Source organism: Octopus bimaculoides, chromosome Z (assembly GCF_046866305.1).
Source record: "Octopus bimaculoides isolate indiv1 chromosome Z, ASM4686630v1, whole genome shotgun sequence".
Lineage (NCBI taxonomy): Eukaryota > Metazoa > Mollusca > Cephalopoda > Octopoda > Octopodidae > Octopus > Octopus bimaculoides.
This window is the reverse complement of record NC_142944.1, coordinates 24,988,150-25,060,238: the sequence shown is the minus strand read 5'-3', so window position 1 is coordinate 25,060,238 and position 72,089 is coordinate 24,988,150.

The window sequence follows — 72,089 nt, the reverse complement described above, 5'->3', positions numbered from 1 at the left end:
AGTGATGGACTGGATCTGTAGTCTTCGAATTAGCTTTCTCTTTTCTGGTTTTGAGAAGCCTAATTTCTCAAGATTGGTATTTAGGCAGTATGTTATATATCCCAGTAACCCAATAATTACAAGTGTGTACCTGAACTTGTAATCTGGATACAGTAACTGCACATTATATGTATGTATGTATGTATGTATGTATGTATGTATGTATGTATGTATGTATGTATGTATGTTTGTATGTATGCATGTATGTTTATATGTATGTATGTAATCTATCTATCTATCTATCTATCTATCTATTTATCTATCTATCTATCTATCTATCTATCTATGTACGTACGTATGTATATAATTCCATTCAGGTTTCGGTTCCCCTTTTGTGTGTTTGTAGGATGTTCTGCGCAGACTGATGTGGACTATAACGTAATATAACAGCATGTCGGTAATGGGCATTTAAATTTCATAATTGCATGTCTGAATATTATTTCTCGCTCAGCTGTCTGACGATGTGTTTATTTATGTTTGTTTCTTAGGTGCATTTACGAATTGCGTCTTTAGGATAACATCATGTTATCAAACACTGAATCATGAGTAACAGATTAAATAAAGGAAGAGCAAATTCAAATACATATTTTTCTCTCTTTCTCTCTCTCTATCGCTCTCTCTCTCTCTATATACATATATATGCATGTGTGTGTGTGTGTATATATATATATATATATATATATATATATATATATATATCATATTTTATATCATATATTATACTATATCATATTATATTATACAACATTATATTATACGATATATTATTTTATGTAGTATTATAATTATATATCATATATATATTACTAGCTGGTCCTGTGGAAATTCAACGGGACAAAAAGTTAAAAGGATCTATTTAAGACAGAAAGGAGGATTTGCATTTTTATTGCTTAAAAATCTTACTGTTGCCTGGGCAATGACCGATGGAAAAATATACAATAACAATATATACACATATCATTGCCTAGCATTTCCTTCTATTGGAACTGCAAGAGAATATATAATTGTATATACTGTATTATGCAATATTTTATTTCTTTTATTCTTATATTTGTTTCAGTCATTTGACCCCAGGACTTATTCTTTGTGAGCCTAGTACTCATTCTATCGTTTTCTTTTGCCGAACCGCTAAATTACGGGGATGTAATCACACCAACATAGGTTGTCAAGCGATGGTTAGGGGGACAAACACAAACACACACAGAAATATATACACACATATATATACATATATGTATGTATGTATGTATGTATGTATGTATGTATGTACGTATGTATGTATGTATGTATGTATGTATGTATGTACGTATGTATGTATGTATATAGAGAAAGAGAGACAGCAGAAAGAGAGAGAGAGAGAGAGAGAGAGAGAGAGAGAGAGAGAGAGAGAGAGAGAGAGAGAGAGAGGGAGGGAGCTGAAATACCCGTCGTTGCCCGAGTTGAAGATTCAAGGAATAAACGGTAACATTACAAAGCAATTAACTCAGTAAATCTTCTGAAGAAATACGTATCATAGTTTAAGTTGATTTTTAAGAAATATTTTCAAAAACTATTATTTCATATTTCATTGCTTTAAACATATATGGTCTCTATGATTCTGCAAAACATTGTGCACATATTTAAATATTTTCCGTTGCCCAATTTCAATTTAAACATAATCTTAACCCTAAACTAAAGAACTCATTCTAAGTACTTACACCAGTCCTTAACCTTAAATCTTAAATGTAAGGCCGTATGTCCAAAGTCTAGCCTTCAGCTTATCTTTAAATCCTAAACCCTTACACTGTCCCAAATCCTAATCCTAAATAGACGAAGATTATCTTTTACGTAGGTTAGCAATCTGATACGTTTAAAGAAAGTCGAAACTAAGTTGAAAATGAAAAAGTACTACGAGGTACGTACTTTGAAATGAATAGAAGAAAGTTGTAAACATTTGCAAGTGTGTGTGGGGGGGGGGGGGGACAGTGTTTAACATATAAAAAAGGTGCTAAGAAACTTTCAGGGAAAGATATAAGACATTAACTGATACTTTCTAAAGCAATATCAAAACATCAGACACACCTAAGTTGTACTATTGCACTAACATGCAGAACCTAGATTTTTGCAAAGAATAACTGAGGATCTTTTTTAATTTCCAGTATAAGTTTTGATGTGACTGAGGATTTTCAGTCTTTGTTGAGAAACTCACTGGTATATTTCAGTTCCAGTACACAATTTCAAAGACTTGTAGTTGTTAATTCATTTCTGACAAGCTGATATTTCAGTACCCTAATTTGTTCGCATATTTTGCCTGTTTAGGTTAAACTTGTTGGCCAATTTATTATTATTGTTATTCTTAATATTGGTTATAATATTCTATTAAATTTAAAATTTTTGAATGTCACGGAGGCTTTGAAGTGAAAAGACGCGCACAATGTAATGAATATATTTTGAAAAATAGTTGGATACAATAAACTTGGATGATTGTCCTTAAATGCTAACGCAGAAAATGTGAAATCAATTGATATCAAGATATGTACTCTTTACTTTGTGATTTATGCAAAGGTAAGGCCTACTTATCTTATATTCGTTACATTTACAGTGCGCATTTCTTAATAGTGAGACATTTGTTGATTTGGAGTGTTGACTCCTATTTCTAGCTAACTGGTATTTCGGTACCCTAATTTATTTGTGTATATATATATATGTATGTATATATATATATATATATATATATATATATATATATATATATATATATATATATATATATATATATTTATATATATATATGGGAGAATATACGAAAAAACAACAACAGACGAGGACAGGTGGTGTAAATAACAAAAGGATGTATTAGTATGACGATCGGGAATACGGAAAGTCTTTGACGTTTCGAGCTACGCTCTTCAACAGAAAGAATACGGAGACAAGGAGAAAAACACGGAGAAAAAAATTGAATGGTGTTCAGTCAACAGTCAATCATGATATATATATATATATATATATATATATATATATATATATATATATATATATATATATATATATATATATATGTATATTTAAATATATATATATATATATATATATATATATATATATATATATATAATGTATGTATATATATATAGATATATATATATATATATATATATATATATATTTATATATATATATTTAAATATATATATATATGTGTGTGTGTGTGTGTGTATATATACATATATATATATATATATACATACATATATGCACATGGCAACCGGTGCAGGCTTGTTTAGGTTCCCGTAATTTAGCGTTTCGGCAAAAATTACGGTTCCAATAAGTTTCAACCCTTAAAATGTACTGGCGTCGAATTGTTCGACTTAAATCTTTCCAAGGCGGTGCCCCAGCTTCACCGCAGTCTAACACACACACACACACACACACACATATTGTTTTCCCAATTAATATAACACTATTTTGCCTTACTATATACATATTTATAGTTCATTTGTAGGTTTCCCATTTTTCAGCACCACTTCACCTCTTAATTGTGTTCATTTTTTCCCTCTTATTATTTACTGTAAATCTAGTGCTTACTTATAAATACTGTCACGTGTTTTTCCAGAAAGTATACACAAAAATGTTGGCGTGGACTTCTAACTCTTGTACATGCAACATACAGTTGCACGTTTGATAAATATTGTTCTTCAAGTTGTAGCCCAGCAACAGACATAGTTAAAACCGAACCTTATAGGAAACTACAGCCCTTTGCATAAAAAAAGGTAGGATTCTATTTCTATGTTGGATGCTATCAAGGGTATTCTAGGCATAAAAATATCGCCCGTGGAACGAGTTAAAACAGTGGCCTGAATAAGATGAAGCGTTAATTCTTTTTTTAGCACCAGTTTTGTACCATTACACAACCGAGGCTGGGCAAGACTCGGTAGTAACCTGATAATAGTTACTTTTAAGTGACGTCGGTGTGGTGGGAGCCCAAGAGGTTCCAAATAGTTTAAGAATTCAACAGGATAGCTGACAACCTCTGCAGAATTTGGAATTGAATCTACAAATTTATAGATCTTTGTAGTTCCCGAAATGCTATTCAACAGCATATTGTTTATGTTGAAACCATACATTTTGGTGCGGATGTTGCCTTTCACGTAAGTGATTATGGTTTTCTCGACCCTGAAAATTTAAAACTAATCTTGCTTTTAGTTCATCGCCTAACAAAACTGAGAATTAAATATAGATGTATCTAGACAGTTATTACTTTGAAGAGTTACCCTGCCTTCTCGAAGTTTCAATAAATTTTGAGCAAATATTTCAGACAAATCATCACCCAAAAGTGTGGCTCTCATGTTCTTTATTATGATCTTTCTTCTTATCTGTCTTCACAAGTATGATGATTTCAAGCAAGCTATTAACTCATTCGCTTTAGTGCTCTGGTATTGCAAGCAAATTCTGGCGAAAGTTCCACAGTGATAAATTCACCCATATATACTTGTCGGATGATATCAAATGTATTCTAGGCATAAAAATATCTCCCGTGGAACAAGTTAAAACAGTGGTCTGAATAACATGAAGTGTTAATTCTTTTTTTAGCACCAGTTTTGCAGCTCCCAAAGATTTCTGGTTTACCATTTTACCTCTTTAGTAGTTGTTCCATCCAAGATGTTTACATTACACACTGGTACATTGTTCTTAGATAAATATAAGGGCAATCTGAAAGTAGAATGACCTGTTCTTCCTCCCGGACGTAGCGCAGCAACAATACCTGAAGGAGCAACAGCCAAAGCTATTTTTTTCTGATGTCAAACTTTGGCTAGTGACAGTTTAAACGAGAGCTGACAAATGCTTTGCCACTTCCCGTCGGAATATGAAGAAAAAATATTCACCTTTTCTATAAAAACCGAACAAACATTATAAAATACTATTTTTGTTCATGTAACAATTTTGGTTCGTTTTCACGAACATATTTCCACAGATTTTCAATGCTAGAAGTGTCTTTTAATAGTTTTTGCAGTAAAACTATTAACTTCAGAACAATTGGTTTGAGGAAGGCAATGCCCATGCAGTTTATTTCCTTTCATATAAATAAGCTTATCTTCGTGGCAATTAATGCTGTAGTGTAGATTTCATCAGTGTATTCTCTAGTCTTGCCAGGACATTGCAAATAACTGTACTTTTATAATATTCTGCCAGATGTTTATTTTTTGTATTTTGGCCGTATGGATCCCCTAGGTTACAGCTTTTAATCAAAATGACAGAGCTTTTAAAATTACCTCTGTATAAGACAGAAGCCTCGACATAGCTGTCATCCAATGACTATCACCTTGTAGTAACCCTAATCTAAAAGATGCTTCTCTATATAAGCACAAACATGACCATCAACGGTTCAAATGTCAAGAAAGGATGTGAGATCACAGATTTTATGAAGAAGCAGTATAAACTCTTCCTAGAACACTATATTGCATATCAGGTTAACTGTCAACCTCAGCGCCTCTTTTTCTCTGAATCCATTGTTTATTTGTTCCATGTATAATACGTGGGTGATTGATAGTACAATAGGGTTTTAGTAAAAGAACTTTTCTGCAAAGTTTGAAAAATGCAGTTAATGTAATTTCCCTTGGAGCGAGGAACTGTTGAGCAGCAGTTTCTGCAGTAAAATACATTCTTTGAGCAATCTCTAAATGAACAGACTGTTGATCTACTGGGGGGTATCGTCCAGGAATAGGAAAGCCAAATATTTTCTAAACAGCCTCATCGCTATAAATATACGACCCTACATGGAACTGTGTGGCTTCATCTTGAAATGTTTGTTGTAGAGTGAACATTGCAGTATCATAACTGTGGTTAAGATATTTACAAATGTATTTAATCATCTTTATAGAATTTCGGTATTCTACATTTATGTGAGTATTGTATGTCTTAGTCAAAAGAGGCCAATAAGGCACTTTCAGTTGGTTACCAATTACATGCTGGCCAATTTTTTATCTCAAAATCGTGTTGTGTGACATTTATTTGTATGATGAATATCTATCGTCCCCTGTGTTTGTTTAATAAAATTTTTAGTATTATATAATATACACCTTTTCTCTTTTACGAAAGGTGCAGTTGGGTTGAAGTAACCACATGGACCATGAACCATATTCAATTTTACAATTTCATGAAGTTCTTAGTCTTTTGTGGGCTTTGGAATATCCGTTGATATGGAATCAATCTCATTACTACGAATTTTCTCCAAAAGCCAGATATGTGCAAGAGCAGGCCTCTTTCTTGTTATTCAAGTGCGCATATGTAAGCACCGTACAGGTCGAAATATGTAAAACTTCGTTATAGGGGTTATCAATTTGGAAATGTTGAAATGAAAAACTCTTGTAATTAGATCTTGTCTACTGGTGTAGAACCGTCGTGGAAGAAGCTCTGTTTTGATTCTGTCCCATTTACGATTGAAAGTGTAAGTGATGAAAAAATCAGTACTTCCTTAATTACGTACATAAATCATAGCATATTGCGTCGTTCATACATATATCTTCCGTTTCATGTAAAACTGGAAGGAAGGATACAAAGTTTTCCAAGCTCTGACCCTGCAATATCGTTATTAACGTTATCTTGTAAATGCATGTATGATTCTGAACGTAGTTCTTTTTGACGCGATTTAATGTAATACAATCTCTGCAACTCTCTCTTGGCACACATCAACAACATACTAGTGAAATAGATCTTGACAGTAATGAAGATGATTAAATGAATTACTTCGCATCATCAGTCGATAAACATAATAATCCATACAGGATACAGTTCCTTGGAAGTGATCCCACCAATTTGTAGTATACCAAAGTGGTATCCATCCGCCTTCTCCATTGACGAAAAGCGAGAGGTATTGTAAAGTATCGTATGAATGATGAGTTTCATTCATGAATTTGATGTTATTGTCATTTCACTTCAAAACAATATCTTGCTTGTAACATTCTTTGTCAGTCATACTAAATGGCACTTCATTAAATCGAGAGGAAATAAGTTCTAGCCTCATACTTAATCAGTTCTTGTTGCGACATTCTGATACTTTTTGAATGTCACTTATGAAATAGATCTGTAAAAGTTGTAGCTTTTCATTTTGTAAAGGCTTAAGTGAGCCAATTCTGTGATAAATTTTCCCCTGTAATTTGAAAGTCGGCGTAAACTCACTTTCCCGAATAAATTTTGCCTCAAAACACTTCATCTGCAAAGTACAATCGTATGCACGAATGTTTTTAAGAAGATATTTCGATTCTGAAGTAGTACCCAAGACCCCGTATAGGTTGTGGTGGCTCAGTTATAAGTAAATGGATATTACCCTTTGAATAACACATACCTAATGATTTTTTGCCCCACTTTCTAGCACCATACTTATCACATATATTCTCATATATCCTAGGGACATTACTTTTTAGATGCATAATCATGATTAGGATCATAATTAAAAATTGTGCACGGCCATTACATTCGTCCATACTTTTTCTGTAAATTGTTTCTGGAAAACTTTTGTAATCGAAATTTCCAGTCTTTGTTACTCTCTAGTACTCTACCAATAATATATATTTCACTATCCGTTTTTAATTTAATCTTATTTCTTTGTCTTCCTTATTTTCTATAAATTTCCTTGTTTCTCTACAATCTTATTTTCCCATCGTTATCGCTTTAACGTTCTCTTCTTTTCCTCTCATATTGCCTCATCTTTTCTTTTCTTTTATTTTTTACATTTTCTAATATAGTAATACTATTATGCATTGTTATCTATGGTGTCCAGTCAATTCATCGACGGCAATTTGTCGTCGTTTAATTTGTCCTCAGTTAATTTGTCATTGGACAATTCGTCCCCAGGTTAATTCGTCGTCAGTCAATTCGTCGAGATAATAGGAAAAATGGAAGAACGAATATATGAATTAAAAAACGTTTATTTTAAGTTTTGTTGTATTACATAATTATTTTTTCGTAAAATTTAAGACTGTGTGCAATTACTTTTAGAAAAATAATTTTTGGATTTAGGTCATATTTTTCCGTGACATTTTTTTATACGCAGGTTCATATCTCTGTATTTTTTTCTTTTGGATTGATTCTTCTCGCATAAGCTTCTGCAATAGGGTACGGACAAACCTTTCCCCACATTTAATCACACCAATAAGTTTCCAAATATTTTGATGATCAATATTCACTGTGTTTTTTAGCGTGCTGTAGTAAGCTTCTAAACTATTTGTAGTACGAGCAATCCCCGTCATGCATCGATCCCAAACATTTCGTATAGATAATGGAAATGGAGGTTCAAGGCGTTGCCTGCTCTGTCTTCTTCCTCTAAGTTGTCTTATATAATTATTTTCAAAATCGGATACAACTGACTGTGGAATATCATCATCATCAGCAAGTTGTTCATATCCATCTACAACATCATCAACCGGGAGGAAGGCAAGGGCAACAAAACACCGCATTTTTAGACTAAAACCGTCATCTTTGTGATATCTGCATTTTAGTCCTTCTTGCACAACATACTTGTATATATCTTACTCTAAATGAAACAAGCAGCATGGAAAATTCGACCCAGGAAACGATTCCAGAAATTCGTTATAGGATGCTTTTTCGAAATCCATAATTATATTATCAGGTCCCTCATTCTACAGTAATTCGTTTATTTTGGCAAAAAGTCTACTATATGTGTCATGATTTTTGTCAGAGTGCAATGCGAACAATCGTGGGACATTAAAATTATCAATTTGAGCGTGAGGTATATATAACTAAAAAAATATACTACAGCAGCACTTATATATTCCATCTGCCGCCCAATTCTTGTGCTGTTTTAACTGTCGAAGTGCTTTGTCACTTGCAAATATTAGTGTTCATTTTGAATCTTCCAGTCCCCTGTCACACTGTAAAAACGTTTCATCCTTCTCAAGGTAAGAGTATTCACTTGGAATGGAAAACCCAACATTTGTAAGTAAGGGTGGCAGGATAGTTGGAATCAGTTTGCCTCCAACATCTAATATTCCTATTAAGCTGTGCAAACGGAGCTATTTGCGACAATGTATAGTCGTTTAAATTCTGATCCTCACTAGCGATAACTGAGCGAGGGACATCGTGAGATGAAATAGACTTTACCTTAATATTTGAAACTATTATCCTTGCATTTACCTCTGCAGCAGCTGAAGCGAGATTATGGCTCCCAATCTTCTTAAGCTCTTTATGATTTTCATCTGTATGAAGTCTCGCCTTGCATACACGATTTTTGCACCTCTAGTATATCTTCAATCCATCTGCACTCTGCTTAATTTTTGTGTATATATAATTTTCTTGATCGACCACTTTGATTTTTTCCTTTCTCAGAAGTTATGATCTCGCAGGTACTCAAGTTGATCGGTAGGCGTATTGAATAAATTTAATTCGATTTAATTCGATTTGTTCGGAAACTGTTAAGCACAGATACTTAAGAGAGAGAGAGAGGGGGGAGGTTAAAGAAAGGGAAAGGAAATATCTAAAACTGTCCAACCACAATTTTAATTCTAAAGTGATTGTTCTAAACTTACCCTCTAAACATTTAAGAGTATTTTGGGAGAATTGGCCAGTGACGAATTCACGTGGGGATGAATTGACGAACGACGAATTAACCAGGGACAAATTAACAGACGACGAAATAACCGGGGATGAATTGTCCTAGCACCGTTATTTATTGACTTCTTATATTTTTCCTTACTTTTTAAAATTATCTTGTGATGTTTCTTATCCCTTTTCTTTTCTCTTATACTCATCATGATTGTTTATGAGAAAAAGAGCATCGTAGTAGCCGTTGTCACCTTGATCACTATATAATACAGATATGTCACTTTCTGTAAGCATTCAACTATGTACGGTGAACAGAAAGAGAATAATTCTATCCTCAATTTTGCGATGGCCCTGAATGGCAACTTTGTACAATTCACTAATGGCAACAAATTTAACATTAGCATCAAATATTCCATCCCTACTCATGTATGTTGGATATTCTTGCATAGTGTTGTTAGGAATAAAAAAAATTAAAATGCTTTCAATTATTGCAAATACGCTGTATGGCTTGTCGAAGAGTTTTGTGATTTGTCAATACCGAAGGGTCTCACAAAACCAGTTTTCTTTTTAGAAAGCTGTTTGTTTTTAAACTACTAGTTAAGGATTATTTTATTTGTAATGAAGAATTATTTTTTATGAATCTAACAAGGTACTTCACCTCCAGTGCTGACTTTTGACGTCTTACTTGGGAAGAGTACGGTGATTAATGGTGATCAAGCGAAAGTGAGATGATTCTAAGCAATCGGCGCAGTTTACAAAACTATCGTCTGCTTACAACTGGTGAAAGGGATACTTTGGTTGTTTCCAGATAATTTCGGTGTAAACGTCTGTCAAATAGCTAAATGTGAGAGAGAGGGAGAGCGGGGAGACAGAAGGAAAGAGTGAGAGGAACGACAAAGGGGGACGTACAGTGAAAGAGAATGCGACGCAAATAGAAAAATAGGCAGGAGCATTGTGAATACAGAGACAGCTGGAAGAGAAAAACGGAATCTTCTATAATACGCTTCACGTGTGTGTGTGAGTATTTTGCAGTCTTGTTCAATATGTTCTCTCGTTTTTAAAATGCTAGCGTGTCACATTGTGGGAAGTTTGGCTTTTATATCTAGCAGATAGAGCAATTACACAGACTGTCATATTTTCTTACATATAAACACACACACACACACACACACACACACACACACACACACACACATACACACACACACACACACACACACGTTATTTTTTTAATCGTTGATTTCAGTTATCTCGAACGATTGCGCCTGCTTTTTTAACATAACAAAAAGGAGAGAAAGACGGTGAAAGGAAGAAAAAGAACGGAGAGAGTGGTGACGTGTTGAGTGAGTGTAAACGCAGCGATCTGAACGACTGCTTATATAAACTTACCAGTCCCCTACCACTACACATCAACTTCTTAAGCACCCATTGCTTTTAACTCTAAAATACCCCCGACCTTTTATCAGTGTTTTATAGTTACATATATGTGGCACTTCGTCTGTTACGACGTCGAGGGTTCCAGTTGATCCGATCAACGGAACAGCCTGCTTGTGAAATTAACGTGCAAGTGGCTGAGCACTCCACAGACACGTGTTCACTTAACGTAGTTCTCTGGGATATTCAGCGTGACACAGAATGTGACAAGGCTGGCCCTTTGAAACACAGGTACCACAGAAACAGGAAGAAAGAGAGAAAGTTGTGGTGAAAGAGGGCAGCAGGGATCCCAACAACCTCTTGCCGGAGCCTCGTGGAGTTTTAGGTGTTTTTGCTCAATAAACATTCACAACGCTCGGTCCGGGATTCGAAACCGCGATCCTACGACCGCGAGTCAGCTGTCCTAACCCCTGGTCCATTACGCCTCCACATATATGTATGTTGTGTATGTATGTATGTATGTATGTATGTATGTAGGCATATATGTATGTATGTATGTATGTATCTATGTATGTAGGCCTGCACGAATGTATCTTTATATGTGTGCATGCATATATGTATATACACATACATGCATGAATATATGTATGTATGGATGGATAGATGGATGTACGTATTCATGTATGAATATATATGTGTATGTATGTATGCATGCATGTATATATGTATGCATGCGTATGTGCGTGTGAGTGTTTCTTTGTGATGTACAGCAAAAACGCTGCATGTGAACAACTGTTGTCAACTTACTCCTTCTCCCCATAAAGCTACGTATTCCTCACACCCACTTTCCTTTTCCTTCTTCAGTGTTCTAAATGTTACCGGCGCAGGAGTGGCTGTGTGGTAAGTAGCTTGCTTACCAGCCTCATGGTTCCAGGTTCAGTCCCACTGCGTAGCACTTTGGGCAAGTGTCTCCTACCATAGCCTCGGGCCGACCAAAGTCTTGTGAGTGGATTTGGTAGACGGAAACTGAAAGAAGCCCGTCGTATATATATATATATATATATATATATATATATATATATATGTGTGTGTGTGTGTGTGTGTGTGTGTGTGTGTGTATGTATGTATGTGTGTGTATATGTTTGTGTTTATCCCCCCAACATCGCTTGACAACCGATGCTGGTGTGTTTACATCCCCGTATACTAGCGGTTCGGCAAAAGAGACCGATAGAATAAGTACTAAGCTTACAAAGAATAAGTCCTGGGGTTCGATTTGCTCGACTAAAGGCGGTGCTCCAGCATGGCCGCAGTCAAATGACTGAAACAAGTAAAAGAGTATATCTATTCGCGTGTCTGTATATGTATTCACGTTCGTATGTATGCAGTGTCTGCCAAATGTCACCTTTTATCAAGTTCCGCCCACTGTTTGGAAATTCCAAATTTAGATTCTTTAACTTAATCTTATCCCTCTAATTCAAGTTCAGTGTCACTCACCCCGTACCTCACACCTTCCTTAATCACAGCAAAAATAGCCGAACGATTGCTAAGAGTTTTATAAATATGTTTATATCTTGGTTAAATGAAAGAGGAGCGTGGAAAAATAGCACATGATATGTATTTTATGAAACCCAACTTAATCTAAAAACTCAACATAAGATATACTGTATAGCTTCTTCGCGATCTGCTGGCGATCTGCTTTCTTTTATATATATATTTATTCACCATGTAGTTAAAGAGAAACATATGCTCTAATAAGCATCTACAAAGGCTACAATAGAAGATATATGGTACACAACATAACTCAGTACTATAAGACATAATCTACCCAATCGCCTGCAAATGATGATATGGCACCCGCTATGTATATTGTACAGAATCATCTCACAATTACGTGCACTGTGTATATTCTACACAATCAAAGTCGGATACTGCAACACTAATCACAGAGTATGTGGCATTCAGTAACACTAGATACACAAATATTCTACACGATCTCATCCCGATTATTATAAGACATCTTACACAGTGTTTATTGTATAAAATATCGCCCAGTATTTTAATGTATATATTATTATTTAAGATGATGTATACTGGACATTCAAAATCATCATCACTCAATACTCAAATACAATCCACACAATAGCTATTTTTCACAAACCCCTCTAAATAGTATAACATAGATTACGAGGTATATATTCTGAACGATCACCTAAAACTCAATGCTCCAAAAAAAAAAAACAAGGGAATCATTCGTAGACCAGCTCGAAATAATAGCCAAATTTTCTTTAAATCCGATGCTTACGCCTAAAAAAGACGTGATAGTCACAGTTAGAGCGTTGTTTTACAACAGACCTGCTCAGTCAAGACTGACCTAGAACTAAGCAACCATGACATAAAACAATGCTGTAACAGCCACAACGTAATTATTTTTGCCAATGTATCTTAAGAGAAATAAATACAATTTCGTTCGGAAGATCACACGGTTTGTGGGAAGACTATGACCAATTAAATAACTTTAGAGTGTTCTAGTATTTAATTTTTAGCCTCAGAAGGATGAAAAATAATCGATCTGAGCAAGATTTGAACTTAGAATGTGAAGGAAGGAATATTTCCCGGCACTTTATCGCTTCTGCAATCCAATAATTGTTGTTGCTGTCTTTATTTGTTTACGATGTCCATTTTTTTTTCAGTTGCTGCTTACATTCAGTAAACAGTGCACAGTTCAATGTCTGTCTTGGGAATGTGCAATATGTTTTCATTTTATCTCTATATAATACGTATACAGTATGTCTTAACGATAGTTTTTGTATATTTTGAATATCTTTGTTAGTCTTCGATTCCTGGTTAAATGAATGTTTGTCTCTTTTTATTATTACTAGTGAATAGTTTATTTTTATTTTGTTTTAACTCCGTCAATCTGAATGATTCTATTTACTGGCCTATATATTTCAATAATTTTTCTTGTTCTTTTTTTCATAGAATAGGATTTGAAACAGCAATAAAATTATTCCTTCTCTTTTCTGTCTGATGTTTCTTAAAAATAATGTCAGAGAAGTTTGTATTTATTTCGTGTTAAATAAATATGCATCAGGGGATAGGTCAATTTGTCACTTCCTAAGCGTGTTTGTAATGTAGACTTGTAATGCCTCGTAGTCTGGAGGCGATTCTGGTGCGCAAGTGAACTAATTCTGGCTTAGTGTGCTTATATATTAGATTTGACAAGAACAAGGCAACTAGAAATATAGCATTTATTGCTTTTCCCTTCATTTCCTTCACTAATTGGGCGTTATGGGCCATGACTTTTCTTCTTGATAGCAGTTTTATTTATATTTCATGTAGTACATCATGAGAACCTCCCCCTCTTCTACAGTCGGCAAGAGACTTTCATTTACAAAATCGACACATGCACACCTACATACGCGTACTACAGGCGAAAGTGTGGTTAAGAAGCTCGCTTGCAATGACGCCCCTTCGGGTTCAGACTCACTTCGCAGCACCTTAGGCAAGTGTATTCTGCTGTAACTCCGTGCCAACCAGTGCCTTGTGAATGAATTTTGTAAACTGTGTGGAAACAAGTCATGTGTGTGTGTGTGTGTGTGTGTACAGAGAGAGAAAGAGGGAGAGAGAGAGAGCAGAGGGAGAGAGAGAGAGAGAGAGAGCAGAGGGAGAGAGAGAGCAGAGGGAAAGAGAGAGAGCAGAGGGAGAGAGAGAGAGCAGGGGGAGAGGGAGGAAGCAGAAGGAGAGAGAGAGGTAGGGAGATAAAGAGATATACACGCAAATATGCAAAGGATGATAGAGTGTGGAACAGTGATATTTTGTCACTGTATTTGCGAATGAACGATGATAGAATTCCAAAGCAAGCCATTTATGGACAACTAAAATACTACACGACGTAGGGTTGGTAGGCCATTACTATAGTATGAAGGTAAATTTAGAGATAATTTTAAACGCCTCGACATAAAAGGCAATGAGTGGAAGGATATTGCAAAAAAAAAAAAAAAGAAATGCTGGAGAAGACACATTGGACCAATAAACTTTGAAGCACAAAGAGTCCATCAGCATTACCAGTTTCATAGAGACAGAAAGTGAAATTATCAAAACATAATTTTGCAAACTATCTCTGTCCCAATCGTAACTTTGCCACCAGATCAGATGCTGGCATATCCAGTCATTTCCGTCGCTCATGCTGTTCGAAGTAAGGTAAATCTGACATGTACAACCTGTAATCGATTGTGTAAAACACCTTCAAAACTGAAAATACTTACGCAAATTAAATAAAATTCTTTCTATATATTATAAATATAAATAATGAAAACAAATTAACTATATTGTAGAATTCGTATCTGCACATAGTTAAACTGTATAAAATGAAAAATAAACTAACTATATTATCGGATTTTTATCTGTGGATAGTGTGTTTTTGTGAGTTTGCCATTCTTGTGTTTGTAGCTTGTGACCTTCCAGTTCAGCGGGTCATTTGTCAGAATGTTACCTTCTTTTTAATACTTCCAGCTTCTTTCCTCATTCCTGAACGCTCATACGTCGTTTTTAACGGGAGAAACTATTATACATACATACATACATACATGCATACATACATACATGCATACATACATATAAATATGCGTATGCATGTCTTTGCGTCTGTCTTTGTCCCCTACCACCATTTGACGACCGGTGTTGATTTGTTTACACCCCCATAACTAGGGGTTCAGCGAAGACACCGTTAGAATGAGTACAAGTTAGAAAATAAATACTGTGTTCGATCTCTTCAACTAAAATCATTTCAAAGTGGTGTCCCATCATGGCCGCATCTAATGACTGAAACAAGTAACAGATAAATGGTATGTATGTTTTATCTTTTACTTGCTTCGATCTATAGACGTGACAATGCTGGGACAATTCCACACTAGATGTATGAATTTATATATAAATACTAGCAGCTAAACCCGGTTTCACCCGGTCAGTGAACGACGCGAAGAGAGAAACGAAGACATAAAAAAGAGGAAGAAGTGGATATGAAGTGGTGTTTGGGCGACGGATCTTGGTAGAAAAAAAAGAATGTCATGGTGAGTTAGTAAGAAGAGCAAAGTAAGACTGGACTTATGTGGGCTGGCAGGACGATGAAAATATTGCGGAGTTGAAATTGGAGAAGTTGAAGTTGTCGTTGTTATCATTGGAGTGCCTCTTGGTAGACAACAGTCTTCGTCCTTACCTCAGGTGCACAAATAGAAAGACCATGGGGACAGCCAACGTACAGTTGTGCGTGTGAAAATACTTGCTCTGTCAGATTCAAACCAACCGCTTGCACTGATTGTCCCTGCGCCTTGTTGATTGTCATGGGAAAGCAGAGTTTGATAGGAAATTGCATCTGTTTAAACTTGTAGGTCGTATCGGAGTGGGTAAGGGACATGGGAGTTATAAGTATGTCTTAGCAAGTGGCCGGTTCATTCAAGATTGTTGCCTACAGAACTCGGGAGCACAATTTTTTGATAATCATCCGCGTACCATTGCACATTATTGGAGCATCTAAATTCCTTAGCAGCATGATCGGCGCGCCAACTTTCAGATGCAGTTCGTGAGCTGGTAGTTCTGCGGGTTCACCCCTTTTGTTAGATTTGTCATGGGCCGGCCGGTCTATCTCAGATACATGGGAAGCTGGATCAAATTTTTCATCAACACAGGGGAGCCGAAATAAATTTTTTCAATGTCCAAGGGAAGCCAAATCGCGAAAAAGGTTGAGAAATGCTGATCTATAACGATGGTTTTATTTAGGCACATCGTAAAAGTAATTATAATGAATTGCTTAATATAAGGAAAAGTATGTTTTTTTAAAGCAAATACAGTTAGAAAAAATATTTACCATTTCAAGTCATCACTAAAAACAAAGCTCATCAATTTTGGAATGAAATAATAATTTTATTCTTTTATTCTAAGTTGTACATTTTGCCCGAGAAATAAAGCAAATAATCATCAAATGTATTGTAAAAAATCTGCAACTCGATAGCAAATATCTCCAAATTGATTAGAAATGCATAAATTTAATAATAATAATGTTTTTGAGATTCCGGTTCGAATGACATGAGTGTTTTTGTTTCACTTTTGACACGTAATACTTAAATAGTGGAGATATGACGTTGCTGTATGCTGGAAGTATGCAAGAAGTTAAAATGTTTTTTTGACTAAAACACAACCGAAACCCTAAGTAAGGCATATGTAAAATTTTAATGAAATTGGTTGTGTAGTTCTGAAGTTTTAGGGATTCACACAGACACACACGCACAGACATAGACACACAGACACACAGGCATACATTCTCAATTTGATATATATATAGATGAATATATATATCTCTCCATCCCGTGTGCGTGGATATATATATATATGTATGTATATATATATATATATATATATATATATATATATATATACGTATGTATATATGTCTGCATATATATGTATGTATGTGTATAAATATATATATATATATATGTATATATATATATATATATATATATATATATATATATATATATATATATATATATATATATATATATATATATATATATATTTCGTCAATGTCGACATTTTTTCGGCCATCTTGGAAACGTCTCTTGGAACCACTCGTACACTTGTGTGTGACTCATACACTCCTCTCTATACACTTTCTGCAAATTTGTATAGGCCTTTGAGCAGGTATCGACATGACAACTTTCTCTGTCATGGTCAATGCAACGATCACACGCTTCACACCTTCCCACAAAGCACTGCTGTAAACGGCGGATGTGAGTTAGAACGTTAAAACGTTATGCACATGCAGAACAATGTTCAAGGTCAATCTGTGCCAAGCGGCTTTACTCTTTGTGCTTTAGCTTTGTTACCATTGAAACAGTCCGGATGCTTATTGATCAGACCTCGTGTATATGTGTGTATGTGTGTGTGCGTGTGTGTGTGTGTGTGTGTGTGTGTGTGTGTGTGTGTGTGTGTGTGTGTGTGTGTGTGTGTGTGTGTGTGTATTTATGTGACGGTTTGATTTTTCAGTTTTCTTCTACCAAATCCACTCACAAGGCTGTTGTCAGCCCGAGGCTATAGTAGAGGCCACTCGCCGAAGGTGCTACGCAGTGAAACTCAACCCGGAACCATGTCATTAGGAAGCAAGCTTTTTACCACATAAGCAAGCCTCCGAGTACTATAATGACAACTTACTGTTTGTTCTAAATTATACATATACATATATGTGTGTGTGTGTGTGCGTGTGTATGTGTGTTTTAATTTATATATTTGTTTTATGTGTTGTATACTTTAATATTAAAGAAGCAAAATTAAAATCAATTGCTGGTAAAATGAAAAGCCGAAACGGAAACGTTGAAGTGGTGTTCCTGTATATGCAAATTAAGAAAAATATATGGAAAATGCTACCCAAAGCCATTAACGAGCAAATCTAGTATCAACCAAGAGACACTTATACATACACATACGCACACATAAATACACAAACTCACTCACACACAGATAAACACACACTCACGTATTATGCATAGATCTGATATGACGGTCAACAAAAATGGGATGTGCTCACGAATAATGTTTGTCTATATCACAAGGGAGCGGTAGACAATTTCATGAAGGTGAACAGTAGTAGTTAGCTAAATCTAAATATAGATAATGTATAGATACAAAGAGAAAAAATAACGCTATATTTCTGACTTGGGTTTACGAGATTTAGGCCTCTTGAGAGAAAGTATTTGCTGCTCCTACTATAACCTTCGCTTATTCTGCAGGTATGAATGTTTTCCTTGTATGATTTTACGCGATCTTATGAAGCAGCCAATTACCAATTAATGCAACAGAGAAAATAACATCATATGTCGCTAAACAATTAATTAAAAGAAAAAACCCATTCGTAATTTATATTATTAAATTTTTTTTCGTTGTTTATGAATGAATAATTCAATTTATATTTTTTCCCCTTTCTATTGAAAATGAACAGCAATAATCATCTTTATGTGATGTACAGATATATTTAGGTGAAGGGTTTACTTTTCCAATGCACTCTCCATTCTGACTTTCAGATAAATTTTATAAAAGATAGATGAAAATAGTGAAAATTGGGGCTGACATGGGTATGCGACTGTAGGATTACAACAAGTACAAAACAGCACTCAACTTTGGTGCGTTAGAATAATTCAGTGTATAGCTTAATCTTCTTGTTTTAGGCATTCATTGCTGTTATTTTATTATTCTTGCTGATATTATTTATTGTTGGTATTGTTGATTTGTCCTTTTATTTGTTGTAAATGTATCACTGTTTTTCATTTTTGAATTCCATTATTGCACCGTCTTCAACGTCTTGTACTCATCTGGTTTAGTAAAGAAATTTTTATCTTTATTATTTTTGCTTTGGTATTGTTGATTTGTTTTATTCCAGATATTCCATATCTCGTCCAAAATTTGTTGTAATATTTCCGATTTTTAAAGATTTTAAAATATATTTTCAGTTCAATAGTGTTTTTTGTTTTTTGTATTTTGGGGGATTTTTCCTATTATGTGCAGAACACGCTATTCCTATTTGCTAACCAAATGAAATTTGTATATAAATACGTTCTGAATAAGCCATTGCCATTAGACTTTTACCACAGTGACACATTGAAAAATCAAAGCGGAACGTGTCATATAGCTAGAAGAACCTGAGAAGTTTATAGAGGCGTTTGCATTCCTGCTACATCTTCACAATTACTGTACACAATCAAAATGGCGTTTCAATCGCCTACAAACATTAATGAACCAAAAGTTCTTTGGAATGTTTTTTTGAAATCTAAAGAAATCTAGCTTTTTCGGCATGATTGAAAACAAAATTTACCATAAAAGACTGGGGAAATTGTCATTACCTCTAGGCCTATTCCTTTCCGAAACAAAACCGGTACACTACACAAGTAAGATCGAACGAAAGAGATAGAGCCTTATAGTCTCTTAGAAAGAGGTCGAACGATTTCGTCACAAAAAAAATCTGGTTATGCTAATGTGTATATCATTACCTGGCAGAGGTTTATGCCAACCTCAAGCAATTCAGTAAAGCCATTAAGTAGGGGTACAAAAAAACATGGTCACTTACTTTGGTCTAGTTTTGTAGGAACTTTGATTAGGGCATTCCAATATTTTTTTAATTTCCCACGTTATTTGAGAAAAGTATCTTGAGCGAGTGATACACTTCTAGTAACCCTCGAAGGGTGTTTGATATGGTTAACTAGTCAGGGCCATCACTTGTGGTAAGAGTTTTGTCTTTATTGTCGTGTATATGCTCCATCAACTCTTCGTTCTTTCTTCAGAGGATTGTGTAATTGAACCTTCTACCAGTAAGTTGTTATTCTGCTATATTTGCACTTATCTTTCAGGTCTAATTGCTGTTGTTTTGTTTTTTGATCTTGTTATTGATGTTTTTAGTGTGTCTCTTCCTGTTGTGATTTGAGTTGTTCCTGTTCATGTTAATCTTATTGATTTGGATATAATCATTGTTGTGTTTGTTCTAGTTTCTATTTTTCTGATACTGCTGTTGTAATAGCTGTTGTAATGTTGTAATAGCTGTTACTAGTTCTGATATCCTTATCACTAATCACTGGTCTTTTTACGGTCTTTTTTACAATATACAAATGATATTATTTTGTGTTATTTACATCTAAATCTGAGGAGTTGGAAAACGTGGAAGGAGTAGTCGGCTTTATTTCACCGGTAGCTTTTATTTGTTTATGTCGTTTTGTTTGATGTTGCTTTTGATCCTGTTGCAGTTGGTGATGGTGACATTAGGGTGTATTACTCCTCGTGCCTTCCGAGCATATGTGCAGAGTAAGCCCTTGCTGATTTTCTATTCTTGCTGCGTCTGCTTCTTTTGACTTGAATGTAAAAGTTTGGGTGCTTGTAGTAGAGACGGTCTGAGACGCTCTGCACTTTTCTCTTCTACAGAGCAGAAAAGTCACGAGATCCTTTCTTTTACCTCATTTGCAATACTTCGGCATTCTCCCTTCCACTACCACTTCCAATTATCTGCACTCTTTGTATTGCAAGTGACCCATGATGACAATTAGAGGTGTTATGACGAGTAGCGGTAGCTACTTACCTCGTCTCCACCCCGCTGTTTCACACAATAACAAATGTCTAATGTTTAACTCTTATGTGTACGACTTTGATAACACTTCCTGCAGATATATTTCCACTTGGGCTGAACTGTGATTTTGGGTTTTCCTTTATTTTCATTCAATAAATTTATATAAATGATTGCTTCTGTATGCTATACACCCTGAAGATGGAAGTTTCATGAATCCGATATGTTGCATTTATAATTGTTTCCATATTCTTTCTGCCAATCGAGTAGTTGCAAGGGTATTATTGTTGTTGTTATCGTTGTAGTTCTTGTTGACGTGATCGTCGTCAATTTTTGTTTCTTGTTTCAGCTCGTTGATTCGGGCAGACGACAAACATTTCTTTTCTCTTTAATGTAATCTGTCTTTGCCATGGCTACTACAGTAATTACTAAAGTAGACATTAACAGACTTATTTCTCCGCCTCTCTCGCTTTGTTTCACTTAAGTTTTCTTCCACTTCCTGTATGACGTATTTGTAACCGATGGATATTATTATTTCTTCGGGATTCATATCATATTTTAAGGAAAAATGGCGATTTTGCAAATACAAATGTTAGAAACAGAAGATTTCCCTGACAACTTATTTCGGCAACGCGATCCCCGCCCCCCAGCATTAGCTGTGAGTCTGAAATCCTAGAAACACTTGTAGGCGCTGGTCAGTTGAGGACTCATTGGACAAGGGACTTGGTGCTTCCAATACTTGAGCAGGAGAACAAAGGATCGGGTCTTCTGGTCTCTGGTCCTCGCTTTACAGTTGCGTGACTTGAACAATGTCTTACGCCCTTAGGAACCGCTTGAATTCTATTAGTGCCAGGACACTTGTAGAGATTATGGGTTACCACAGATTTCGTGTCCAACTATCGACTGTACTCGGAAAACGTGATGCAGCCTGTTACCTGTATGATTCGGGAGTATCAGCTCAGACGGTTTACTGAAGGAGATAACTGCTATGATTACAGTTGATAGTTCAACTTATGTACCGGCGGATGCAAGTGGCTGTGGTGTAGCAGTAGCAAAACAGCGTTCGCAAAAGTTGCCACAGTGATTGCGGCGGCAGTGGCAGTCGCAACAGCAGTATTTGCAGCAGCAGTGGCGGCGACAACAGCTGTAGCAATAGCAGTGGAAGTGGTAGCGACAGAAGTGATAGTGGCAATATTGACAGCAACGGTGTCATCAGCAGCAGTGGCAGCAGCTCTGACGTCAATAGCGAGGGCAAAGGGAAAGGAAATAACAAAAGCAGCGAATGGGAGAAACAGCAACGACAGCGCTAACAACAACAACAAGGGTTTCTTCGCTGGCGATTCCACAGGAGAGCTTTTTACTCTCTTCCTAGAGGATAAATTCTTGAAACTGACGATAGCGTTTAGATTTAGAAAAATTGAGGAGAGAAGGTTAGAGGTTTTCCCCCATCTGCAACGCTAGCTGCAACTGCTAGGAAAGCAGTTACCTTCATATGCGTCATCATTAAATCTAACCGACTGAAACTACCACGAAAGCTCAAATTGAAAGTGTCCTGCACGATATATGGCAGGACATCTGCCATATGTCGAGAGCAAGGCAATTCAGCGGGGTCAAGGTTACTAAGAGGGAGACACTGACTATTCAGCACCCAGTAGCCGCCCGCGTAGTGAAGTTTTCGTTCACTTTCCTATTCGGGAAGAAGAGCAGCTGTAGAAATAATGATACCAGCAGTCTAACCAGAATTAAGCGGTCTCACCAGATCCTGTCATGCGTAGTTCTCAAAGTTCTCAAGTGATACTCTCTTGGACGTTAAGTGAAAGAAGGACGGAGAACTGGGTTGAGGTCACAGTGGCAGTGCTTCTCCATGTAAAGCCGGAATAGTTGAAGAGGCACAACTGTGAGTAACTGTGGAGGGCAGATGAGAGTGATGCCACGTTTGTAGGTTCTCCCCCAGAAACAAAAACAAAGAGGAAAATGAAGTAGCCCACGCGCTTGATACTATCGCAGCTTGAACAACAACTATGTGCGACATCCGCGACAACAACAACAACAGAAGCAAGTGCAAAACAAAACGAAGTTGCATTCTCAACTCTACACAAAAAATGCAAAAGGAACAAATCCTCAACTTGGTGCTAGCCAGACAAAAATAGTCAAATGCTAATGAAGTTCATAGCACAAAAGTGGGATACAGAGACAGAGTCATGATAGCTTTTAACCAAAGGCAAGATTCTCAAGACTTAGGCTCTTCCTCAAAGCTTATAGGATAATGAGAGAGGGGCCCCCTATGAAGTAAGGACTGCACAAGTCACTGTCACTGACAGGGTTTTGAATAACTCGCCCAACGAACCGTAAAAGTGCCTGGGGACAGACGCGTCTGTTCACACAACAGTATAATTGCTAACGTGGATGGCCCCTTTCTTTTTCCTTCTCTCCTACCACGGCAACTCTGTTAGTAAGATATGTGAATGCACGTTTCTTGAGAGAGGCTAGGTGCGGATCTCCTACTTAACGACCTCAGTCAGGTCTTTGGCTTTAGCTAATGTAGCTATTAGTCAGACCAATAATTTTGACAAACATCTTTTCACGCCCATCTCATATTTGATGACTTTGAGTTCTAAGCATCTCTTTATCGACCTGGAATGGGATGCTGTGTTATGGTAGTGTTTCAGAAAGGACTGGATTCAAAGTAAGGTCGATCTTTTTGGATCAGGACGGTAAGTTAGTGGCTTTGGACGTTGGCAGTTGCGAATCGGGTGCCTTCAGGAAAGTGGCCGTCTATGCTCCGACAGGAGCAGGACGGCTATATTTCTTCGGACATTTTGAGGTGTTCCTGTAGACCTCCCGCTCATTAATCTTAGGGGATGATTGGAACGCCGTCTTAAAATACAGTACCAGTCAAGTGCTGGAGTCAGTGATATCCACTAACTCCTTCTCCACAAAACTGATGTCTCGTGCCGAAAATTAGAAGTAATTGTTGTTGTTGTTTTTATGGTAGTGGTGGTGTTGGTGTTGGTGTTGGTGATGGTAGGTGTTGTTTCTGACGTAATAGTTACTTCAAGGTTTCCTGTTTAATATTCAGTGGGGCCGAGTCAAAACTGTTGAACTGAGGTGCTCTTGAGAAGTTATCACTTGACAGAACTCTCCGTAGCAAGTGGGATTTGTCGGTAGAGCGACACTCTGAATTGCGTACATATCGATGTTATACGGTTCGTTATTTGCCATTTCTTCTCTATGTATCTTAGGTATCCAATGGCGATTGATATAATTTGGTAATTTTACTGTGAATATTTTTCGTTGTGCCTTTTGCTTTATATGGCAGGATTTTCTTTCTCTCCCAGAAACAACTAATACTAATAGTATTACTGCTATTCTTCTTCTTCTTCTTCTTCTTCTTCTTCTTCTTCTTCTTCTTCTTCTTCCTCCTCCTCCTCCTCCTCTTCCTCCTCCTCCTCCTCCTCCTCCTCCTCCTCAGCGACGAGCATCGGCAACCTACCCGACCCGTCTTGATACTTTACTACTAGTAGCAAAGTGTTATAGCCCTTCTCTTTCATCGTCATCATCATTCTGTATTCTCTTCATCACTGTTGTTATCGTCATTCTATTGCTATCAAAATTGACATTGTCGGCAATATATCTATTAATGATTTGTACGTAAACGGTAAATCTGAAGACGTCGAAATTTTCACTGAAATAATTTACGGAAATAATGAATTATAAGATCCACAACTGAAAATTTTTCTTCTGCTGATGTTTTAAAAGCTCAGTTTTATATTCCTTTTAAAGCAGCCTCTTTCTGTTTCTCTCAAAGAAGTGCTCAAACTAGTTGAGACAATTAACTTTGTACCTTTCTCTCAACTAATTTGAGTACTTCTTTTACAGCCTAGTATAAATTCTTGGTTTTCTAACACAAAACTATTAATATTGAATAATTATCATTGACTCTTCGAGCACTTCATACAGGCTGCATTATGAATAAATACTGTTTGGGTTTTTCGACGAAGAATGTCCCTATACCTTCGAAGAAAGCATATATGGAGTCACTTACCCACAAGATCACTGAATTAATTACTTCCCTTTGCTAATTTGGTTTTGTGGTTTATGCTGTACTTTTTATATGTGGTCATTGGTGGGCTGTGGCTTTTTGAGCCGATGACCTAACGGTTTTATTCTGCAATTAACTTTGTACCTTTGTCTCAACTAGTTTGAACACTTCTTTTACAGCCTTGTATAAATTCTTGGTTTTCTAATACAAAACTATTAATATTGAATAATTATATATATATACATATATTATTTAATAGACACAATTTATATATATTATATATATATATTATTTGATAGACACAATACATATTTTATGTGCTACTAATATTTTCTTGCACTAAACAAAGTTTTATAATACTCTGATATCTAGGCATAGTCATCAGGCACAGCCCACATAGCATGAACTAAAAATTGATTCAATTGATTAAATTTTTAGTTCGTTATGCCATGTGGGCTGTGCCTGATAACTCTACCGAGATATCCGACGTGTTATAATATATTGGTTGTCATGTTCTCAGCACAAGAAACTATTAGTAGCACAAAAAACATGTATTGTGTCTACTAAGTCATATTTATCTTTCACCAGATGGAGTACTCTTTTTGTTGATCTTACCATCACGGAACTGCATATATATATATATATATATATATATATATATATATATATATATATATTACAAAAACGAAATAAAACTACACGTGGATATGTAGGGGGGAAAGTAAGAAGAAAAATAAGCGAAAATGCACATTGGAAATCAAAAAAAGTAAAGGCTTTTATTTCGTATATGCATGTGTAAAATTACTGAGAATAAATTTTGTTGAATTTGCTGGTTTCCTATGTAACGTTTTGCTCCATTTTTGTAACAAACCCGTTGTATATTAAAGAAATGAAGATGTTGTATATTGTTCATGTGACGACGTGATTTACAACTACTAAACTGGTAATACCCTCCAGGTTGCCGGAGTAGCGAGAAGTCATTGCTGTTACAATCTCTGTAATGCCCCAGCACTATCAGCGTATTTTTTGCCTTTGATTTTCTAACGAGAAATACATTTTGCTAAAGAAGTTGAACAAATATAATATACATACCTAATTACAGTTGTAATAAATCTTAACTATGTTCTTTCATTACAGTGAAGCAAATTTGAGAGACACTTGTTCAAAGGATCGTTTATTTGTGACAGTTTGGCGTTTAGATAGCAATATTATTTTGTTGGTACATTTATAGTTGTTTTGGTCTAGGTAATTGTTTATAGAGTAAACCAAATAGACTGCAGCTACTAGAGTCCCCTCTGTTTTTCTGAAATGTTATATTTAAGGCTGTGTAATAAAATATGACCTTCTCTTTAGTTATTTATTTTTTTTAAGATAATGTGTAATTCGAAAAAAAGATTCGGCTGACATTCGTAGTCACGTAAATTCGGTTTTATTAGCTTATATTGTTACAGACATAATAAGCCCTTAACTTATATCGTAGAATAACTTTTAACTTGCCTTCATTGCAGACGATTAATGTTCTATTTTTATTTATTTGTTACACAAAATTTAGTTATTACTAGTGTAAGGTTAGGATTTTATTTGATTTATTGATTATTGTATCATGGATATGTTTCAGTTCACTAATAGGAATGATTCAGATATGTTATTTGAAATTTATTCCTTGACCTTCTGTTGAATTACCTGAAATGTGAATGTATTTAGATCAGAAAATATTTTAGTAAAATCATTTTCTTTAAATGTTTTTAAAGCTTACATATTTACAAATAAAATTTATTCTAAATTGATGATAACCTGAACTCTAAAAGTGGTATTTTCTTTTTATCGATAGTCAATTTTTTTTTTTTTTTTACTGAAGGATTTGTAAAGAAACTATTAAACAATCACCCTTGCCCTTTTTCTTCTCCATTCGTAATGAGAGATTCCCTAAATCTTTGCCGATCAACTGTTACAACTGTCTCACGAAAGTATAGTTTATTTTGTAACCATTTAGGAAATAAAAAATTAGCTGTCGCTAATAGGAAAGTACCCCAAAATATATCAAGATGAACAAGCGAGGGAACCTCTACGTAGCCACGAAATGGATTATCAAATAGACAAATCTCCATCAAATTACAAACTATATTAAAAAGAAGACTTATGTAGTCTACTGCCTAACAGGGTGTAATCAGTCTTGATTACGGCGTTCATTTATGTTGGACAAAGGATTAAGCACAAGGAAAAACTTTCACTGATTTATATGAAGAGAATTAATGTATCCCTTTTTCATCTACTTTCAATTTCTCTTTTAGAATGACTTTTACAGCATTTTCACCGGTCCGCTAAGGTCGATGGAACTGTTATTTTATAAGAAATGTAGAAAGGAGTGTATTATTCTATATATTCTATATCAATCAGGATATTACTGGCAGCTGGATATTTTTTTCATCTATCATGAATATAAATGTTATCTGGCATGAATTTTTATTGTTCATATTTTACCTTGTCACTCAAAACAAAATAAAACAAAACAAAACAAAATTGAAAAACTAAACACAACTAAACGGACGCATTAATTGCATACGTCCAACGTAATTTTCCATGTCTACCAAACATGGTAAATAACATTCCGAAACTGCATTGGGTAGACAGAGAAAGTACTGCTCTGATAAATGTTTGCTATGATCTCCACAACAATTATGAAGCGCAAAATATGTGTACCGAAATCCCCGAAGAAGCCGATTAATGGTGTTTTGATGGAATTGAGAAACAACTCAAACTCAACATATAGAAATCGGGGAATCAATTAATCTTAAGTAATAGTGTTTGGTCACCGAATGCAGCAAATCGCAATAATACTTGGTTATTGAGTGCAGCAAATCCTCTGATTCCGTTCCAACAGGTTAGGAGTTGCTACAACACACTGAGAGACTTGAAGCAACTACTACTGATTTTCGTTTTATCTGACCTCATTCCATTCATCTTTACTACTACATACCGCATTCAGATTTAACAGGTTTACATACAGTAGTAATTCAGCACTACTACTATGTCGGCTATGATAATCAACAATTCTTGCACCAACTTACAAGTCGAAATAGAAAAATTGTTTGACCCTTCTCCGAAAAGTTTACTCTCACGATACATAAGACAACTGTAAATTTGAAGCAAGTGACAGGCAGCAACATCAAGGATCGTTAATCTGTTCCACATCCATCCATATGACGTAGACACGTAAAGATCACTTACCCATACAGTATAACAGGAAAAATTGTCCACACGTCCGCCACGAACACCTTTCAGATCCTAGGCCCTGACGTACAAAGGGTAACAAGTATATTTTCTTCCATTCAAGACTGTACCAGAATTCTCTCTCTCTTTCTTTCGCTCCCCTATCTCTCTCTTTCCCTCTCTTTCTCTCTCTCTCTTTCCTTCTTTTTTTCTCTCTCTTTCCCCTCTCTCTCCCTCTTTTTCACTCTCTCTGAGAATATACATCCTTCAATTGAAAGTCATAAAACGAAAAGCAATAAAAAACAGCATTAAAATAGTAATCACAAGCCTAATATAGGCATTTCACATCCTAATGCAGGTCACAAAAACACTTTCACCAAACATGCAAACACCTAACTAAATGAAAAGACAGGGTTAAATGCTTATACCAAAGAACTAGTGAGATAATATCATTTTACTGACCTGAATACCATTATTATTATTTACACGATTGTAGAACCCTGCACCGTATGACAATAACATTTGCACCGAAAGCATTTATATGTGTGTATGTATATATATATATATATATATATATATATATATGTATGTATGTATATATGTATATAAATATATAATTATATGTATACATATACACATATACATATATACAAATATACATATATATATATATATATATATATATACATACATATACATACATACATATATATATATATATATTTTTTCTCCGTGTTTTTCTCCTTGTCTCCGTATTCTTTCTGTTGAAGAGCGTAGCTCGAAACGTCAAAGACTTTCCGTATTCCCGAGCGTCATACTAATATATACTTTTGTTATTTACACCACCTGTCCTCGTCTGTTGTTATTTTTTGTATATTCTCCCATATATATATATATATATATATATATATATATATATATATATATATATATATATATATATACATATATATATATATATATATATATATATATATATATATATATCGCTGCTATTATGCAAAAGTATGTCCAAAACATTGATTTCTTTCAAAAGACGAAAAACTAGTTTCACCATTCCATAGCAAAACCGTTGTACTACACTTTTACAATCTTTTGGTACGTTCGCATCTGAAACAGCTGGAGATACGATAGTTTGACCTAAAGAATCAGCTATTGCAAGCAAAAATAGATATTGAGGAAACTGCAGTTGGCCAAATTTGGACATATGACAGTTTAACATGATATCAATGATGTGTGTGTGTGTGTGTGTGTGTATGCATACATATATGCATCTGCTATATTTACTACATTTAGAAAACCGAAGCGGGTACTGCGCATGGTCTCTAATAAACGTTGTCAGTTTTATATATATATATAACATATATACATACATGCATATATATTCCTTTCTGCCATTTCATTTCCGTGTTCTAGGACGATACCTACAGATTCATAGGAAAGGAAAGAAATATTTTCCTGATGAGTATAGTTAAGACAAGTTATTCTTGCCTGTCTGGTAAGAAAATTCATTTCGTTCTATGCTTCCAAACTTCATATTGTTGGTATTTGGGCTTAAAACTAAAGAGCTCGAATAAATTACTGGAGGTCATATTCTGCCACTCCTCTTCCCAAATATTAACATTGCTTAAAATATGTGTCTAATTTCCCAGACAAGATGATCTATTCCTTGGTGTCTGCATGAAATACAAAGCGTTTGCACTTAAAAAAAATATTGTGTCTTTATAAGCATTTTAAGAATTCGGCATCTGGATGTAATGTTTTTAAAGGATAGTTATTTTCTTTACTTCAATGATTTTGTTTTAACGTATAGCTCTACTGTCTCTTTATTTAGGGCTGAGGTCCTAATCTCTACTTTCATAATATTTGCAGGTCATTCTTGAAACAATTTGTGCTTCTAACGATGTGCTTTCAGTTCGACATCCGTTTGGGAGACGTTGGGTTGGTTTCAATTAAAATGAAGAATGAAGCACGCTGTGTGTGGGTTCAATAATCCAACTCTCTCTGAAAGAAGTCTCCCGTTTTTACCTGTTGAAAGATGGTTTCATGACCTATAATTAGGATGTTGAAACTTGTTGTTTGATTGCATGCATTGTTTCAAGATCATTCAAGATTATTTTGTTTTTTTAGGCAACATTGGGACAGTTTGCGTATCAAATTGACTGCAGAGAAGGATGTCATGGTCCGTGATAAATTTGCATCCGAAGCATCGCGGGAAGATAGCCGCTGTTTGACCATTGAATGTGGGGCATAAGTTGGTTTTCCTATCCGCGTGTGACTCGAACACACATCCCTTTGTTAACGCGACTAAATGTAGGAAAGCATACTTTTTCTGTCGGGTGCTTATTTGCCCCATTATTAGACTATTTTACCTAGTCATTGCACGGTGATCGCTATAAGCTTTAGGCTTATATAAATACCATATATATATATATATATATATATATATATATATATATATATATATATATATATATATATATATATATTTATATAAAGGGCATTATTACAGAAAATAATAACGCCACACAGTGGACTTCTCAAAATAACCACCCTTGCATTAAGTACTAAATGTGGTTATTTTGAGAAGTCCACTGTGTGGTGTTATTATTTTCTGTAATAATGCCCTTTATATAAATATAAACGAATAATTATATTCTTGGGAATAGAAATTTCCCTTATGAATTTTTTTACACACTGGCTTCTTGATAAAATTCTTGTAAAAGAGTTTTATCCCTTTTTGAATTTATTTATCAAATATATATATATATAAATAAGGATAAGATCGATATTTAAAATATTGATCTTATCAAGTGGCCAGCATGGGAATAAAAACCATCAAAGGTAATAATTATTTAAAATTATAATACAGGGTATCTAAGAGATACCGCCACGCTGAAAAATAGTAGTCAAATTCTGACTCAGAATTTGACTACTATTTTTCAGCGTGGCGGTATCTCTTAGATACCCTGTATTATAATTTTAAATAATTATTACCTTTGATGGTTTATATATATATATATATATATATATATATATATATATATATATATATATATATATATATATATATATATATATATATACACATTTATATTTATATATATACATGCACACACGCACACGCACTTGCACGTAAACAAACTCACACACACATATATGTACGTATACATACATACACGCACATACATGTGTGTGTATGTATGTACGTATTTATTTAGTGTGAACAACTTTATAGTAGCACGGCTGCTTGCATACTATAATTCTACGGCGCTCATCATGAAAATTGTAAACATTTATGAGATATTATTTATTTCTTGAAATGTTGTAATATAATATCTACATGGATGCAGTAATAGAACAATATATTAGTTTATGTTACGCTATGAAATGAAACCCGATGTGTTAGAGAAGCTCACAGTATTCTAACATACGTATATTTTATGAAGAAGTATGATATGCCATTAATCAGACTTACTAATAAATATATGAAATAATACCATACGCTCCTTACATTACTTTTGCATATATTAATGCAAGAAGTGTTCTTGAAGACAGATCTTACGATCTTATCGAAGCTATCATGTTATATAGGGAGATTATCATGTTAATAGCAAGATTATCACTTTTGTTCAGTAGATTGGTAACGTTACATTATGCGTTAGGAGTTAGATATTACTAAATAGTTGTTATTGTGTTAATAAATGGTGATTACTATGTTAACAAATAGATAAAGCTATGTAAACAGCTAGATATTTTCCCGGTGGGTCGAAATGAAAATGAGAAATTAGTTTCTTTTTAATGTCATATTTCAATACAGAAGTACAGACACTTTGGCGTTCAACATTACCAATTGTTTTTTAAACTCGTATTAATTCGATATTTATATTTTCATTCTCTTTTTAATTAGAGTTTCTTGACTTGCAGAGGCGAGGTTATATAATGATTTGAGGGAATGACGTTTGAAAATGCCGTAGTTTCTTATTATCCGATGACTAGCAACTTTGTTAATTTGGTTCGACGGATCGTATCCCATATACAAATTATGAAGTCCCAAAATTTAACTTTCAATAATTCAATCAACCAATTTATGAAACAAGACGTATGATAGAAAAAGCTGATCTCATTGCAGTAAGGTATGCAGGATACTATATAGATGACAACGTTTATTAGAGACCATGTGCAGTACTCTCTTCTGTTTTACAAATGTAGTAAATATAACAGATAAGCATATATGAATCTATGTACACACACACACACACACACACACACACACACATGTATATGTATATGTCGTTGCTATTATGTAAAAGTGTTGAAAGTCCAAGACGTTGATTTTTCAGGAAAGAGTAGTTTCACCATTCCATAGCAAAACTGTTGTGCTACTCTTCGCCAATTTTTGTTATCTTCGCATTCAGCTGAAAAAAATTATTTTATAGTTCACGGTTAGCAACTGGGGTTGCTGTATATGCGAATAAACATTCAAATTTAATAAATGGAGTTGGTAAAATCCAAGCCACATATGTTTCCTAGCTAACAGTACCCCAGAAGCAGTAATTACTCAACGAGAAGTACTTCGCTAGCTACACATCGGGTCTAAAATGCCTTAGTCAAATGAAGGTTACATTGTTGTCAAGGGTTTCGTGTTAGTTCACAAGAGATTTGATCGGAAAATTTGGGGCCCGTAAAAACACGCCTAACTATTTTGATATCCCATTGTGGGCAAGTGACTCGGCCCAAGTTACCGACTGCGTAGGTTGTTATCTGCCTCATGGTCTCCGGGATCAATTCCCTAATATCTCTGGTGGTCTATATAGGGATGATGCTCTGTTTGCGTTTCAGAACTCAAGTAACCACGAAATAGAACAAATCAGGAAAAGAATCAGATTTATTTTAAATGTAGGCCTTAGCGTCACCTTCAGTTACAGTATTAAAACTTCTAATTTCCTAGATATCACTCTAGATTTACAAAACAGCACATTCTACCCTACCATAAACCCGATGAGAACCCTAATTATGCTAACTTTTCCTCCAATCACGCCCCCACCCACCTCTGTCCTAAAATCCATCGTGGACAGCGTATATTACAGGAGTTCACCCTTATCCGCCAGTAAAGAAATATTCGATCAATACGCTGAATATTATAACTGTGCTTTAAACGTGCCGGATATAAGAATCCGATCGACTACATCCCTATATGAAGCGACCCTCCCTCCACTAAACCCGGCACCATGGATACATTTGCCATTTTAGATAAAGCACGAAGTATTCCCTGTATTTTACTGTCCCTCTATTTCCTCAAATTTTATCGTAGAAGCAAACCCAATGGGTACTCCTCCCACCCTGTGATCATGGATTCCAAATCTTCCGCTGCCCATCGAAATCAGCACCAGCGCGCACCTCTATACCCTAAGCTATACTCGGGTGACCCTCTTAACCGGAATAAACGGACCATGATATGCAACAAGGAATGATGGAAATAATATTAGAAACGAGAACAATCATAAACTACACCGCCTGACGACTCACTCAATACCCTAAAAAATATCAATCCTAACGCCGCGATGGATAATAAATATAACACCAGGTTAACACTAGATAACCAGAACCCTGTAAATTCATCTCCAGCATCTTCTAGAATCCTATGCAGCTGTAGACGCCCCACTTTCTGTCCTCTAGATAACAGATGCCTCACAAAAAGTATAGTAGACAAATGCACGGTATTAGCTGAGAATTCTAATTATGTATACATCGGATCGTGCAGCACCATCTTCAAAGCCCGAGTGGTAGCCACTATTCTAGCTTTATCTTAGTCAATTCAGCAAGAACTAACTTTATCTTAGTCAATTCAGAACCTAAAACAAAACTCAATTCCTTATAATTTTAAATGGTCCACAGTTACCCATGCCAAATCATATAACTGTTATAACAACAAATGCGATCTATGCATCGCCAAAGTCTTTTTCATTATGCAATCCACTAATCGTCTGAATGAACGAAACCATCTAATTTTTAATTGCAGTCTACCTGCGTCTGCGCTCATATGCGCTTGTATAATTTTACTGTTAAGCGATAAACTACCAACTTACCTTGAACTCTTATGTTTTTCTACTGACCAGAAACATCTTCCACCTCTCTTTCTTTCTCCCGCTCTTCTAACAAATTCTAGTTTTCTACCACTACTATATCTTCTCTTTCTCTCCCCATCCTGACATTCTTCACTTTTATTTTTCTTTGACTCTGTTTAAATGTATTTACATGGTGCCACAATATAATTATTTATTCATTTTACAGTAGACATAATAAATGACGCCAGCTTTAATTCACGAAGACTTTCCCCTAGATGGCTTCAAAGGTACCAAGCTTTTTCCCGCTACTCTTCTCCCTCTCCTTTTTTATTAATTCGTATTCTTTTTCTTTTTCTTAACAATTTTAGAGCTTTGCCAACGACTATATTTTACTTCTTCACATGCTTTCCTTTTTGTTTTCTCGCTCTGTGCTTTCCACGCATTTTCAATCAAACCTCCTGCGAGTTAACATGGGACCCCTTGATGACAATGTAACCTTCATTTGACTGAGGTATTTTTGGCTTTATGGTAGGTATCGGAATACTCTTCGTTGAGTAATTACCACTTCGAAGGCTCTACTGACTAGGAAAGATATGTAGCCTGGATTTTACCTGCTCATTTCCCTAAATTTGGAATTTTATTCGCAAACACAGCAACCCCATTTGCTAACTGTGAATTATAACTTTTTTCAGCTTATACATACATACTTACATACCTACATATATAATATAATATAATGTACTATAATATAAATATATGCTTATAACCTTGAGCTTTTGTTTGTCCACCACCAGCGCTTACAAGACAAATCGGTGCTGGTTTGTTTATATCCACGTACAGAAAAGTACCAGGCTTTAAAAAAAACGTAACTTGAGTTCGATTCAACTGACTAAAATCTTTCAAGGTGATGCCTCACCATAACTTCAGTCCAATGACTCAGACAAGTAAAAGATAAAAAATATATGTATATACTTTAGGTATATACTGTAAATCCTCGAGTATTATCCGCATTTTTTTCCAAAAATTTAAAGGTCAAAATCCCTAGTGCGCACTATATACGAAGTTAAAAATGAAAAATATTTTCTAAGCAATGTCCGAGTCTCTATTTGCTGTCCGGCAATGTTTATTCAGACGCATTTTGTGATGTCGGGCTTGTAACTGATAGTGATAAATATGTAAAAGCAATATACTTAATATTTATTTTTCACTGACGTTGTTACTGTTATTTCTTTATTTTCTGCAAACAAAGTGCACAAAAAAGCTGCACGTTTGCATTATGTTATATATACAATAATTATAAAGGTCGTTACTGTATATATGTTTACAAACCAAGGACGTTATATAGACCTCCTTGACTCAAGTTAGAGAAGGGGTGCGTATTATACACAAGGTTTAGGTTTTTCAGAGGTACAGCCCCCTAAAAATCCCCTGCGTATTATACTCAAGGGCGGACTATACTCGAGGATTTACGGTATATCTGAATGAGTGTGTGAGTATGCATATATATATGTGAGTGTGTGTGTGTGTGCATGTGTGTGTGTGTGTGTATGTCTGTCTGTTTGCGCGTACGCGGATGCTCATTTCTATATACGCGCTTGTAAGTCAGTTTGCGAGATTGAACAGCTAATATTCATGTGTTGACTATTAAAGTAGAGTGAATGATTGTATACGATCAATAGCGTATGTGATAATTGGTCGCTCATTGCTAATGAAGATTTTGTATTTTTTGTGGGTTTCTGTTACATTTACTCGTACTTTTATTCACTTTCTTCATAATATCATAACAATTAGCTTAAATGTAACAAATAGTCTACAAGATCTAGCTATAAAAGTGTTTAGTCTATACTCTGTCTTTCTCGCTTGGCGCAAAGTTACACATGTACAATGAAGAGCGTAGTTACGTGAATCGATCTCAGTCCCTGCCTGGTACTTCTTTTATCGAGCGCAGTGAGAGAAATGAAGCAACAGGCCCCGGCGGATTTTCAATCAAACGTGGAAACTGAAGCTGAACAATTTTTTGCAGGCGTGGCCGTGTGGTAAGAAGCTGGCTTCCAAACCACATGGCTCCAGGTTCAGTCCCACTGCGTGGCACCTTGGGCAAGTGTCTTCTACTAAAGCCTCGGCCCGACCAAAGCGTTGCAGAGAATTTGATAGACGGAAACTGAAAGAAGCCCGTCGTATATATATATGTGTGTGTGAGTTTTTGTGTCTCTGTTTGTCCCCCACCATCGCTTGACAACGGATGTTGATATATTTATGTCTCCGTAACTTAGAAGTTCGGCAAAAGAGGCTGATAGAATAAGTAGAAGGCTTATTAAGTCCTGGAGTCGATGTCTTCGACTAAAACTCAGAAACTGGAACTGATAAATGAACACCTTAAGAAGTCCATTATTTTCATAACAGAATAGCACGGACAATTACGTATTCACTATGAGCTTCGGCGTATCATATTGCACGCGATTTTTTGTGCTCTAGAGTAGCATACACCAGCTTTTGCACTAGGTAAGCATTTACGGGGATGGGAGTGCTGGCACTCTCATGAAATTGTATGACATTTAAAAGTGCCACCTGATATTTCAACATAATATAATTAATACATCAACCAAATAAATTAATCCAATTCAATGCCATTCAATGCAATATAAAATATCATAATATACTGGGTACAAAATACCTGTGATAAATGTAGAGAAATTAAATACGAGTCTCGAATATCTATTGTAGAGTGCAGATCAAAACATTCAGTAGCCGGTCAGAATATTTAACAATCAGAAGGCTTAAAATTCAGTATATATAACCTTGAAATTCCGACATATACAATCATAAGTAGCACAAAAGGCAAAAATTCAAATACAATGATCAAGGTGATCCAAGAATAGGATATCACTCGGGTGTTCGTTACTGGTTGGTCGACTGGTTGGTTGGTATGTTGGTTGGTTGATTTGTTGGTTGGTTGGCTGGTTGGTTGGCTGGTTGGTTGGATGGTTGGTTTGTTGGTCGGTTGTTTGGTTGGATGGTTGGTTGGTTGGTTGGTTGGTTGGTTGGTTGGTTGGTTGGTTGGTTGGTTGGTATGTTAGTTGATTGGTATGCTGGTTGGTTGATATGTTGGCTGGTAGGTTGGTTGGTTGACTGGTTGGTTGGTCGGTCGGTTGGTTGGTTGATTGGTTGGTATGTTGGTTGGTTGGTATGTTGGTTGGTTGGTCGGTCGGTCGGTCGGTCGGTCGGTCGGTTGTTCGGTTGGTCGGTTGGTTATTTGGTATGTTGGTTGGTTGGTGGGTTGATTGGTATGTTGGTTGACTGGTTGGTCGGTTGGTCGGTCGGTTGGTTGGTTGGTTGGTTGGTTGGTTGGTTGGTTGGTTGGTTGGTTGGCACAGTATGGTGCATCATTGAATTTTGTGTATTTCATTACAAAGAAAGCTGTATACCAGACAACTTATTGAGAAGAAGGTAAGTCCTTAGACACGTAAAGCGAAACGTTTACTCCTTCGATAAAGAATCTTCCAGTTTACACGTAGATACAAAAACAAAAGAAATTCTTACAAAATAAAAATGTGGAGACAAATTTGATCAGTCACATACGAAAGAAAGACATAGTAACCACATGAAGTTTTCAAGATGAACTCACAGAAAAGTCGTGCAGATGCGAGTCTGATAGAAGTAATTCCGAAAACCTTTTGCATCATGAACAGATACAAAAAGACTAAGACTTTCAAACTAGCAAGCTTAAGCACATGCACGTTGTATTGTTTATTGAAACAGCGTAAAAATAATTTAATCGGTAACTCTAGATGCAGGTTAAGCAACACAATGTTAAATGAATTAGATGTAGCGAGCATGAATGCGTCATGGTATTAATATCGTCAAGGATCATGGAAGATGCCCGTTTAAGACAATAGAATTTGTAATATCATCATTAATTAGTTCAATAATATCGAAAACAAAATTTTACCGTAAATTTATTCAGTTTGATATCGTGGAGTTAGGTCGCTTCTTTTCTTAGTACCTATTTCTCCAACTACCTGGAATTCGGTAGATATTATACCACTTTGATGCACGCTGGCATCAATATTATTTTGAACGTTAGAAAATCACTGTTGCTCTAGAAGCATCGAACCTGGTTAGTTTACGCGTAATTAAGATAAAAACAGTAGTCATAGGACTACAAAGAGGTGAACTTCTATGAAAAACTTCCAATGGGCGAAGGAGTGGCTGTATGGTAAGTAGCTTGCTTACCAACCACATGGTTCTGGGTTCAGTCCTACTGCGTGGCACTTTGAGCAAGTGTCTTCTACTATAGCCTCGGGCCGACCAAAGCCTTGTAAGTGGATTTGGTAGACGGAAACTGAAAGAAGCCCGTCATATATATGTATATATATATATATATGTATGTGTGTGTATATGTTTGTGTGTCTGCGTTTGTCCCCCCCCCCAACATCGCTTGACAACCGATGCCGGTGTGTTTACGTCCCCGTAACTTAGCGGTTCGGCAAAAGAGACCGATAGAATAAGTACTAGGCTTACAAAGAATAAGTCCTAGGGTCGATTTCTTCGACTAAAGGCGGTGCTCCAGCATGGCTGCAGTCAAATGACTGAAACAAGTAAAAGAGTAAAAGAATGTTAATGACCACTGTATAAAAGGGAATATAAAGTGAAAGGTTTCCTACTTTCATAAAGATACGTCCAATTTATATATAGATGGCAAATTGTGTAATCCAGAGTTCCTAAGCTATGTACAATGAATTATTTTGCATTCCTATCTCTGGACAATATGATCTGATCCCTTAACTCTGTGATTTGCACCCTACCTTACATTTTTGTGGATTCGTATTTAGTATTATAAAGAAAAATGGCAGTCAATATATTTAGACTGTTATACTTTAAGAATATAATATAATGCAATTTAATATATATAATATAATATGTATAACCGAACTTGTTTTTAATGTATTTTTTTTTCACACAAACATGTTCAACAAAGTGACGAAGAAATCATTTACATTAACAAAGATTCCATACATCTGCTTAATGTAATTAACATGTAAAAGATAAAATAAATGCATCTTCAGTTTATCTTCAGACATGCATATATTTGATATAGCTGTCCGATCAAGACTGGATAAACGAGTCAGTAGGAAACTCATGAATCAATCTTTTATTCATTCATACGTGTCAAAAGCTAAATGTTCCTTAATCCTAATAAAGATGCATTTCCTTACCAGATATAGGTAATAACATTCCTAAGTTGCTACAGCTATATAGGCGTTCCACAATTTCATTTGTGCTCTACATTTTACATCCGATACTTGTATGTCACGACAGGATTATTGTAATACAAATTCGTAAGTAACTAGATATTGTCATATTGAATGTTTTTGAATTGCATTATTTTATTTTGTCTTGTATGATATTTGTATTATATTGAATCAACGGATGGAATGTTTTGGTGGCGTACAGTTTCATAATTAAATCGTTATCTGTATCAAACAACCATTTAATATTAAAGCTAGGAGTGCTATGCTACTTCAGCAGAAAATCTTGTGCACATAAGTGTATCGAAATGGAATGTCAACATCAATAACTGTCCCACCACAGTCTGTACAGAGTGCCCATTTATTTTCGATGCTCTACTATTTGACTTTTAGATTTGATTTTGGGTTAATTACAATAAGAGGCCACCACTAATCTCCTCGCATACCCCATTTTTCTGTATTTCACTGCCAGTCAGTGATTGAGACGACACACTTCTTTGTTCACGTAATACTCTTCATTTTATCAGTGAGCGTTAATTCTTACCTCCATGAATTGCTTTTCTACCCAGCTCTTACATCACTTTTTTTCGTCTTGTTACTATTATATTTACTTTTGACGGTAGGTCATGACTAAAGTTGTGCATGTGAGTATTTGTGTGTGTGTGTGTGTGTGTGTGTGTGTGTGTGTGTGTGTGTGTGTGTGTGTGTGTGTTTTAATCAAAATCTTGAAACGTCGATGTCTAGGATTCCTGATAGATGGCGACACTGAACAAACCGGGTGTTTCCACAAATTTTTACCATAAGAGATATTTTCTCGACAGTAACTGCAGTTAATTTGCCTTTTAGCAGTTGAAATATTTCATATATATTAGATAATGAAATCTATGGTATATACCTGGGAGCTTATTGGTAAAACATATTCCCATTTACAGTGTTCGTTGTCTATTTGGTTAATGAAAGAGATGGAAGATAGAAGATACTAGAATATTTATTAATCACAATTGTTTTGACACATCTAACATCGATCCCTCACGGGTGAGATATTCGACAACTGGTTTGGGAAGTCATATATATAGATTTTATCTTTTACTTAATTTAGTCATTTGACTGTGGCCATGCTAGGGCACCGCCGTGAAGAAATTTTAGTTGACTGAATCGACTCCAGAACTTTGTACTTATTCCATCGATATCTTTTGCCGAACCGCTAAGTTACAGGAACGTAAACACACAAACACAGGTTGTCAAACAGTGGAGGGTGTCAAATACACACACATGCATGTGTGTGTGTGTGTCTGTGTATGTATATGCGTATGCGTGTTTGTGTGGTTGTCTGTGTGTTGTGTGTGTTTGTGTGTATATGCGTGTGTGCGTGCGAGTGTGTACGACATGCTTCTTTCTCTTACAAAATAGTCACAAGGCCCTGGTCTGCTTTCCCAAGGTGCCACGCAGCAGGACAGAACTGGGAACTACGTAGTTGGGGAGCAAACTTGTGCTTTCTCACCGTTCAGGTTTTTACTGTATGTGGAAACGGCTGCTCGCAGGAAAATATCCAGTGCGTCAGGCTACTTTATCAACTGAAATATAATATACTCTATCATGGTATCAAGTACTTTTTCTTCCGTTCATTAATTCAATGGAATATACATATATTTATCTCTACCTCTCTTTCCACACACAGAAACACACACACATGTTCATATTTATGTATACACATACTTATCTACTTCCCTAACTCACTCTCTCAAATAATTCATACATACATACATACATACATACATACATATATCCATGCATACATACATACATACATACATACACACATAAATACATGCATACATAGTGCTGAAAAGTGAAGAAAACAATATCTTACGTTTTGGACGTGAGCTTCTCAGAAAGTACTCTCTTCCTAGTGACCTCCCTTACAACCCAAAATCAGCCGGACCAGCATTCCTCAAAGGAGACCCGGAGGTGTAACGTTCAGCATAAGTCTCGTTTGGACTCGTGACCATTACATCACATCACACTTCGAAAGCTATGCATTTGCAATCCTCGAACAGAAGATTGCTATTAAATAACTAATCAACAAAAGAGACAGTAAAGCAACCGAAAATGTAGAACATGTCATATTTCTAAGGGAAGATATCAGACATGTGATTAGCAGCTGCCTAAGAATGTCATCAAGGTACTTCCTCCCTATGGAACACGACGTTGTCGCAAAAACAATATACGATGCCATCCGGTGAATAGACTATCCTGAAATATATATAAAACATCTATCAAATGTAAGCAAAACTGGCCGAGTATTGTTGTTTGGGGCAGTCAAGGAAAAGTATGTACTGTCATAGAGGTCAGCTGTCCAGCTGATCTGAATATCTCTGAAAATCAAAGAGAAAGAGGATAACTTTGAACAACCTCCAGCTTCTATACTCGGATTACAAATTCACATTTATACCAATAATAATTGGAGCACTTGATTTTATAAGTAAATGCCTAACCGTCAGTCTGGGTAAGCTTGGATCATCATAAAAAAGAAATCAACCAACTGACTCTCATATTACAGCTACAATCTGTGAACGGAACGGTAAAACTATGCAAGACTTTTCTCAAGTTTCAAATGTGGCATTGTTTTTATCTACGTTTTAAAGATGAAGCTTTGTATCTTTGTTAGAAACTAGACTCTTCTTCAAAGGAAGAATTTAAATTAGGAAAAACATACATACATACATACATACATACATACATACATACATACATGCATACACACATAGCAGCTGTAACAAAACATGTGTCACTAATGGATATTACAGCCAAATAAAGAAAATTTGAACCTCATAACTCTCTGCATTCAATAAAACAGTGTCTCACAATGTGTTTGTCGTGCCGGTACTCATACCATCATTTGGGCTGCTTGATTGGATGCTTGATGAGGTACCATCCACTCTTGCCATTTTCTCTACTTTGACCCAAATTTGAATAGACTTACTTGAGGACAGCACTTCCCTCTCCACTCGCAATTTCCTTTTCAAGCAAAACTTGAAGAAGTCAATGAGAGCTCTACCAGATGTATCTGTCCTCATGCCTTTCAGTCTTGGCCATCAAACAACCTCTTTCGCACAGCCTACCCGATTGAAGGTGGGAGGCGGGACAAGCATCACTACGAACTCGGCCGACTGATAAATCTGTCCCTCACGTGACAGCAGCTATTCGACATAACCCCACAAGTCAGCAATGCTCGAACACTGAACGAGTAGGTGCTGAACGGTTTCGTCACTCTGCGCGCACCTCGGACAAGCCCGTCTGACAGCATATCTGTTCCTGTAAAGTTTATCTCGAACCTATACCGTCTCTAGGTAGTACTGCGAGGCCAAGGACATCTGGAAATTATACATGATAGTTCCCGACCGGAAAGTCCTCTCGAACGGATTAGCCAGCTCGTTTTCGTCTGCACAGACTAATTAAAACTGAGGGGCTGCCTGAGCATGAACTTGAAGCTATGAAGAGACAAATTAAAGAAAGTGTCGAGCACTTCAGGTGAAGAAGATGTGTTACAGGAGAATGAATTGGAAACAGCAGAGCTAGATGATACTGTTCAAAGTAATGGACTCGAAAAGGTATCAAATACATATTCTGATGACATTTATATATTTTTTATCAACAAACTACAGGTCCTGATCGAGTACTGACAGGAAAATCAAATAATAATAGGGTGTTAATTTAGTAAACTACCAGTAGCAGACGATTATCTCCTACTAACTACATAAATACGAGTGCTTATATGCACGAGTTCACATGAAACTTGTGATAATACAGTATTCTGTGTTCTAACACAAGCATCCACTTTTAAGTGTAGATAAATATTACATTTTGGCATTAATACTGCTTCTGTCACTATTAATTAGGTTTCAAATAATCAATACATGGTACAATTATTAACAGTTGGAGAAAAGATGAGTTACAAAGACCTGACTACTCATGTTACATGGAGTACTTCAGCCAATAAGCGATATTGACAAGTTGTATCTAACTAGGCACAAAGGTTGGTGAAGGTTTATCAGATGTGATAGCTATATAACCTCAGATGGAAATAGTTTGGGATAGTATGTCAGTGGTGTCATAGAACCCTTGCTTGTCGATACTTCATTAGCTACGGTATATATAATCCTCCGCGTAGCGAATCTTGACAGAAAGTGGAAGTACAAGCGTGCCAGTCTGATCAACCATGGAGTAGGACAAAGCTGAATGGTCGGGTGGTAGTAGACGATGTAGGTCTTCGCTACCTCAACCTTATCTTTCAGAAATAGCTTCCTCTAGACTCATTTCTGAGTGACACTGGTCATTCTTCCACTTCCTGTAATTTAAATAGTCCTTCTTTTTAGCAACCCACGATACTGACATGGATCTGAGTCTTCGAATAGATATTTTGTTTCTTAATGGATTTGCTCATATAATCAATGGTTAAAAAGTAAGCAACTTTGTTATATTGGGCAATTTAAAATATATTGTTTTAACACGAGAAGTAAGAAATAAAATGGTCTGGAATTTTGAATACATCAGTAATATTCAAAAGTTAAAAATTATTGTTTTGAGTATAAAGATTGTTAAACATGCCAAGCGACCTACTGGATAAGACTTTTAAAACACCAAAAATATGGCTTATCTTATAACTACAGAAAACAATAACATTTCCATAAAACTATCATAAAGCATATCGATACCACTACACAACACAAAATCTGTACCATGCCATATTCGAACATGAGTTAACAATAAGTCAACATTGGAATTACTATACCGACGTAAACATACACTACACCAGCTCTACCATAAAAGTTGACCAGAATAACCATTCTGCAAACAATCCTTGTCCTACATCACACCGACACTACCATATACAAACATTTACATCACCCGCGTAGCAGCACTATCGAACATCACACCAACATTACCATGCAATAAATCACGTTACTATGCTTGATGCTAAGCTATCACAGCCCATACCAATAATACGGTAAACGACACCAACGCTACTATACACAACGTCAAATCTCTCATACACCTCATCGATGCAATACTACAATAGACCAACGCTACAATCTGCCACATACCAACACTAGCACATATTAACACTACCATATACCACATGCATACACTGCTCTATACCACAGCATTACTATATATCACATCAACGCTATCATACATTCACTAACATTACCATACTTATAATACATATATACCACATTTATAACACTCTTCATTAATGCAGCCTCTATAAAATCATTCCACCTATCTTAGAAATACAAGCTAATTGCCATTGAAATTATATCCTCTGTCCATAATTTATGAAAAGAAAAATAATGTTCGCATACTTTTAGGCACTCTTCTGAACTGGAATATACATGACTGGGATGCCTCTTCTCATATGTCTACTTAATTGTGATTGCCCTGTTACTAAATCACAGCAGTAACACTGTCAACAATATAATACAAGACACAAACACCATCGTTTACCACACCAATTCTACCAATAAACATCACAAAAATTATCTCAAAATAATGATAGTATGTATTAATTATTTATTGATATTTACATATTTATTGCGATTTTTCAAATGAAGTAAAAAGACAGAATGACAGAATATCAATAATAACTGTTACCATACTGTATCAATTTCTGATATTATTAGTAAATATTTGGTTTTTGTTTCTCTGAGTTGTTTTACTATTTGAAATCTCGGTTTCAAAAGCCGTTATTCGTAGTGTGTCGATAACATATTCTATTTGACTGAAATTTTATCTAAATAAATTAAACTGTTTAAAAATGTCCATATTTACAAACTAAATTATTTGTCTAATGAGATACCTTTTGAAAAGTTATCTGTGGAAATGAAAAAACATTTTTTTACCGCAATATATACTGTGCCACGAAAATGCACTCGAATGCAATATCAGAGTTTACGATATCTGTTTCAAGTGTAACCTTTGACTCAGTGAGATATATTTAGCATTCAAAATCTCCCAACAGATAAACTATGCCATTTGAGATATCTTTGAAAACATCTCATGAGGAAATAGAATATTGAAATGAAACCAGATTTCGCGATTAGATGAAATTTGATGCTCGATTGTGGATACACTGATATGTGAAAGAAACAGTGACAGCTTTGAAAAATCGGACGAGCTGTTATGTACAAGTAATATATATATATATATATATATATATATATATATATATATATATATATATACACACATACATGCACATACATATATACATATACGAATTAGAAATCTAAGCACATCAACTGAAATAGTATGATAACATAGAGTTCTATTATAAAGCGGTCTTTTGCCATTGTTGTATGTCTTTGTACGGCGGTTGTCCTCTGACAGATATTGTTATATTCCGAAGTTATCGATAGGATGTTTTTGTCTGGCACCGTACGACCCCAGTGTACGACATCCTCAAAAGGTTGGGTCATTATAATCTTCTTTTGAAGGTATCAACAAAGCGTTCTGACTATCCATTAGATCTGGGATGGTATGGCAACATCGTCATATGTTCTCCCGCGAACGTTTCACAATTTTTTAAAAATTCGTTAGACACAAATTGCGTTCCATTGTCAGACACTATCATTAATGGGATGTCAAATCTTGCAAACAATTCTGTAAAGAATTTATCACAGTTGAGGAAGTTGTTTTTTTTTTATACTTGCAAATTTCAGGCCATTTCGAGAAAGAATCAATTACAACTAAATAGTAAGAACCATTTAAAGGACCAGCTACATCGATGTGCAGTCTCGACCATGGAACATCTACTTGTGAACAATATTTACTTTTTATCGTAAGCAATTGTTTTCGCGAATGGTACATTTCGTGTTGATTTGAATATATGTATTGCACCTTGTTTTACTGCAATGTTTTGTTTCAGTCTCTCAGCCGTATTTGAACCTTTGACTGAGGGAACTATATTTTTACACAAAACACTTATGGGCTTATTCCATAAACGGAATAGTTCTATCCACTCTGGGCCAAATAAAATAAGTGAATGTCTTTTTCGTCTGACCTCGAAAAGTTACATTACATATGCATTCACCGATAAAATAATCTTTTTCCAATAATACCATGTGCTACCTTTTTAGATCTTATTAATTTCGGCTTACCGATTTGTTTCCACGTTTTCTCATTTATAATGATAATGTCACTACCTGTGCCGAACATCAATTTTCCACTTGTATTTTCAATTTACACATGTATGAATTTTTTGTGTACAAGATCTAGAAAAGTCGTACATGAAAGAATTTGAAATGGTGGAGACACGCCAGATTAAGAAGTTCATGAAAGTCAAAAGTCAGAGAATGAAGATTGAAGTCTGTTACCCACCTGTAAAAGCAGTAATTATGTACATAATTCTTCATTTCTTAAATATAGAACTGTATTATGAATTTTTGTTTGTTGTATTGCCACCCCTTTTTTTTTTCGATGAAAAACTATTTCTATTTTCTTTGTCCCGACTTTTTGTCACTTCGTTCTGCACAACGAAAACACTCCGTTTTTTTAAATGGAAGATTTTTTTCCTCGAGTGCATACCATCACATGCAAAATATGGGTTTATATTCTGAGGTTTCTCGTTTTATTTTTTTTATTTTTTTTTTCTTTAGAAAGCACTCTCTTTCTCTCTCTATTCAGACACTTCCGCACTGATTTTAATTGGAAACAATCTTTCCGTTCAATTTCCCTTGCGTCGTTAATTCTTCTGTTAATTTCTGTAGGCTTACATCCTGGTTCTGTTCCAGCTTTGCGAGATTTCTAGTTCTAACTTCTGCGTCTTTTTCTGCAGTTAGTCCCTGTGTGAAAATCAGGCATTTGAACATATCTGGAGTTAATTTATCCAGCTTAAACTTCTCATATTCCTTGCTTACTCTACCAGCATATGTGATGTAGTCCTCGTTACTATTTTTTTTCTATGTTCAGACACTTCCACTGAGTGTTGAACAAGAAGCTTTTTTCACTGAAAATCTTGCACAATATATCTAGTGTGTCATTAAAATTTACGTCAGACAGTTTTCTTGGGAGTACAAAATTACTGTTTCGTTCATGTTCTGTTGGCACCAGTTTTCTCAAGATTAAGCGAGTTTTCATTTCACCGTCCCAATCTTTACATTCTTTCTCGAAGGTTTGCTCATATCTTCTGTAGTATGCTTCGAAGGTAACTCCTTCGTCAGATTCGTATTTGAACTCTGTTATGGAGTTCGCGACATAGTCTGACGAGAACACTTTTTCTGACTTTCCTGACGACTTCAGTAATTGCATTTGTTGTTGTAATGTTATTTGTTGTTGTTCTGTTGATGCTCTTGCAGTTGTACCTGCTGTTGTTCTTCTGCTTTCAGATGTTGTTGTTACTGTTTCTGCAACTCAAGCAAACCTACCAATAAATTTTCCATACTTTTACGTTTTTTCCTACAATTCATGCACCAACTTTTTGAGTTTATTAACCTCTCTTCGAGTTTCTATTAACTCCGCGTGAATTGGTTTATCATCGTCGCCACTATTATAAAACGGTCTTTTGCCACTGTTGTATCTGTTTTTGTACGACGGTTGTCGCCCTGACAGATACTATTATAAATCCAAACTCGTCAATAGGATGTTTCTATCTGCCACTGTACGACCCCCAGTCGTACATTGTTATTATCCTCAAAAGTTGGTCGTTATAACGTCTACTCAGTATTAGAGTATAATTACTATATCAGCACAGACACAATTATCTACACAGTCTACACGTATTCTCGTACTCTACGTACTCTCGTACTCTACGTACTCTCGTACTCTACGTACTCTCGTACTCTACGTACTCTCGTACTCTACGTATTCTCTCGATACTGGCCGACGTCACCTTACTTATAGTGACATACTCATTCCACACATCACGTAGGAGCGGTGTACCATTATTACTAATTCCATACAAGTTCACAATTAGGCAAACAATAATGAAGGTATCAAGTGTTGGTAATATACTATATTGTTGATATGCAAGTGTCAAATCCAAATGAAACCGTACATCCGATTCTGGAGTTGTCTTCAGGTGTGGCGTAGGTATAAAGAGAGAAAACGAATGTTATTTAAAAAATACAATTGTTTCAGTAGATTTTTATTGATGTATTCATAAATTACATAATAACATATAATCCACCATCTTCAGGTAAGATTTCAAATAGATGAGATTTCATACATCGGCCCAATCAAATCCAGCATCATCGGACTATTAGAAATCCAATGACGTTGGAATTGTCCGGGTTGTTGTATGAAATCTTACCTATTTGAAATCTTACATGCTTAAAAGTTTACCTAAAGGTTGTGTATGTTATGTTATGATGTAATCTATGACTACATAAATAAAATTCTACCAAAACAGCTGTCGTATAAACGCCATCTATCGTCTCTTGATATGTGTGGGTTCCTCTGTGTGTGTGTATGCATGTGTGTGTGTGTGTATGTGTGTGTGAGTGTGTGTTTTTGTGCATGTATGTATGTATGTATGCATGTACAGAATGTTTAAAGTGAATTATAGATATTGTATATTAAGAAAAAGAAGACAGTCAGAATTTTAGATAATTCCTTTTTAGAGTTTTTATCCATTCATGAGGATTTTTCAAAATAAGTTTCACGAAACTTTCTATAAATTTATTTTCAAAAACCTTCATGTATGGGTGAAAGCGCGAAATAAAAAAAAACTTTCATAGTGAAAAGATAAGAGTGAATATTTATTTTATGAGTGCTGTGTAATGAGTCTATAAAATTGTGCATAAAGTATATATATAAAGTACATTAAGTAATCTTCGTATTGCAATTTCTTTCACTTTTCAATGAGTAGCAGATGAGCGACTATCTTTTGATACAGACATAACACAGTCTTCGCTTTCGGGTTTTGGGATAAAGTTTTCAGAAATAACCCAATTAATTCCATCAAATATTCACAGTTGCTACTAGTTATCAACAATCGCATTGGGATATAATTATGCAGACTTGTAATCTAGCGCGATTTTTCCATCCTAAGTGTGCACGCAATCAGAGGTACAGAACTTAGAATGAACTAGCAAGCTACTCATAATGCACAACACTGAAAAACAGTAAAAGAAAAATCAACAGGCTCTAATAACCAAGAAAGAAAGGAGCCAGTGGGTTGTTAAATGTAGAAGATACTTCAGAAAATAATGAGTCGAAAAAACTGTTGTACATAATGCAGAAGAATAATATCGGCAGCTAGAAATATATTTAAAAAATTACTGAAGCAATATTCAAGTATAGAAGGGAAAACAAGAGAGCAAATAGTTGGAAAGAGAGGAAATTACATAGGCGGTTCATGCAACATAGCGTGGATGTGGGAACTAAAGAACTGTTGTTGTGGTTGATGGACGGAAACTAAAACGAGAAACCAAAGTGCTAAGTATATCTGCTTAGGAACAAGCCATTAGCACGAATATGACAAAGACAAAGACTTATAAAGACAAACTTATAAAACAGAGTAAACGTAAAATTTGCGGAAAAAGTGTCGAAAATATGAAACACATCTTGAGTTAATTAGCTGGTACAAAAGCCTAAAAGTACAGGCATGACTCTGTAGGTATAAGAGTGGATGGGTATATTAATTGAGTTTGTTACTTTGAAAATAACGGGAAAGTGGTATGAACACGAATCAGAGACTGATGGTAAATAAGAATTATGGGATCTTATAGGACTTACCCATAAGGACTGAACATACTATTGAGACACAAACTTTTATAATAAAAATGAAATAATGCCAGAAGTAGAAAGTACTGCACTGAAAATAATTACAGTAACGAATATGCATATAAAAGATGAAAGAAATGAAAGCATCACAGCAGAACCTTACACGCATTCAAAGCACATGATGCCACAAAATACAGAGACAACGGCTTACACAATAATATAGACATAAACATACTGAGAAAATACTCCTGAAACCACCGAAAGAGAAACATCCAGGTCATCACAGCAAATCAAAAATACGCACAAAGAAGACAATAGTCGAAAATGGAGAAGATGACCAAACACGTAACTATGGAAAGATTCAATTACAACCAAAGCGAAAATACATCTTTGTCTTTTATCTTCAAAAAATTAATGGATGAATTATCTCAGTGTTTCGAAGAGAGTTAGTATTAATGAAATACTGAAGCAGTAAGTAAAACAGAAGTGAACATTAACAACATAAATCGACGTTACCACCAACTCAAGCTAAAAACAAACAAGGAGCAATACGAAGAATAATTAGATATAACGGAGCACAAGAAATTCTGTTTACAGAGAAAGCTATTTGAATATCAACAGACTGAATGATTTAATGTAGCAGCACTAGTTGTATTGAGTATAACCAGACGTGACCTTGATAAAGTCAAATACTCAGACAAGCTTCATACTGTAAAAAGAGAAAAAATAGACAACAAGCCATTCAAAAGAAAGCAAAGATGAGAATAGATATTGAGCAAAATGGAAAATATGTTGTTCAAAGTAAGAAAAAGCAAAACCTCCAGATAGTTAAACGGTTATCAGTAGAAGCAAAAGAAACGCTTAAACAAATCTTGTCAACAAATTCATGCAAGGAATGACGCTTTGAAAAATGTGACATAGAATTTTAATCTAAAACGAAAATATTTTGCTGAGTTTTCAACAAAAATGCGTAACACAGGAACACACTCCTACATAAGGAGAAATTTAAGTATATTAGTACTAAATGTGCTGAATATTTTATTCAGCATATAGGAAGGAGGGAAAATATAATATCGCCATAAACATAGCCCACCTTAATCGCATATACACTAAACGTTTCAAGTAGTTGGGAAGACCATGAAGTTGAAAAAATATCAATTTCAGGGTGAAGCACCTGATTTCTAATCATAAGCATATGGTAACACCCTTCAATGAATTGATAAAAAAACTAGCACCAATAGCTAAATTTGTACTGGAAGGAAAAAATCAAAACGTTAATTCCCTTTACACACCCTTCAGCTGCCAGAATTCTTAAGTCGACAGCAGTAATATGTTTCATAAGGTTCGTGAAAGTGATGTATTTCTGTAAGGTGTCAAACATTGGTGAATAAAACTACTGCAGAAGCAGATTAATCAAACTATTGCAGAAAACAATACAGTTGGCTAGACTATATTCTCTTGATGAGATTTCCTAGATCAAATGTTTACAGTCGTCTTTTGTTTACAAATAAGGATTAAGTGTCCTTTCTCTCAAATTTGTAAATCCTTTTGAGAGGTTAATTCGGAATTAATTGAAATAGTTTCTCCTTTTCTTTCAGAGTTTCAAATATTTATTTATATATATAAATCTATATCTATTATATAGATATAGACACACACGCGCGTATATATTCATTTATTTATTTATTCATCTATCTATCTATCTATCTATCTATCTATCTATCTATCTATCTATCTATCTATCTATCTATCTATCTATCTATCGGACTTGCTGTCACATCGGCTGCAGAGGTAAACGTTTATTTGACCTTTTATTGTCCACATTTTGTTGGAATTTTAAAGTATTTTTGTTGCGAAGCACCTAGGCTTCATTTCTGTGTATTTTCAAAGGCAGGAATTGGCCCCCAGGGGTAGTTTCGGCCCTAGCAAAATACAAAAATTTCCTTCTCGACATAATTTTGGAACGCTTGTCTTGTTCTTTTGATGAGCATTTCCCGAGGCTTCAGATGCCAGAAGAGAAAAAAGAACAGAGTAGCGCGTGCTCACACAGTGACAGGAACGCAGTTGCTGTAAACGTCACAAAGACGGCGATTACAGCTACTAACAGCCCTCTCACCACAACCACCACCACCAACAACAACAACAACAACAACAAAAACAACAACAACAGCAAGGACGCAAATTTATACGTCACGGATACTGTTAACAGCCCTGTCACCACCACCAACACCAACAACGAAAACAAGACTGTAACCAAGGTTACAAAACCATGCGTAAAAACCGTCACAAATGTCTCTGACGTAAGCACCATTGCTGCTGACGCTATCATCACCACCACCACCAACAACAACAACGACAACAACAACAACAACAACAACAACAACGACGACGACGACGACGACGACGACAACAACAACAACAACAACAGCAAGGACGCAAATTTATCGGCCGTCAGCACCGACATCACCACCTGTTCAACAAACTCTGCTGCCACTACCACCACCTTTGAACCCGGCAGTACCAACACCAACACCGCCAGCACAACAAAAACAAATTTCGCCGATGCTATAAAGGAAAAAAGGAGAATAGTGACATTCACACAACAACAAATTAAATACACAAAATCCCTTCTTACGAAAGAAGGCGATGATGTTAAAATAAACATTCCAAAAGAAATTATAGAACAAAAAAACAAAAAATGCATCATTTATAAACTGGTAAACACAAAAACCAGACGTGCAGAAAATTTTAGCACAGATAAGATCGAGATGTATCTTAAACCTGTATGGGCTCATCAAGAGCATGTCACGTGGGGACGGAAATTTGCCACGGTACAGGTGAGATTCATAAATGAAAATTTAGCGAAGCAATTTTCGACACTCTCTCTCCGCACAGATAACTTGGTGATGATACCGAGTTATCTTGGACAGAGAGTGACCAAAGTGATTATAAAAAACGTGCCATCAGAAGTGGACGCCCAATGGGTAGTATCGGCCGTATGCCTCGAAATGGATGAGGCAAATATTTTGGAAATTACGGTCGTAGAGGAAAAGAACTGGGGGGAATCTGGAAATCCTTCTCCACATCACGGAGGAGGCTTCACGGAACATTCCTCCAAACATTACACTGGCGGAGGAACACAAACTGTATGTGGTGGTAGAGGGCAGGCGGCCTCGCTGTTACTTATGCAACAACGAGGCACATCTGAAAAAGGACTGCCCACTGGCCGCTAAACAAAAACAACAACAACAACAACAACAGAAGCAACTACCAAATACCCCCAACAGAAAAACTTTACTACCAACACCACCAGCAACACAAAAAACAACAGAAATATCAGCAATAACCACAACAGAAAAGACAACAGAAACTGCAAAAACAGAAGAGAAAAAAAAAAGAAAATTCCAAGACTGCCTCTCCCTCCCCCATATCACATACACCACACACAAATAACAAGCAGCCAACACCAACAAAAACAGCAACACAAACATTCACAGAAACACACACAGACGCACAAAATTTGCCGTTACCTCTTTCTGACTCCTCAGAATTCTCATCGGATGAAGAGAGTGGGGAAGGGTGGCAAATAGCTACGAAAGGAAATAGGAAGCGCAGTAAGAAGAAAACAAAACAAAATGCAAACACAAACAAAGCAGGGAGATTCACGTCTCCCGAAAATACTCCTAACACCAATAGTAATATGCAAAAAACAATGCTAACAGCAATAGACAGTACAAACACAGAGTTGATGAATTACATCAACTCTAAAACAAACATCACAAATAACGACATCAGAACAAACAACCACCCACACACAACACCGCCAAAACACATTCAAATTTACCATGTATCACCAGTATTGCACCACAAAATAAAATCTCTTTACCCCAACTCGGTAGGGGGATGTCAAAAATATTTGTGCAAGAAATTGTACAATAGCCTCCTTGGCGAAAAATCCAAGGAGGAAACAAAACTTGCAAACAGTAAGTAGCTCACTTTTCCTTTACTTTTGTGCTTTAAAGCACACGTATAAATAGAATCATGGTGAAGATTGGTTGTGTGGATGTGCGTGGCTTGGGGGTCCCCTTGAAAACAAGGGTACCTCTTAAATGACATCAAGTCACACAATTTGGTTATCATAGCCATTAGTGAGACCAGACTCCATGAACCGCGGGCCCTAAAGTCCATGTTTGGCGGACAGTTTAACATTCATTTTTCTCCCTGTCTGCCGGGGATGGGCGGTAGTGGCACGGCGGTTCTTTTTCGCAAGAGTCTGGATCTCCAAGTAAGGACGATATTTACGGACCCGGGGGGTAGACTGGTTGTCCTAGATGTGGACGGCAGCGATGGAGGCGCTTTTCGGCTGCTGGCAGTTTATGTGCCTCCTTTAACAGGTCGGTCGGACTTCTTTCGACGTCTAGAAGTATTCCTGGGAACGTCTCGTCCCTTACTTTTAGTGGGGGATTGGAATGCTACCTTGGACACGCATCTAGACTACGTGGGGAGTGACAAAACTAGAAGGGAATGCAAAGGCCTCAGAGACCTGCTCAGACGCTTCCAGTTGTCTGACAGGTACCAACTCTACCACCCAAATGTGCCAACGTGGACTTGGAGCAACCGCATCGGGTCGTCGAGATCGTATTTAGATAGGATAGTGTGTAGGACAAGAGATAGAGACAGTTTAGGATGTCCACAGTTCCACATAGTCAGCTACACGGATCACAAACTTGTGACGTGTACGCTAGACTTAGATAAGGCACATAGGCAGGGTCCCGATTACTGGAAACTAAACGCGTCTTTCCCGTCGAGACAGGTTTTCAGAGACCGGATTAGCACGTTAGTAAAGAGGACTTTGACGGGAGCCATCGTCAACAACAAATGGTGGTTTGCCCTCAAGAGAGCAGTAAGGGCGGAAGCAATAAGGTATAGCAGGGCACTAGCTGTAGAGAAGAACAGAGTAGAGGGGGAGCTAGTGATAAAGTTAGAAGAGGCATTGCGAAGTGGCATCGCATCCGACGTTTTAGCGGCGAGGTTGGCCCTCGACCAACACTTCAATGCTAAACACGAAGGGTGTGCTATCAGGGCAAGGATGCGTGCTCTGAGGAATGAAGGTGTTGGAGCCGCACGAGAGGCCCGGGTGGCGGAGGCGCAGCGGGGTAACAGAGCCACCATCCGGTCTCTGGTAGACGGACAGGGGCGCGAATTGCTCGAGCCGAGCAAGATGTGCGAGGCGTTTCAGCGGCATTTTGCCCGACTGTTCGGGAGGAGTGGCAAGCGAGAACGCAGGGTGGACTTTAGTGCCTACCTGCACAGCTTGCCACGACTCTCGGCAAGAGAGGCGGAGTGCTGCGAAGGGGGTCATCACGGCGGAGGAGGTGAGGGACGCGATGGCGGGTTGCTCGACGGACAAATCTCCGGGTTTGGATGGTCTGCCCTACGAGCTTTACAGCTGTATGCCAGACTTGTTTGGAGACGTCTTGGCGGCCGTGTACTGCAACTGGCAGCAGAACGGGAGCATTCCCGGTTTTGTGAGCCGAGGAGCGGTAACGCTGCTGAAGAAAGATTAAAAACAAGGGGGACGCCATAGATAACTTTAGGCCCATCACTCTGCTCAATGCAGACTTGAAAATTTTGGCCAAGGTGTTAGCCAAGCGGTTGGCGCTTGTCATCGAGAAACTCGTCGGCACGGAGCAGACGTGCGCCGTGCCGGGCCGGAGCATCCATGACAACCTCCATCTGATGCGCTACATCATAGAGAGGGTAGTTAAGGAACCTGGCATGGGTGGGGCCCTGATCAATTTGGATCAATGCAAAGCTTTCGATAGGGTAGACCATTGATACTTGGAGGCCGTCCTCGAAGCGGCCGGCTTCGGTCCCGATTTCCGCGGCTGGATGGCTGCCTTGTACACAGGCATCTGTTCGGTTGTTCGCGTCAATGGACGTCTATCGGGACCCTTCGACATTGCACGTTCGGTTCGTCAGGGATGCCCCTTGTCGCCGCTCCTGTACGTATTGACTCTCGAGCTACTACTGCGAAAGCTGGCGACGCTGAGGGGCATCCCGCGAGAACTGGGGTGCGGGACGAGTGTGTCGGCATACGCGGACGACGTCACCGTCATAGCGTCTAGCCACGAGCACATCGAGCTTGTCGGCGAGACGCTGAAAGACTACGAAGCGGTGACGGGAGCGAAAATCAACCGGGATAAGTCGGTGGGTTTGCTGCTCGGCACCTGGAGAAGCAAGCCCATACCGTCTGGCAGCGCCTCAGTAGTGGGACGCTGGACGGACGGTCCGGTCAAGTTGCTCGGAGTCTGGTTCGGTCCGGACCTGCAAACGGAGAAGAACTGGGACGAGATAACGAGTAGGGTGGCCACTCTTTGCCGGCAATGGTCCGAGAGGAAGCTGTCCCTAAAAGGTCGGGCGGAGGTGGCGAACGCGTACATCGCGTCCATCATTGAATGCCGCCTGACCGTCGTGCCTTGTCCCGATCGCGCCATCACCGAAATGGAGCGGATCGTCTTCCGCTTTCTGTGGAAAGGAAGCGTTCCGATGGTGAGGCGATCCGTTTGTTGCCAACACCCGCTGAAAGGAGGGCTGGGCATGCCGTGGTTGATGATGCGCAGACATGCGCTGAGACTGCGACATCTCCGGCTGTACGTAGACGACGGTGAGCAGGTGTGGTCGCCGTTTGTGCGACGCGCTTTCCCGCAGCTCGTCTCCATGACCGAGCTGCAGTCGTGGATCAAAAAGAGGCCGAGGAATGGCGTATGGCACCGTGAGTGTTGCGTTGCTCTGCAACAACTTTGCCGTCCCGGGTCGACCTTGAGCGGCTGCATCACAACGAAGTCATTCTATAGGGGATTTGTGGGGGGCAGGTACGACGACGATCTCGGGCGAACCTGGGCGTCGACGAGGAATACCTGACCCGCCTGTTCAGGACGACTTTCGGGCCGGGACCTATGGACAACTTCCAGAGGTCCCTGGCCTGGCAGTGCTACCGAGAAGCGCTACCCGTTCGGGATAAGCTCTATAGACACGGCTCGCGAAATGCGGGGCCGACCTGCCCGAGATGCGGTCAGAGCGACGAAACCGTTCTGTACGCACTCGTGCAGTGTCCAACCATTTCGGAGCTGTGGGCTTATGTAGAACGACTGCTGTCACGTGTGGGACGAGTCGGTTTATCAACCGTGTCTATCGTCAATATCGTCACGCCTCCTTCCTTTAAACGGGAAGGAAGAGCTGTATTTATCGTACTTGTGGCTATGGCGAAAGAATGCCTCTGGTGGACGCGTCTGAAAGGATTAGAGACAAATACTTTCCTCTCTGGTCAATCTCTCATCAACTTTTTCAAGTATCACTTGAAAGGGAAGGTGAGAGTAGAGAGGCAAGTGTTGTCTTGCAAATGTTTCGAAAAAAGATGGATGCATGTAGGAAGAATGGCACGTATAAATGACGAAGCCACCTTGACCATGATTCTATAAAACGTTTAAAATTTTGTAAACAGAGAGTTACTTACGTTTCTTGCATAAATAAAAGAAATTTTATTTAACAAATTGTGACACTAAGGACCGAGGTTACCGTGATCTTTTCCGTAGGTTTTTCTTTCCACGGATAACCTCCCCATTTATTGGGAAATTTTTGTAATATTTTCTTTTTTTTTTTTGTACATACCCCAAACGTTTTCTCGATGCCTTTTCATCGTTATCCCCATTTTAATTTTTTACTTTATTTTCGTCCCCATCGAAAAGAAAAGCTCTACATTTGTATTTTGTCCCCTCTATGGAGTTTCAGCGCTTTAGCTGCTATTTCTGAACTTCGGTATGTGGTGAAGCAACTGTTGCTGATTCCTTAACTATGCTTATATATATATATATATATATATGCATATATGGGTACAGGACGTCACAAAACTTTGGTATGCAAACAACGAGAGAAACAAAATGGAAAACAAGACAAGTAACATAAAAAACGATCCTTCAACAGTTGTCGGCTGCCCATTTACTCTCCATTTCGAGTAATTAACGACAATATGACAGTTGCTCCCGCGAACCAAAATAAAATATGGGATCTGCGGAGGGTCAAAGTTGGTAACAAAAACAGGACAGTGGAGACATACAACAAACCAAAACGAAAATAAACATGGAGGGCCGTCAAGCCTGACGAGGTAAGGTAGTGAACGCTCGAGGAATGGAATATTGTATTTGAGAAGAGAAAAGATAGAAGAGGAGACAGATAAGAATGCGTCTGGTCTGTAAGACAGACTGAAAGAAAAGAAAGATGATCACGTGAGGAAAAGAAAGATGGACGATGGTCACGTGTGAGGAACGAGAGAAAGTAAAGGGTAAAGAGGGAGAGAGAGAGATAGGCAGATACAAAACTGTGAAGGGGAGAAAATACTTAGAGAAAGGATGAGATAGAATAAATGAAAGGGAGAGAGAGAGAGAGAGAGAGAGAGAGAGAGAGAGAACAGTACAAGGTAGAGTCCCATCAAAGTTATTATTAAGATAAATGTACTTGGATATGGATGCGTGGCGTTCAATCATATCATGATATAAATAATATATGTGTATATACATACATACATATATATATATATATATATATATATATATATATATATATATATATATATATATATATATATATATATATATATATATTTATATATATATATATATATATATATATATATATATATATATATATATATATTTATATATATATATAAACTTTAGTATGCAAACAACGAGAAAAACAAAATGGAAAACAAGACAAGTAACATAAACAGCCCTCTATGCTTGTTTTCGTTTGGTTTGTTGTATGTTTCCAGTTTCCTGTTTTTTGTTATCAACTTGACCCTCCACAGATCCCAAATTTTATTTGGGTGCGCGAGAGTAACTACCTTTTCGAAGCCTCATGTTATCGTTAATGCTCGAAATGAGGAGTAGATGGGCAGCCGACAACTGATGAAGGATCGTTTTTTATGTTACTTGTCTTGTTTTCCATTTTGTTTCTCTCGTTATTCGCATACCAAAGTTGGTTTTTGTATTTTATGATGTTTATGTTTTGTGACGTCTTGTACCCATATATACATATATATGCATATATATTTTTTATTTATATTATTATATGATTGCACGCCAAGCATCCATTTCCAAGTAAGTTTTGCATGTTTTCACTTTTTCGAGATCAGTGTATACCTCGTTCAGAGATTATATATATATATATATATATATATATATATATATATATATATATATATATATATATATATATATGATGGACTCTCCCGTCGTTTTCGGCGTATGAGTCTCCGACAACGCGTACTCTTTGTCAGTCATAATTCTTATAGCGAATGTGACATTGAAGTCCCGCCAACGATTTGCAAAGTAGACCTGCAACAAAGTTTTTAATGCCATTTTGACACAACAATCTCCATTTTTTTCGTTCCAAGGCTGTTCGCTCAAAGTTGTTGTATGTTGTGAGTTACCTTCATCACTAAGAGGTTAATATTCAGCTTGTCCTTCAAAATTTCTGTGTCCACTCTCAAGCTAGCTGGATATGAGGACTTTAGGTATTCTTTCGTCACTCATTCTGACGACATGGCCAGCCCAGCGCAATTGTGATTGGATAAGGAAGCTCTCAATTCCACCAATCTTACACTTGCTAAACAAGTCGGCATTAGAAACTTTGTCTTTAAGTGAATAACCGCAGATTGTCCTCAGGTAGACTTTGTGGAAGATGTCTAGTTGGCTAATGTGTTGTGTATCGGGTATCCATGATTCTGAGCCATGCAAGAGAATAGTAAGAATGATTGCTTTATAGACCTGTACTTTGGTGTCAAGTTTGATGCCCCTTTCATTCCATAGGCGATGATGGAGTTTGTCTTTTTATATCATTTTATATAAACAGCAGTTTGCAATGTTTCACCAAAAAGGAGAATTTGAATTGTTACTAAATGTGACTAGGGTGTTAGAAAACACCTACATTGCTAAATAGCTCTACAGAATTAGAGCTATTTAGCTCTTATTTCTAGCAATGTAGGTTTTTCCTAACATCTTAATCACATTTAGTGACAATTATATATGCGTGTGTGCGTGTGCGTGCGTGCATGTGTATGTATGTGTGTACATATGTCCCCTTAGATCTCATTGTGACCTCCTTTGTTTTCTGCTTTAAGCTCCTTTTAATTGATAATCATAATATAGTTTAAGTCACCCCTGCCCATCCTCTTTATGGTTATCACCCATATACCATTATCTTGCTAGCATCTTCTGAGTCATTTTCTTTTATGAAGACATGGTGAATTTATAGTCAAACTAAAATAAGGATAGGGAAGAGTATCTGACATTAATTAATTGACCACTAACAACAAGAACTTAACTGTCAATTCCCAATGATTATGGTTCTAAGGGGATGCAGAATACTTACTGCATTGGATCTTTTGATTGTGATAAGGATAAAGATGGATGTACCTATATCCCCACTATTCTTTCTTGACCCCCATCGTTATTTTCTCTTGCCACACTAAATTATAGTTGGCTTTAAATATTTTCTCTCTAGGTTTGCTCTGCTATAATAACAGCAGTAAGCATTGTAATTCTTTTATTCTCTAGTTCTGATGAAAAATTTGCTAAAAAATTATAATGGAGTATCCTGTATGTTAAAAACCTATATGGTCTTATGCTTCCGAGGAGAGTGGTTTATTTCAAATTGATGTAATACTTGCATTGATCGATTAAATGGAGCTGCTTGAAACGGCCGTAATGCACTAATACTTGAACACCCTTGTTACTTATTTGCTTTTTATTCACCTAACTTCGAGTAGTGCGGACAATACCGGTCTGACTTAGTGCTTCAACTTAAGTACCTAATTCAAGAAGAGGAATTTTCACTTATATTTGTTTTGTATACGGCATTTAACTGAAAAGTATCACTGAATTAATTACTGAAAAGCATTTGATGATCTACCGTACTCTTAGATAATGCAGACATTCCACATAAAGGAACCTCAATGCTATCGAAATACGTTAACTATGTTATGTAAAAATTGAAAACTATATAATCCAGGTGAAATGGAAGATGATTAAAACCAGCGTATAAGGACAGGAAATTTTCAAGAAGACTCATTTTCTCCCTACTCTGTTGTCTAGTCCTGATTTCATTAACAAACCTGCTAAATGAAACCATCAATAGTTATAGAATCTACAGACAAACTATCTGACTTAATAATATTTACAAGCGATAATAGCTAATAAATTGTTCATACGTACAACCATGATGAATATACGAGTGTAGGATTAAAGAAATGAGTTTTCTATGATATGGAGAAAGAAATTAACTAAAACTGAGAAAATTAAGCTCAATGCAGACGCCGCAATCTGAGAATAAGAACAGAACTATCCACATAAATATTTAGGTGTTGATGACACTGATAAGTGCGGCTCACAAATGAAAGAGAAAATTAAAAAAGATAACTACAGAACAATCAGAGTAATATTTTTTTAAAAAAGGTAATTCATTACTAGAAATAACACACACACACACACACACACACACACACACACACACACACACACACACACACACACACACATGCATGCACGCACGCACACACGCACACACACATACACACACACACACACGCGCACGCACGCACACACACACACACACATACACACACATACGCAACAAAATACATTGGAAAGTGAAGTGAAAAGTTTAGGAAGAGAAGCCAGGAGACTAATGACCGCGTTACGAAACCACAATTCCCATATAACTGACATAGCTGCAATATATCTTCCTCGTACCCAAGATGGGCAAATCTAATATCAATAGAGATTTGCTTCAAAATTAGAGCAGTAGGAAGAGAAAATACTTAGAAATAAGCAAAGAGAAAATTATGACTTTGATATATTAACATCTATCTAGGTCGTCCCTCAGGACGCTCCAAATATATTAATAATTATACACAAAGTCAACAATTACCATACAAGAAAACAATAACATACAAAATGGAGAGGTAATTCATCAGATGAAAAAGGCTATAAAATGACAAAACGAAGAGGAAAACCTCTCCATAGATAATACCTTGCAAGATATGGCAGGGAAGTAAGCTTTAGAAGAACTCTGGACAGAAATCAGAAACAGGAGACCTTTAGTTGCATGTCGAGACGCAAGTAGTTATAAAGTTGAAATAGGGAAAGCAACTACAGACATTATTATGAGACGATAGAGTACATCATTTCCTGTTGCTCATTCCTTTCCAAATCCGAGTATATACACAGAAATGATCGTGTCTGTCTTGTACGAAAATTCTGTTTTCTTTACCTGGGGGACTGGATCAAAACCCCGGTACTATACATAAACATTAGACAAGCGACAGGAATTGTTGTGCCGCATAGTCTTGCTTGTTCAAGTGCCGAGTTATAAGGCTACCAACTTGTCCTCATTAACGCGTGCTCTTGTTATTCGTCAGAAGTAAAAGACAGTAACAGAAACAGGCATTAACCAGATTGCCCTGGAAACCATCGATTTCCGAGGTGCCTGAGACATTCTGATGATGGCGTCGACTGTCCCACTCCCCTCTGTATAACTTCAATTGCGGTAGCCCCTTAACATCTCTAATTTTTGAATGATCCCCATCTTTACGAGCTACAGTGCAACAAGGAGCAATTATTATTGATTAGCTATCCATGTTGTTGTCGTGGATGTTACTGATACTGCTGCTATTGTCGAGCTTTAAAGTTTGGTATTTTTCCTGTTGTGAATCATATCAATTTCCTTATTGTTTTTCCCTTCAAAGCTCTGCTCTTAGGATTTTGTTATTGTTGAACATTGGTGTAGTTCATTTGTTTTGCTGCATTTCTACATGTGTGAGAGTATGTGGATATGTGGAAGTAGAAGTCGGGGTGTGTTTTGTCAATCTTGTAGCTGCCAATCTGTTGGGTCTAGGATATCCCTTCTTTATTTTCTCCTGCCTGGTAATCTATCGATTTTCTGTCAAATATTCGGCTCTTCTGTGTCACACTCGTTATATTTCTCAATAGAGGATTTGGAAGATGCTAGGATTATGATTGTTCTTGTTATTCCGTATTACTTGAACTGATACATTTCCTTTGAACGCTGTAGATGCAATTTTGACCAGTTCTGTAGCTTTTGCTTTTCTGGCTTATATCGAATTTCTTTATTGGCTGCGAGTGAGACTGTCTTCAGATGATTGCTCCTATCGCATATAATATTTGAGCTTCCTGTTCTCGGCCATACCGGCATTCACCGAAAAAGAATCAGTGTGGGAATAATTTCAAGACCAACTCTGCTGAGGGTGGACTTAAGTTTTATGATTCCTCGTGCTCTTCGTCAGTTAGGTCGCATGCTGACCTCTTTCGCGTTGATTCTGCACTGTGATGTGTAAAGTAATATCAGTACGACCTCTTAGAAGGTGCTAGCTGCTGTTGACACTCCTCAAATCACTTGCTCAATGTTGAAGCACCGTCTCGTGCTCAGATCCTCTAGTCATGTATTCCTCTACAGCCCATACCTTTTACAGAGCGCAATTCTGTAGGTGAATTATAAAAACTCTTATAAGTTGTTAAAACATGCAGAAAAGAAAAAAAAATTGTCAGTATTTGTTAAATCGGTTTGAATTTTGAAAATCATATTCTTGTTTTTATTGTAAGGAAGACTACTACTGCTGCTGCTACTACTACTACTGCTACTACTACTGCTACTACTACTACTACTACTACTACTACTACTACTACTACTACTACTACTACTACTACTAACACCACCACCACAATCGCCACCACAATCACCACCACCACTAACACCACCACCACCACCCCGACTACTGCTACTACAGCTTCACCAACAGCCACAGTATTTTCACGTTTTAAACTAAACTATCATCATATGTGTTCAGTAACTGCCGCAAAATTTTCTTCAGGCATAGTGTACTACGCACCCTACTTCCTGGTGTATCCTTTTCTTAAGATAGTTTGGTGTGGTTTGAGGAAGACGAAGCTACTGATTCTATCAGGTCAAATGATTACGTAGGGGCTGCTTTATTTACTCGAATATTCCATTAAAGATGAAAAGTGATAAAGACAGCGTCGGACTAAATACTCTACTTTTAAAGAAAGGTCGTGTCACAAATAACAGTGACATGTTAGAATTTATCCAATTTACTAAATATCCATTGTCGAATCATAAGAATAAAACTCTGTCACAGAGTGGCAGATGTGACTGAAATATAAATATAAATATTCAATGTACAAACATAAAGGTTAATGTAAACATTAGAACCTTCTTCGGTAAAAATAAATGAGATCTAAATTATCCTAACATACCAGCGAATTGAGATTTTAGGAGAATATATCACCTGGTTAAGAAATCCAATAACACACACACTCCACGTACACTCTCACACATACGTAAATACACACACATATAAACACATACACACACGCATGCACATAAATTAGTTATGTGGTTTAAAGATTGTACAGTGTTAGTGCTAGTAGAATCAATGGCAACTAAGTCATGTATGACAACTAGCCATACAGCTCCAAATGCTATAAAACCGACATAGTAGTAGCTCTGATGAGGTCAGATAAGCAGTTGATATTGATTTTCTCTGAAAGTTCACAGATGAACGAAAACAACCTTTCCAACGACAGGAATCTTATTTCTAAATCAATCGAGTCGCTGTGTGCTAAACACCGAAATGCACATATTTAGCTAACTGTGCAACTGGCATTGCTGCTGCCACAATTCTCTCGTTTGCATTGTATCTTTAATATTTCTGCTGCTGTTTAAGGCAGTGAGCTGGCAGAATCGTTAGCATTCCGGTCAAAACGCTTAGCTGCATTTCGTTTCTTTTTACATTCCGAGTTTAAATTCCGCCGAAGTTGACTTTGTTTTCATCTTTTCGCGGTCGATAAAATAAGTACCAGTTGAACACTGGAGTTGATGTAAACGACTTATCCTCCCTAAAACTACTGACCTTGTGCTAGAATTCGAAACCAATATTTCTGTTACTATTCAAATTATTCCCCCATAGCCTCCCTTTTGATTATCTTCTAGACGTGTTGCTTCTATTCTCTAATACGCTTATAGTGATGTAATGTTTTCATACTTAATTTTGTTATAGTAGGTGTTAATTTTGCTTTTGTTGCGTGTATGTATGGATGATATTAAATTGTTTCAAAAATGCCAGTACTGCTTATTTGTGCCCATGCTGTTACCGTTATTTTTCTTTTTCCTTTATATGAAAGTTTTGAGTACGAATCCTACTGATGCCTATTTTACCTATCCTATTTCTGGCTTCGATAGATTATGTATCAATAACTGAGGTCATTGTATTCGACTAATCCATTACTGCAAATGAATCTATGTTAGAAGCAACTTCACTAGATCTTTGCTGGAAAGATCTAGTGAAATTGTTTAGGATCTGGTTTAGACTGATCTCCAGGAGAGTAAGAATTGGGGCCAGATTATTGGTAGTTTGCTCAATCTAACAAAAATGGAGTAAAGGAAGGTGCCCAGAAAAGTTTGGACAGAATTAGCAAATGCCTTCCGTTATTAGTTATCCCCTAACTTTTGTGCTAAATATTAGTTTGCATCTGTCCAAACTGGAGTGTATACCTTCTATTCTTTTTGTTGAAATTATGTTTTCCACTACTTTAGCCTTTCCCCTACTTCCAACTCACTATGCATTGCATCATTAGTGTGTAGAGATTGTAAAGCGCAGTCATACACTGAGATTAAAAAAAACTTGCAACTGTTCCCTGACGGTGAGCTGATTTGGCCACGTTTCTCACTCACGTTTTCAATATCTCGTTTCTTTGGCGAGATTACCGCTCTGAGTGAAACGAAAATCAATACTGAGTGCTTGGCACGTGATATAGTCAGATGCATTCAGTTTTCTATCAGTTCACAAGAGCATTCCAGTGGAAATTAACTCTACATTCAAGAGAGGTCTAGTGGTGTTGACATTCTCAGGTTTTGGATGTCCTCCTTTGAGAACGCTCCACCAAACCCAGGTCAATCAGTGCTACCATAAGACCCTTCTCCACGCACTTGTGCACAGCCCCGAACATTGCTGACTTGTGTAGTTATGTCGAAAATCTATTGCCTAGCGTAAGAAGATCACGAAGTTTATATTTCGTGGTTATGGAGAAAAAGGTAGTGTGGAGGACGAGATCGAAAGGATTAGATAATTTGTTATTGTGCTGAAGGTTTTGCAGTGTATTTAAGGTATTCCCTTGTGTGCTGAAATTGTATATTGTCGCTTTTGATAACTTATCCACAATAAAGAATATTTCGAAGCCTCAATTAGAAAAAAACTACCAAATATCGTAATACTAATGTTTGAAATAGTTTGAGTTCTTTTATATGACAAGTGAATATTAATTTATACTTTAGGATAAAAATTATTAAAAAAATTATTTTATTAAATGTCCGGTATTTTTAACTTTTCATGAGATTTGAGTTCTTTTCGACCAACATTAATCAGGTATAGGAATACTATGAGATTATTTTTGTTTTTGTTTCCTAAAATGTAAACATAGTAAACACTATGTCAGTAAAACATGGAAAGCATGGCATTAAGGAGGTAAAAGCATTTGTGGTGTTTTCTTGCAGTGAAAGTATACAAACGAGTTGATATTATAAGTAATTAACTGTTGCCTATTATCTTGCTATTTTCATCGTTGAGCTTTGTGTTGTTGAAATATTATTATTAACATCAAGGCAGCGAAGGCGGCGAGAGGGTCGAATCATTAGCAAGACGGGCCAAATGCTTAGCCGCATTCCGTCCGTCTTTACGTTCTGAATTCAAATTTCTCTGCGGTCGACTTTGCCTTTCATTCTTTCGGAGTCGATAAAATAAGTACCAGTTGAACATTGGAGTGAATATTATCGACTTGCCGCCTCCCCTATAATCTCTGGCCTTGTGCCAAAATTCGAAACCATTACTTCTAAGGCAGCGACTTTGCAAATTCGTTAGCAAGCTGGGCAGAATGCTTAGCGGCATTTTCTGTGTTTACGTTCTTGGTTTCAAATACCGTCGAGATTGACTTAGGCTCTTATCCTTTCGAGGTCGATAACATAAGAACTACTAGCACACTGAGATTGATGTAATCAACTTACCTCCAGCTCCGAAATTGCTGGCATTGTGCCAAAATTGAAAACTATTATTTTATTATCATTTTTATTAGTGTAGATTCTAATAATGCCCGACTTTCCCAAAATCTTATTTGCTGTCTCTTTCACTACTGTATTTCTTTTTGATACACTCCCATGACCTCTCTCTCTCTCTCTCTCTCTCTCTCTCTCTCTCTCTCTCTCTCTCTTCTCTCTCTCTCTCTCTTTCTTTCTCTTTCTTTCTCTTTCTTTCTTTCTTTCTTTGCCCCGTGCAATAAGATTTTTGCAAAAATAGGCAAACAGCTTTCTGCGCATATTTATTACCCTCTACATATGCTTATATATATACATGTCTATGTGACTTTGAGTTTGTATGTATTGTTAAAACGATTGTTAAAGAGAGCCATTATAATGATTGTTGGAAATTCTGGCAGGAAACACTAATGATATAGAAACAAAGTTTTAAACTTTTTCAATGCAGTTCCGTATTTCGACTCTTAAACGCATTTATGAAGAGAAAAATTATGAGCTTCGTTTTGATATGTACGACATATGCGACTTGTGGTGTTTTAGTAACAAATTAGCGCTGCACACCATCATGTCTGTTACTGATAGAAAGGACATTTTAAAAATTATTAATCGTCCTTAATCTTCAAATTTTCGATATTCTTTTCTGTATCTTTGATGGGAACCATTACATATTAGTTGTGGCAAATATTTTAACCGAAGAATGTGGTCTTTAATAATAAATGTGCATTTTTTTTAAATGTGCTTGCGACGTTAATTCTGTCACATAAATTGCATGATATACCGCAGTTCATGTCAACCCATAAGCACATATCTGCATTATTGATTAGGCAGTTAGTTAGCTAGTGTGCATACATTAATGCCTTGTGTAAGCTTATTTCTATACAGGTATCTTTTCATAGAAAGCTTAGAGTGCGCAAGCTGTATATTCAATACCTCTCTACGGATCATTCTGTGAACTTCAGTGAGTCTGACAACAGTCACTTGTTACTGAAGATGTGAACCTCCTAGGATTCTGGATAGCCATTATCAATTACCACTCTTTAGAAATGCTTAGTGTTGGTGGTTATATCATCCACTGCTTTATTGCATCTGTAATTTATAGGGGAGATTTCATTCTGTAAGTAGTCGGCTTTAGCACAGGTCGCTACAGTTTATCTGTAGTGTACGAACTGATTCTGGTTGGCTACTTTCCAGAGGTATTTGATCTTAATGAATCCATCTCCTGTGATCCTGAGTTGAAATCAAGCACAGAGAGAAAGCGAGAGAGAGAGAGGGAGAGAGGGAGAGAGGGAGAGAGTGTGGGAGAGAGTGTGAGAGAGAGTGAGAGAGAGAATGAGAGACAAAGAGAGAATGACAGTTAGTGAGAGAGACCCAGTATCATTCGGATTTTCTTTTTCTATTTTGAACTCGAGACAGTTCTCTAGTAAATAAGCTAGTTATCTTATATGCATCTTGCAAGAAGTAAACATGATTAATCATCGATACATCGAGAAGAGGAATGATAAGCCTGGAGTATAGTAAGCGCTCTGCGTTTAAGTTTGTCCATGTCCGTGATGACTAGTAAACCCAACAGTCTTGACCCCCATACGTAGGTCAAGAAGTTTGTTTGTAGGCGGTCTTACCAAAATGGAATTAGTGCTCCGAAGTTGGTGCATGCCAGAAGACGTAAGGCCGAAGAAGCTTAATATATTTCAAGAAATTATGCAGCAGTCAGTATATAACAGTTTGGAAAACAATTGGAAAATTATAGCAATGTCAAAGTTAAATGCATATTTATGTTTACGTGTTGTGGGGCAAACTCCCTGACCCTGCTATGACGATATTATAGCTATTCACATACTCAGGAAAGATATGGTACAAAGTTTGGAAATTTTGAACAGGAGCCAAAATATTTTTAAATAAGAGTCCTTCTATGCTAGTAGCAACATGTCTTGGATCAAGGTTTGTGCACCACAACTCGATGGAAGAAATTTAGAAATTTGTTATTTCGAAGGGTAAAATTTCGAAGTAACCAGTCAGATGGACTCTACGTCTAATTCAAAGAACCGGTTTTGTAATACACTTTGGTGTTTATTTTGCTTGTTTATTACGTCTGAGTTAGAAGCTCCTGTGGAAAATCATTCCTTTATATTTTAATACAATGAGGAAGTAGTTTTATTGATCGAAAAGCTGGAATAACCATCGATGATATTTAGAAGAATTTACATTTCTTTATATATCTATATACGTATCACACTCTAAAGTCATCCTTGTTGGTGACGTCATTGTACACAACATTCTTGGTTCTTTCAGACACCACTGATTCAGAGAGTGAATAGTTTGTTACACAGAACTGTCTGCACTAGTTAATGTCTTCTCTTGATCAATACACAGGTCCTCCAGATACGCTGACCCCTTTCCTAACTTTACTCTGTTCTGAACCATCTGGCACTTAATGTTAGTTAACTTGTTAAATCCTCGCTACTTGTATGACGACTACCCTTAGAAGCAAATGCGTTTCGCTTCTGGGTAATCCGTTAGATGCATGTTGATGGCAACACTATCCGGTAAGCACCAACGCACATATCTTACACAACCAAAGGCTACAATTTCCAAACAACCAAGTCAACTTATTGTAACCCTACTATACTACCTTCAAACAATTAGCTGATCTCTAGTGTCAACGTCTGAGATATTCTACCATACCAACTACTATTAACCACCTGAAAATGACTACCATGAAACATGCATGGTCTGCAATTTATCTCTCATCCCAAATACTAACTGACTACTTTCGAACTCTAAGAGATACATTTTTTTTTATCAGACCGCTCTTAGTCTTCTCTCTGAGCTACATTGTAGGCTATACTTTATCTCGTATTCTATTTTTTCTGTTAGCCTATCGTTTCAAAATATTGTTTAACTCCAGATTAGGCCCAAGCAAGAACATATACCAGCTTGATCATACCGTTTTCTTCCTTAAAATAGTGCACTTTCAGCATCATTATCCAATGAGTGTGTCCTCACCGGCGATTAATTTTCCCGTCTGCGTTACAGAAATTTTAAATGAATATCAACCACATCTTATTCAGCAGAATGTCTAGAAAGATAATGGGTTACACACATACTAACATGCACACACATATACTACAACATAAACGTACATACAGTGATAAAATATTGAATTAATCAGACTGAAATTTAAAAAAGAAACCTTTATAATGGTAAATTGTTGACGTTCATTTTTGATTCAGATGTTTAGCTGAAGGGAGTCAAATATTTTTTGTTTTCTTTTACGTACAAATATCTATCTATCTATCTATCTATCTATCTATCTATCTATCTATCTATCTGTCTGTCTGTCTGTCTGTCTCTCTCTCTCTCTCTCTCTCTCTCTCTCTCTCTCTCTCTCTCTGTCCATCTCTCTCTCACTCTCTCTCTATATATATAATCACAGATGTATATACTATATATATTTGGGGGATGTGTATGCGTGTGTGGATGTGTGTAGTTGCATTTTATTTATACTAAATTACACAAAGAAATATTTTTACATCACCGAGATAAAAATATAACAAACGGATATCGATTGTAACTGTGGCTATTGATAACATTTACAAGTGTCTGTTCAATATTTTATTTATTTATTCAATCATCCAAATCGTTTATTCGTTCTTTTTCCCTTTGGATCGGCTTTTATAGATCAATAAATCAATAGATGAACTATAGACTTAAGCCTTTACTGTTTTTCTTTGCTTGGAGTAGATTTTTTTCCCCGTTTTCAGTTCGAGTCGCAGAAACTCTGAAACAGGACTACAATGTTCGGCAGTGTTCAGATACATTTTGGTTTAGTACTGTTAGGGCTACACAACAACGGTTCTACTCTTTATTTATATCGATTGACACAAATGCCGGTCAAAATGCTTAAAGGCATTTCGTCCGTCTTTACGCTTTAGCTTCAAATTCCGCCTAGATTGACTTTGCCTTTCATTCTTTCGGAGTCGATAAAAGAAATACCAGTTGATTACTGTAATCGATGTAATGAATTCACCCCTCCTCCTAAATTACTGGTGCGAAAATATGAAGCCAGTATTATTATATATAAAATATATATCGCACCGGACAAAATGCTTAGCGGCATTTCGTCAGTTTTTAAGTTCTAACTTTAAATTCCGCCAAGGTTGACTTTGTCTTCCTTGCTTTTGTGGTCGATAAAAGAAGTAACAGTCGACTTACCCCATCCTCTGCATTTGCTGGCTTTGTGCCAAAATCTGAAACCAATATTACTTGGCATCGGCCATCTAATTTGTATATACTAAATTATTCTCAAATCTATGTTTACGAAATTTGCTGGTGTTTAAATTTTTCTTTTTAGTAACGACTTTGAAATACGTTTCTGTACAATTTCCGTCTGCCAAATTGTATTTCCAAATTATTAATCCACACTCTTTTGCTAATAAATATATAAGATGTATTTCTAATATATTTGACATCTACTCAAAAGAGGAATGAGTTCAAATACTGTAGACGATGCTGAAGTTTATATCGGACAAAGACATTTAAATTTAAATATATTACATTTGGCTTGA